General features: G+C 40.3%; 1 protein-coding gene across 1 annotated transcript; it reads right to left on the minus strand.

The window, feature by feature from the left end:
- Window positions 1-26,100: 26,100 nt before the first annotated feature.
- Window positions 26,101-49,060, minus strand: LOC122721804. The gene is made up of 3 exons (XM_043950731.1): window positions 48,818-49,060; window positions 26,705-26,783; window positions 26,101-26,432 (listed from the first exon to the last, which is right to left on the minus strand). Exons 1-3 carry the CDS (start codon window positions 49,058-49,060, stop codon window positions 26,101-26,103), a joined length of 654 nt encoding a protein of 217 aa, XP_043806666.1.
- Window positions 49,061-72,089: the final 23,029 nt, after the last annotated feature.

The raw sequence follows: 72,089 nt of genomic DNA on the forward strand, positions 1-72,089 counted from the left end.
AGCTCCTTGGACCTCCAAGCTCCAAAACTTGCTCTAAGCTTCAAAAATCTTCAAAACCAAGTTAAAACTTGTTAAAACTCGAAGGATTTGAGGAAGAACATCAAAACCAACCATGGGAGGGCATGGACTCACCGTTGGCTGAAAATAGGGGAGAAAACTCGCCCATTTTCGGCCATGGGTCCTTTTATAGGTGGCAAGCCAGGCCACCTTCGGAAGCCGAAGGCGACTCCAAAACGCATGCAAGTTCGGCGGCCGAACATGAGGTTCGGTGGCCGAACATGAGCCACATTCGGAAGCCTAATGTGCCCCCCTAAACTATCCCACATTCGGCGGCCGAACTTGATGTTCGGCGGCCGAACCTGGAAATGCCTCCATGGTATTTTTCATTCAAAACTCAATTTCTTTCTTAATTAAAACCTTAAAATACATTAAAACATCTTATGAAAACATGATTTTACCCTTCTAGAGGTTTTCGACATCCGAGATTTCACCGGACGGTAGGAATTCCGATACCGGAGTCTAGCCGGGTATTACAATAGTGTTATGAAAAGACAAGATCTAAACCAACTGGAGTGCTAGCGAAAGTGAGACTATGAAACCCACCACTATCCACAAACATGAATTTCAATTCATGGATAATGTTTTCAATGTGTATTTATGAAATAAATTTATTAGCAATAGATATATAAGAAATGGATTATACTATATTTATGGAAAAAATATTACAGATGCTTATTAATGCCTTAATATTAACTAAATCTAATCTAAAACATCTTTGGCACTTAAGATTGAGACATAGGATTATTAAATTAGAAAATTTGAGGATTTTATCTTTATTAGGTTGTGAATGTAATCCAATTTGCGAGGCTTGTCTATATGGAAAGATGATCTGATTGCCTATTGTTGGATAAAATTTTAAAACCAAATAAGTTTAGAAATCACACATACTAATGTACGTGGCCAATTTAAAGAAATGGCTAGAGTTTACATCTACTTCATTACCTTCACTAATGCTATGTTAATGTATGATTTTTTTTGTACTTAATGAAGCGCAAACATGAATCCTTGAAAGGTTCAAAGAATTAATGTCTGAAGTAGATAAGTAAACAGAAAAGAGTATCAAAACTCTTTGATTAGATCGAGGAGGTGAGTACTCGAGTATTAAGTTCAATGAATATTTGAAAGAGCAGGGCATTATTTTAAAGTTGAGACCTTCTGGCACTCCATAGTTAAATGGAGTTGCAAAAAACTAGAAGTCACACTTTACTAGATATTGTGAATAATATTACGAGTTACACGGATTTCCCTATCTCCCAATAGGGATATCAATCGAAATAGCTTTATACCCTATGAACCATATTTCATCTAAAGCGATTGATATTGTATTAGATATGGTTTGGTAGGAAAACTAGTATGAACCGTGTTAAAATTTAGGGTTGTTCTAATATGTTAAAAAGGTTGAGAACTGATAAATTGAAGCAAGGTCTATAACAGGTTATTTTATTGAATACCCAAAAGACAGTTTTGGATATCATCTAGATGAGAAAAAGGTTGTCATCAATAAAGATGCAGCTTTCCTAGAGAAACAATTTCTTCATGAAGGAGGCAAATCAAAAGAAATTATATTGGATGAAAGGTCCAAAATCACCAAATGGATATATATCCATAACCTGTTGAGAATGCATCCAATGATAACGATGTCACCACTAATGATTAAGATTGAGACATAGGATTATTAAATTAGAAAATTTGAGGATTTTATCTTTATTAGGTTGTGAATGTAATCCAATTTGCGAGGCTTGTCTACATGGAAAGATGATTTGATTGCCTATTGTTGGATAAAATTTTAAAACCAAATAAGTTTAGAAATCACACATACTAATGGACGTGGCCAATTTAAAGAAATGGCTAGAGTTTACATATACTTCATTACCTTCACTAATGCTATGTTAATGTATGATTTTTTTGTACTTAATGAAGCGCAAACATGAATCCTTGAAAGGTTCAAAGAATTAATGTCTGAAGTAGAGAAGTAAACAGAAAAGAGTATCAAAACTCTTTGATTAGATCGAGGAGGTGAGTACTCGAGTATTAAGTTCAATGAATATTTGAAAGAGCAGGGCATTATTTTAAAGTTGAGACCTTCTGGCACTCCATAGTTAAATGGAGTTGCAAAAACCAGAAGTCACACTTTACTAGATATTATTAATAATATTACGAGTTAAACGGATTTCCCTATCTCCCAATAGGGATATCAATCGAAATAGCTTTATACCCTATGAACCATATTTCATCTAAAGCGATTGATATTGTATTAGATATGGCTTGGTAGGAAAACTAGTATTAACCGTGTTAATATTTAGGGTTGTTCTAATATGTTAAAAAGGTTGAGAACTGATAAATTGAAGCAAGGTCTATAACAGGTTATTTTATTGAATACCCAAAAGACAGTTTTGGATATCATCTAGATGAGAAAAAGGCTGTCATCAATAAAGATGCAGCTTTCCTAGAGAAACAATTTCTTCATGAAGGAGGCAAATCAAAAGAAATTATATTGGATGAAAGGTCCAAAATCACCAAATGGATATATATCCATAACCTGTTGAGAATGCATCCAATGATAACGATGTCACCACTAATGATTAAGATTGAGACATAGGATTATTAAATTAGAAAATTTGAGGATTTTATCTTTATTAGGTTGTGAATGTAATCCAATTTGCGAGGCTTGTCTACATGGAAAGATGATCTGATTGCCTATTGTTGGATAAAATTTTAAAACCAAATAAGTTTAGAAATCACACATACTAATGGATGTGGCGAATTTAAAGAAATGGCTAGAGTTTACATATACTTCATTACCTTCACTAATGCTATGTTAATGTATGATTTTTTTGTACTTAATGAAGCACAAACATGAATCCTTGAAAGGTTCAAAGAATTAATGTCTGAAGTAGAGAAGTAAACAGAAAAGAGTATCAGAACTCTTTGATTAGATCGAGGAGGTGAGTACTCGAGTATTAAGTTCAATGAATATTTGAAAGAGCAGGGCATTATTTTAAAGTTGAGACCTTCTGGCACTCCATAGTTAAATGGAGTTGCAAAAACCAGAAGTCACACTTTACTAGATATTGTGAATAATATTACTAGTTACACGGATTTCCCTATCTCCCAATAGGGATATCAATCGAAATAGCTTTTGTAACGACCCCAAAATGGACCGTCACCGGCGCTAGGATTCAGGTCGGCTTAAGGCCGCCAGAACCCGTAGCAAGCCTGCTATACTCTCTGTGTACCTGTAAAATCTCATGCATGGTCGTACATTTTATGTGAAAATCAAAACTGTTCTCTGGACCAAGACTTAACCTGTGCATGCACTATCTCTGTACTCTGTACCCCTGACTAGAGCTTGCTCTTGATGGGTGAATTCACGCCTGTTAAGCCTGGTTGTTTTCACATACTCTGTAAAACAGTTATAGAAACAGACCATGTATACAAAAGATTTACAACACAAACATAACTAAGTCAAGCACAATTCTAACTTTATACACAACTGTTACATCTCTTTCATATTACATGTCCACCATAGTCTATTACAACACACTTCTCTCTTTCTGTACTCTGCTGGACTTCCCCTGTACACTGTACACTGAACCTGCAAAACTGGGGTTAAGGTAGTGGGATGAGCTCTATAGCCCAGTGAGTAGAACAGTAAAACAAGTCATTAACACATGATCTCATGGAATGCATCATATCACAAACAATCCACATCAAGGGTAAACCTGTCACCACATAGTCCCAGTAACTGTTCCGTGCCAGGCCGTAGACTGGGGTCCTGGTCTTCCTGTACTGTATATGTGTATGTGTATATAACACCTGTACTTACCATTTGCCAGGGCGTAGACTGGGCACCTGGTCTTTACTATACCTGCCATGCCGTAGAATGGGATCCTGGACTTTCCTATACTTGCCAGGCCGTAGAATGGGGTCCTGGACTTCCTGTCTGGAACTATTGGATCATTCAGCATTCACCCACATCAACAAATAATTATGCAATGCAACATATTCGTGGATTCTAATGCAAAGAACCTACTGTATACTCATGATGCATGAATAATGCTAAAAGCATTTCATTTCTTAATTAAAAGAATTAAGTTTAGTTCCACTCACCTCTGGCTATCTGGACTGACTCTGCAGGCTCTGTCAACCTAGAGCAGTACTCACTGCTGCTCTCTCTGGTTTCTCTGGTCTGTGCCTATACAGATGGACTCAAATGAGGGACCAAACTAGCTTATGAACAACTCTATTAAACTCCCCAAGAATCCCCGTAAACTCACTCAAACATCCAGGCAAAGCATACAAAGGAAGGCTGGACAGGACACTTTCGGCGATAGGTTCGGCGGCCGAAAGTCCTCTTCAGAGTCGAAACTCATGCACCTTCGGCGGCCGAATCTCAACTTTCGGGGGCAAGTTTCGGGGGCTGAAAGGCACTCCAGAGACGATAGTCTCTAACCTTTGGGGGCATCTTCGGCGGCCGAAGCTCCCCTCCAGAGCTGAAAGTCCAAAGGCTCGGGGGCAAGCTTAGGCAACCGAAGCCACCTCCTCAGCACATTCAGCGGCCGAACCATTCTTCGGTGGCCGAAGTTGGGTTCATCAGCAAGGCAAAACCTTGCTCTGCCTCACGCCAAAATGTGTCAATCTTCCTCCAACTCAAACACCTCAACTCCTTAACATGCATACACCCAAGTATATGCTCAAAGGGGTCAAAAACTACCTAAAAACCCCAACAAACAGCAAAGCATAACACATAAACAAGCTTTTCTCACACAATCATCAAAACCTCTCTTTTTACCCTATTCATGCAACTCTCTCCCAAAACCACATAAAACCTTTATAAATCATGAAAACAAGCTCAGGATCTTCCCTTACCTCTTGAAACCAAGAAGATGAACGATCCTAACGTGGAGTTTTGGAGCAACTCTCCTTCAAACTCTCCAAACTTCACAACTTTGTATTTTTAGCTCAAAACCTTCAAAATAACATAAAAATCAATTAAACCTTTGCATGATTTGATGAACACATGAAGAAAACTTAAGAAGGACAGGGTCTCACCTCAGAAAGTGAAAGAAAACGGCAATGCTTATCCTTTCAACCAACTGAGGGCCTTTTATAGGTGGCTGGCCAGACCACCTTCGGCGGCCTATCGTGAAACCGAAAGCCATGCATGTTCGGCGGCCGAACGTCACCTTCAGCGGCCGAACCTGGCTTTTCTACCTTGGTTCTTTTCTTGCAAAACCTCTTTTTATTTTAGCTTAAAAACAGTAAAACATACCACATTACTGTAGAAAAACAAAATCTCACCCTTCTAAAGATTCCGACATCCTGGATTCCACCGGACGATAGGAATTCCGATGCCAGACTCTAGCCGGGTATTACATTCTCCCCCCCTTAAGACCATTCGTCCTCGAATGTTCCTACACAAATAAACACATAGAAAATAGGAAACTCACCTCAAAACAGATATGGATACTGCTGGAGCATCGACTCCCGCATCTCCCAGGTGCACTCTTCTAAATTGTGGTGGTTCCACAGAACTTTCACCATCGGAATTTCCTTGTTCCTTAGCTGCCTGATCTGCGTGTCTAGAATCCGTACTGGCTGCTCTACATAGGTGAGATCTCTCAAAATCTCCACATCAGGCTCACTCAGAACCTGATTCGGATCTGACACAAACTGCCGTAGCATAGAAACATGAAATACTGGGTGAATTCTCTCCATAGAAATAGGTAAATCCAGCTTATACTACACATTTCCGATCCTCTGCAAAATCTCAAAGGGTCCAATGTACCGTGGAGCTAGCTTACCCTTCTTTCCAAAACGAACCACTCCTTTCATTGGAGACACTTTCAGCAATACCATACTACCCTCCTGAAACTCTATCTGCTTTCTGCGTACGTCTGCATAGCTTTTCTGTCTACTCTGAGCTGTTCTGATCCTCTCTCTGATCATAGGCACTGTTCTACTGGTAATCTCTACTAACTCTGGCCCTGCAAGAGCCTTCTCTCCTACCTCTTCCCAGCAAACAGGTGATCTGCACTTCCTCCCATACAACGCTTCATAAGGAGCCATCCCTATGCTAGCATGATGGCTGTTGTTGTAGGCAAACTCCACCAGAGGTAGATGCTGCCTCCAAGAACCGCCAAAGTCTAACACACACATTCTGAGCATATCCTCTATGGTCTGGATGGTCCTCTCTGACTGTCCATCAGTCTATGGATGGAAAGCAGTGCTAAAATCTAACCTTGTGCCCATCGCACTCTGCAGACTTCGCCAAAATCTGGAGGTGAACTGAGGTCCTCTATCTGAAACTATAGACACTGGAACTCCATGTAATCTCACTATCTCATCCAGATATACCTGTGCCAACTTATCCACAGAATAGTTACTCCTAACTGGAATGAAATGAGCAGATTTTGTGAGTCTGTCCACAATCACCCATATGGAGTCTATCCTGTTGGACACTGCCGGTAAGCCCACTACAAAATCCATAGCTATATTCTCCCATTTCCATTCTGGAATCGGCAGTAGGTTAAGCATGCCAACCGGCTTCTGATGTTCTAGTTTCACCCTCTGACAAACCTCACAGGCTGTCACGAATTGCGCCACTTCTTTCTTCATGGCTGGCCACCAATATACCCTCTTCAGATCCTGATACATCTTGGTGGCTCCTGGGTGAACACTATACCGCGCATTATGAGCTTCCCTCATAATGTCTTCCTTCAAACTGCTAACATCTGGTACACAAAGTCGACTCCCATAGCGAAGGATCCCTTTGCTGTCAAATCTGAACTCTGCACTGTTGCCTGACTGATGCTATGATTTGAGATGCCTGTTTGTTTGTGGAACATTCCGGGATGAATGTTCTTAAAGGGGGGAAGAATGTAATACCCGGCTAGATTCCGGCATCGGAATCCCTACCTTCCGGTGGAATCTCCATTGGAATCTAGAATTCTGAAGATGCCAGAGGCTTCTAAAGGGGTAAAAATGTGTTTTCTAAAAGGTTTTTACTGATTTCATGGTTTTAAATGAAAAAGAATTGAGTTTTTGAAAAGAAAAGACCAAGGAGGCATTTGCCAAGTTCGGCCGCCGAAAGTGAAGTTCGGCCGCCGAACATGGGAAGGCTTCGGGAGCGCCTTTGGCCTCCGAAAGCTTTGTTTGAGCGAGCCAAGGTTCGGCCACCGAACCTCAAGTTCGGCCACCGAACATGCATGAGTTTAGGGGGTACGTTAGGCTGCCGAAGGTCTTCGACCAGGCCACCTATAAAAAGCCCTCAGATCGGAAATGGGCGAGTTTTCTCCCCATTCTCGAGCTCAGGTGAGTTTTTGTCCTCCTTTGGCCATTTTCATGTTTTTCTTCATCTCCTTCATATTTTTATGAGTTCCATGGTTGTTTTGAAGAGTTTTCAAGCTTAGATCTAAGTTTTGGGAACTTGGAGACTCAAGGAGTTGGTTTCTCCCATCTCCAAGTTAGAGCTCGCACAAACCCTCGATCTCCAAGAGGTAAGTGTAGATCTTTACTTCCTTTATGTTTTAATGAAGTTTTAAGAGGTTTTAATGGTTAAGTATGGGTAGATATGCATGTTTAGGTTTATGTGGGTTTTATGCCCAATGTATGCTTATGCCTATTTATGTGATGTTATGTTGAAGGTTTAAGCTAGTTTATGCATGTGGGAGAGTGTATGCATGATTGGGAAAGAGCAGGTGAGGTTTTGAGTAGTTTTGATGGTTTTGGCTTATGTGGGTCATAAGCTATTTATGTGTGCTCTATGATGTTCTTTGTTGGAGTTTAAGCTTGTTTAAGCTCCTTTGTGCATGGTTAAGGGTTTATGCATTTTTGGTAAGGTTGGGTGCTTGTTTTGGGGTGTTTGGAAGGCTTGGGAGGCTTGAATGCATGAGAAGCTGAGTTCTGCCCTTCTGGGAAGAACTCAGGTTCGGCCGCCGAAAGTAGCTTCGGCCGCCGAACCTGCCTATGGATGCATGGTTTGGCCGCCTAACCTTGCCCCCGAAAGTTGAGTTTTGGCTTGAAAGCAGACTTTCAGCCGCCAAAGGAAGGTTCGGCCGCCGAAAGTGCCTGACTTTCGTCTCTGGAGAGGGACTTTCGGCCACCGAGGTGCCGCCGAAAGTGCCCGAGTTTCGTCTCTAGAGGAAGGGTTCGGCCGCCGAAGGTGCCACCGAAAGTGCCTTGTCCAGCCTTTTCAAGGTTGTTTTCTATGCATGTTTAAGTGATGTTTTAAGGGGTCTTTGGGTAGTTGTTTATGAGTGGTTAGAATGTATTTGGAACCTCATTCGAGTCCACCTGTGTAGGACCGGACCCGAGGGATCGAGGAGGCAATCAGTGTTAGCAGTTGCAGAGTCAGTTCAGCGTCTGCCAAAGGTGAGTAGAACTAAACTTAATCTTTTACTTTAAGAAAGTAAATGCCTAAAGCATGTTCATGCATCATGATTATATATAATAGGTTGATTGCACTAGTTTCACAAATATGACGCATTGCATTATTTACTGTTGATGTGGATGGACCAAGGCGACCCCAATAGCCCATAGATCTGTCATGAATGAAAGTCCTGTGTGAGTCCTTTGAGAGCCGGGCATTTGATGGATAAGTCCTGTGTGAGCCCATTTAGGGTCGGGCACCATATTATGTGTTGAAAGTCCTGTGTGAGCTCTCTGTGGACCGGGCACTATGAAAGTCCTGTGTGAGCTCCTTTGGGGTCGGGCACCGACAGAGGGAGTTTTGAGGTCATGTCCAATCCGTTATGTGAAATGTTTGTGTTGTGACGCATTTCATGAAAGCATGTAATTAATGAACTGTTTTCTTTGTTTCTACTCACTGGGCTTTTTAGCTCACCCCTCTCCCCTAACCCCAGTGTTGCAGGTAGAAGGTCGACCGGAAAGTCTCAAGAGTTAAGGTTGTGCTTATGTAATAGATTAGTGTTAGTGTGGACATGTAATGTAAACTGAGATAATGTATTGTAAGATAATGAATTGTAATGTAAGTAAAGTAGAGATTGGTTTATGTATTAGTACTGTGCTTGGCCCTAAGACTTGGTTAGTCCCTGTTTAATACATGATGTATGTAATGTTTTAATGTTGAGTCGTGTTGAACTGAACTTGTGGCATGTGTTGTTAACCCAGCTAGAGTTTTGATGAGGGCTCTAGTAGGGGGTTCTTTTATGTTTCTAGTTATGTCGCATACAGGTCAAGTTCGGTCTATACATCTTATGTTACAGTTTTTATTGTAAAGTTTTGATCATGTATGGGATTTGACCAGGTGATAGGATGTATGTTTGGCTTGCTATGGGTCCCGGCGGCCTTAAGCCGATCTGGATCCTAGCGCCGGTGGCGGTTCGGACCGTTACAGAGGGGTATCGGTTTCCGGGTCGTTACACGGATGATACTGGATCTTACAATCATAATCACTGAGCAATTCCACCCATCTTCTCTGCCTCAAATTCAGCTCTCTCTGACTCAAAATGTACTGTAAACTCTTGTGATCAGTGGAGATCTCGCATTTCACCCCATAGAGGTAATGCCTCCACATCTTGAGTGCAAAGATAACTGCTGCCATCTCTAGGTCATGGGTGGGGTAATTTAACTCGTGCTTCTTCAACTGTCTAGAAGCATAAGCAATCACCCTATCACTCTACATCAAAACACAACCCAATCCCACTCGAGATGCATCACAGAACACTGTGAAATCTTCGTTACTAACAGGCAGAGCTAACACTGGTGCTGATGTCAATCTCCTCTTGAGCTCCTTAAAGCTCTCTTCGCACTGGTCTGACCAGACAAACTTCTGGTTCTTCTGAGTTAGTTTGGTCATAGGAGCAGCTATCTTCGAGAAGTCCTGAACGAACCTCCTGTAGTAACCTGCCAGTCCCAAAAAGCTTTTAATCTCAGTCACTGTAGTGGGTCTGGGCCAGTTAGCTACAGCCTCTATCTTCTTGGGGTCTACCTCAATCCCTTCTGCTGATACCACGTGTCCCAAGAAGGAAATGCTCCTCAACCAAAACTCACACTTAGAGAACTTGGCATACAAACCATGCTCTCTCAATGTCTGCAGAACTATCTTCAGATGCTGGGCATGCTCCTCTGCATCTCTGGAATACACTAAGATGTCATCGATAAAAACAATAACAAAGTGATCCAGATACTTGCTGAAAACTCTATTCATGAGATCCATGAATGCTGCAGAGGCATTAGTCAACCCGAACGGCATCACTAAGAACTCATAATGCCCATATCTGGTCCTGAAAGCTGTCTTTGGCACATCTGCCTCTCTGACTCTCAACTGATGATACCCGGATCTTAGATCTATTTTCGAGAAACAACCCGCTCCAGCTAGCTGGTCGAATAGATCATCAATCCTCGGTAAAGGATACCTATTCTTGGTAGTGACCTTGTTCAACTGTCTATAGTCGATACAAAGTCTGAGGGATCCATCCTTCTTTCTGACAAAGAGCACTGGAGCACCCCAAGGTGAGGTACTAGGGCGGATGAAACCCTTAGCTACCAAATCCTGCAACTGTTCTTTCAACTCCTTTAACTCTGCTGGCGCCATCCTATAGGGAGGAATAGAGATAGGTCTGGTATCAGGCAGTAATTCTATTTCAAACTCTATCTCCCTATCAGGTGGTAGTCCTGGTAAGTCGTCTGGGAACACATCGGGAAATTCTCGAACTACTGGTACTGCGGCTGGTTCCCTCACCTGACTATCTAGCTTCCTCACATGAGCTAGAAACCCCTGACAACTCCTCCTAAGCAAACGACGAGCCTGAAGGGCTGAAATCAAACCTCTGGGTGTACCTCTCCTGTCTCCTCTGAAGACACACTCTGACCCATCCTGGTCTCTGAGACTAACTATCTTATCTCTACAGTCCAAGGTCGCACCATATGCAGATAACCAATCCATCCCTAAAATGACATCAAAATCTGTCAAGTCTAGAACCACAAGGTCAGCTGGAAGGCATCTACCCTCTATGAACACTGGACTGAAACGACAGACTGACACTGCCACTGATGGGTCACACTTGGGTCCACTGACCCAGAGAGGATACTCTAACTCAGAAATGATCAAACCCAACCTCTCTATGGCTCTCGAAGCAATAAAGGAATGAGAAGCACCGGGGTCCATCAAAGCATACACATCTGAACACCCAATGATGAGATTACCTGACACCACTGTGTTCGACGTGTTAGCCTCCTCCTGTGTCACAGTGAAAATCCGTGCTGGGGCTACCGGATTTCCACCTCGAGAACCTGCTGCTAAAGTAGAGGTTGCCCCTCTCCCTCTACCTCTGCCACTACTCTGAGGCACAGCTGGAGCTGCTGGCTGTACTACACTGCCTGAACTCATCTGCTGGGATGGTGCAAAAGACACCTGAGGACATTCCCGAGCAAAATGCCCTTCCTGTCCACATTTATAACAGGCTGAAGACCCAACTGACAAGCTCCCTTGTGTGGTCTCCCACATCTCCTACATACTGGACTGCTTGCGCCAGAGCTTGTGCCACTAACTATTCCCAGACCAGACTTGACTTTATTCCAGAACTTATTCTTTGTTCCTTTTGCATTTTCCCATCTTTTACTACCTGAAATTGCTGCACTGGGGGCCTTAGAACCCGAAGCCTGTGCCTTTGACTGTCTCTGAATATTGGCACTTGCTTCCATTTTCCTAGCTGCATCTACTATAGAGTGAAAACTCTCCTTTTCTGCTGGAAGAATCAAGGACGAATACCTGGGATGCAATCTCATAGTATATCTCCTTGCCTTCTTTTGATCAGTATCATAGGCTTGACCCACATACTGAAGCAAATCCAGAAACTTATCTGTAAACTCGTCAACACTCATCTCGTATGTCTATCTCAACTGCTCAAATTCTATGACTTTCATCTCCCTCGAGCTGTCAGGAAAAGCCCACCCTGCAAACTCATTGGCGAACTCTCCCCATGACATACTGTCCACCCTGGGCTCCATATAATTCTTGAACCATTCTCGAGCTTTCTTACATTTACGTGTAAACCCTGCCATTTCTATGGCTCTACTATCATCAGCTCCCAATTCACTGGTTATCATCCTAACTGATCTGAGGTATTCAAATGGATCATCTCCCGTGTTGTATTTGGGAGCATCCAATTTCAGGTACTCCGTCATTTGCACCTTACCTCCAGATGAGCTAGGTTGATGCCTTTGGGCAACAACAGGGGCTACTGGTTCTGGTTGTGGTGGCGGAGGGACTGGTTCATTTAGCTCTGGGTGTGCTGTACTTGGATGGGTAGGGGAAGGTAGATACATAGGATATGGTGGGTAATAGTGAGAATAAGGCATATATGGCATGTAAGTAGGATATGGGACAAAACTAGAGTACTCCGACATACCTTCCATCGGATACCCTGGGTCCTGAGGAAAGGCTAGATAACCAAACCCTGAGGTCTGAGTGCCTCCCTGAGACTCTCCCATACCTTCTTCAAATCTGCCTACACTCATGCTTTCATCTAGAGACTGGTAAAGCTCCATAGCCTCCCTCACTTCCTCTGATCTTCCTCCTCTCACTGTACCTCTTCTACTCTCGTCTACAGACCTTCTAGGGTCCATTGACGTACCTTCCTTGCTAGATCTTTGTGACCTTGCCCTTGGCAATGCAGGAGGACGAGCAGCTGTTCTCTCACTATCTGGTGGGACTCTAGTCAATCGAGCTGATCGACGAGTTCCTCGCATTTGAACTCTCTGGAAAACAACACAGAACATAGCATATCAGCATCAATGTAACTCATATATCTTAATACTGCACATGCATATCATGGCATTTCATAGCATCAAATAGACAGGACTCAACATCCTATCCTAATGGACATGACTCCCTATTGTGCTTGACTTCCTCTAACCTCTATGAGCCCCACACTTTTTCTATAGGTTCGATCATATGAACCTAGGGCTCTGATACCAATCTGTAACGACCCCAAAATGGACCGTCATCGGCGCTAGGATTCAGGTCGGCTTAAGGCCGCCAGAACCCGTAGCAAGCCTGCTATACTCTCTGTGTACCTGTAAAATCTCATACATAGTCATACATTTTCTATGAAAATCAAAACTGTTCTCTGGACCAAGACTTAACCTGTGCATGTACTATCTCTGTACTCTGTACCCCTGACTAGAGCTTGCTCTAGATGGGTGAATTCATACCTGTTAAGCCTGGTTGTTTTCACATACTCTGTAAAACAGTTATAGAAACAGACCATGTATACAAAAGATTTACAACACAAACATAACTAAGTCAAGCACAATTCTAACTTTATACACAACTGTTACATCTCTTTCATATTACATGTCCACAATAGTCAATTACAACACACTTCTCTCTTCCTGTACTCTGTTGGACTTCCCCTGTACACTGTACACTGAACCTGCAAAACTTGGGTTAAGGGAGTGGGATGAGCTCTATAGCCCAGTGAGTAGAACAGTAAAACAAGTCATTAACACATGATCTCATGGAATGCATCATATCACAAACAATCCACATCAAGGGTAAACCTGTCACCACATAGTCCCAGTAACTGTTCCGTGCCAGGCCGTAGACTGGGGTCCTGGTCTTCCTGTACTGTATATGTATATGTGTATATAACACCTGTACTTACCATTTGCCAGGGCATAGACTGGGCACCTGGTCTTTACTATACCTGCCAGGCCATAGAATGCGGTCCTGGACTTTCCTATACTTGCCAGGCTGTAGAATGGGGTCCTGGACTTCCTGTCTGGAACTATTGGATCATTCAGCATTCACCCACATCAACAAACAATTATGCAATGCAACATATTCGTGGATTCTAGTGCAAACAACCTACTGTATACTCATGATGCATGAATAATGCTAAAAGCATTTTATTTCTTAATTAAAAGAATTAAGTTTAGTTCCACTCACCTCTGGCTATCTGGACTGACTCTGCAGGCTCTGTCAATGCTAGAGCAGTACTCACTGCTGCTCTCTCTGGTTTCTCTGGTCTGTGCCTACACAGATGGACTCAAATGAGGGACCAAACTAGCTTATGAACAAATCTATTAAACTCCCCAAGAATCCCCGTAAACTCACTCAAACATCCATGCAAAGCATACAAAGGAAGGCTGGACAGGACACTTTCGGCGGCAGGTTCGGCGGCCGAAAGTCCTCTCCAGAGCCGAAACTCATGCACCTTCGGCGGTCGAATCTCAACTTTCGGCAGCCGAACCCTTTCGGGGGCAAGTTTCGGGGGCTGAAAGGCACTCCAGAGACGAAAGTCTCTAACCTTCGGGGGCATCTTCGACGGCCGAAGCTCCCCTCCAGAGCCGAAAGTCCAAAGGCTCGGGGGCAAGCTTAGGCAACCGAAGCCACCTCCTCAGCACATTCGGCGGCCGAACCATTCTTCGGCATTCGAAACTGGGTTCATCAGCAAGGCAGAACCTTGCTCTGCCTCACGCCAAAATGCACCAATCTTCCTCCAACTCAAACACCTCAACTCCTCAACATGCATACACCCAAGTATATGCTCAAAGGGGTCAAAAACTACCTAAAAACCCCAACAAACAGCAAAGCATAACACATAAACAAGCTTTTCTCACACAATCATCAAAACCTCTCTTTTTACCCTATTCATGCAACTCTCTCCCAAAACCACATAAAACCTTTATAAATCATGAAAACAAGCTCAGGATCTTCCCTTACCTCTTGAAACCAAGAAGATGAACGCTCCTAACGTGGAGTTTTGGAGCAACTCTCCTTCAACCTCTCCAAACTTCACAACTTTGTATTTTTAGCTCAAAACCTTCAAAATAACATAAAAATCAATCAAACCTTTGCATGATTTGATGAATACATGAAGAAAACTTAAGAAGGACAGGGTCTCACCTCAGAAAGTGAAAGAAAACGACAATGATTATCCTTTCAACCGACTGAGGGCCTTTTATAGGTGGCTGGCCAGACCACCTTTGGCGGCCTATCGTGAAACCGAAAGCCATGCATGTTCGGCGGCCGAACGTCACCTTCGGCGGCCGAACCTGGCTTTTTTTCCTTGGTTCTTTTCTTGCAAAACCTCTTTTTATTTTAGCTTAAAAACAGTAAAACATACCACATTACTGTAGAAAAATAAAATCTCACCCTTCTAAAGATTCCGACATCCTGGATTCCACCGGACGACAGAAATTCCGATGCCGAACTCTAGCCGGGTATTACAGCTTTATACCTTATGAACCATATTTCATCTAAAGCGATTGATATTGTATTAGATATGGTTTGATAGGAAAACTAGTATTAACCGTGTTAATATTTAGGGTTGTTCTAAAATGTTAAAAAGGTTGAGAATTGATAAATTGAAGCAAGGTCTATAACAGGTTATTTTATTGAATACCCAAAAGATAGTTTTGGATATCATCTAGATGAGAAAAAGGTTGTCATCAATAAAGATGCAGCTTTCCTAGAGAAACAATTTCTTCATGAAGGAGGCAAATCAAAAGAAATTATATTGGATGAAAGGTCCAAAATCACCAAATGGATATATATCCATAACCTATTGAGAATGCATCCAATGATAACGATGTCACCACTAATGATCCAACTCATTGGTCTCATGAGATATCTCATCCACCTGAAAGATATCAATTATTTACGAGGGAGAAATGTTCAACCATGAAAGACTAGATCACTTAAATGATCCTACTACCTATTATGAAGCTATATTTGATATATATTCTTCAAAATAGTTAGAATCCATGAAATCTAAAATGGATTCCATTTACAAAAATGATGTATGGGGTCTTGTGGATCCTTCTACATGTATTATATCGATGGGATATCAATAGGTCTATAAGAAGAAAGATGGGTTTTGATGGAAATATGAAGAGCTTTAAAGCAGGGATAATTGCGAAAGAGTTTTGCCGAAAGTAAGGAGTTGACTATGAGGAGACTTTCTTGTCAGTAATGCTTAAATCTATTAGGGTACTTTTAACCATAGTTGCATGCTATGATTATAAAATTTTGCAATGGATCTCAAACTAGCTTTCTTGAATGGTCACATTCAAAAAGATATTTTTATGGAACAACCTTAGGGTTTTGAATCCAAAGAAGGTTATAAAGTGTGTAAACTTAAGAAATCTATTTATATTCTTAAGAAAGGTTCTAGGAGTTGGAACATTATGTTTGATGAAGTCAATCAATCCTTTGGATTTATAAAGAATGTTGATGAACCTTGTCTACACAAGAAGGCTGGTGGGAGCGCAACTACTTTCTTTATTTTGTATGTGGATGGCATATGATTAATGGGCAATGAAACAAGAATGCTAATTAGTGTAAAGCTTTAGTTGTCTAATACATTTCCATGAAAGGCTTAGGAGAAGCAACCAACACCTTTAGGAATTCATCTCAATAAAGATAGAGAGAAAAGGATAATAGGTCTCTCATAGAGTCTATACTTGGAAAAGGTGTTGAAGAGGTTCAAAATGCTTGATTCCAAGAGAGGGCTTTTACCAGTTAGGCATGATATCCATCTCTAAAAAAAATATCTCCCAAGATAACTAATGTAGATCCTAATTTTGTACCTCGTGTACATGTACATCTGAAGTAATAAGGACTCACTAATGATCACTTCATGCTTCTAATGCATTTATAATTAATTTTAGAGCATTAAAGAGTTGTTTTATTCTATGAAAACATGAAAATAAAAATTAAAAGGTGAAAAATAAAAATAAGAGAATGAAAATGAAAAATCAAAGCAGGGACAAAATAATCTTTTTCTCTAATTTTTTTTTGAGGCTTTCTATTGACCTAAAGATCAATTAGGCCTTAAGAAGAGTGAGATAGCCTTGAAAATCAAGGAATCAACGTTTGAAAGCTTAAATTTCACCAAGTAAAGATTAAATCTATGCCATAAGAGGTAGGATTCTAAATTTTGTTTAGGATAGTTAATCTTTATTTCTTTCTATATTAGTTAATGGGTTAATTTTATTAAACACAATTATTGTGTGATATTTTTATATTGATACTTGAATTAATTAAATAAAAGTAGAGCATTTAGCATGAAATTATAGTAATTAAGAAAAATTTTAAATTTTTGATATTTTGCCCAAATATATTCTTGCTTCCATTGTGAGTATTGGGCAAGGTCACGGGAAGCTTTCAGAAACAAAAATAAAGGAAGGGCAAAGGTTCTTTCGGATAAAAGAATATAAACATTATTGAGGTCAAATATTTTAACTATATAGCATAGGATCGAAATACCTTTGTGGAATTTTGATAACTTCTTCAATGGGCTAAATGGATATTCATTAGGAAATAACTCTAAAGTGGAGGTGAAGGATTTAAGCACCTACAAGCTTGCTATGTATAGCAAGTTGACTCTGCTCCTAAATAGTATCCAATTTATTTCATAAATTCATTGGAATTAAGTTTTTGTGTTGGTTCTCTCTATTAATTTTTTGTGAAATAGGTGTAAACTTGTTTTTAAGTACAAGTTCTAGATTTTATAGACATTTCTTGAATAGTAGTATTGGCTTAGAAGTTATTAGTAACTTCAAAAGTATATTTTTTTTCTATTTTATATCTTTTGATAAGTCTATGAATGATGTAAATACGTGGCATGCTATTTTTGGCCATGCAGGTTAAAACATATGCAATGATTAGTCAATGAGAGCTTATTAGGTAATATTAACAAAATAGATATGTCAACTTGTAAATATTGCCTAATTTGGAAAACATCTAGGAAATTTTTTTTCTTTGCTAGGGAACAAGAGCTGAATTTTTATTTTGGCTAATCCACCTGTGTATGTAGGGGTAGGCATGGGAGTATATATTTCCCATTTGATGACTAACTCTATAAGTTTATGTCTATTTGGTATCTCAGAATATTGAGACTTTAAGTTGCTTCATTAGATTTTTTTTTTCGTTGAGAATCAATTAGGCAAAAAAGTGAAGGTTTTAAGAAACAATAAATGTAGGAAATTTCTATTAGAGTAATTTAGAAATTGTGTAGCAAAAAGAAAAAATAGTACCCTATTAGGTTAAATCAATAATAAGATAAGCTAATTTTATCAATCATCTATTGGGGTGATATATTATTAGTAGTCACTATTGTGCTTAACCTAGTACCCAGACAATCAGTAACTTCTACTCCATAAAAGTTATGGACTAAAACATAAACTTTTTTGTGAATTTTAGAACCATAGGGTGATACGAAAATTGCTCACGAACCTTCAAATAAGTTTGTATTTTTAGGTCCTTTCCTTAAATACTTTGAGTAGTTAAAAGGATACATGTTTCTTAGTGAGAAAGAATTTGAAAGTATAATTGAGTTTGTATTATAGGATATTACATCCTTTTTAGAATTTTTTTTTCGAAGCATGTAGAGAGATACGACAAGTCTTACCTCTAAATAAAACTCATGACCAAGATACTTCCACTATAAAAAATTTGATATAATACTTCTGAGTGAGAGCAATTTGGATACAGATGAATATAATCATTTATTTCATAATTGCACCCTGAAGTATGTCTAGTCATAAATTTTGGTCCAAGTGGGAGTAACATGCCTATTGATGAGTCAAATAAATCAATCTCAGCCACAATGAACAAGTCACAATTTCTAATTCTCGTTTTGAGATTGAAAGGGAAGTATTTATAGTTACTCCTAATGAAAATGAGCCAAGAAATATGTTTTTAAGCTCTTAGATCTTCAACTAAAGAAAAATAAATTAAAGCAATGGAGAAATAGAGTTAATGAAATCTACCAAAGTTAGGGAACTACTAAAGTTGCCCCTAGGACGTAAAGCGATTGGAAATAATTAGTTTTTTCAGAATTAAGTGTAAGGCTGATGCAGTATCAAGAGATACAAAGCTCGTTTGGTAGCTAAGCGGTAGAGTTAGGAACACAAATAAAAGGCATATGGATAAATAGGGGGGACAATACTGAGCTGCATATTAAATACTCAAAACATCTCCAATCTCCAATTGCCTCAACTGCTTAAAATACTATAAACTAAGGACCAAGAGGAAGAAAATACTCCTGTCTAGCAGCTGCTAGCCTAGCAAAAAGAGCTGACTACAAAGATAAGAAAACAAGCATACCCTACATAATACTCATATCCTCTTTTTATACCAAACTGCTGACTCACTAAATGGAATATTGCCTCATGATTGGTACTAAGGAATATCCCAACTACAGTGCCCAATCTCCCTTTCTGTCGTTTACTACAGCTGGGATATTCTAGACTATTCCTGCTTCTCTCTTCAGCTCCATTTCCCCTTTCCTTTTCAATCTCTTTCTATAATAAACTCTTAAGGGTTGTTGGTCAAGGCCCATGTTCAGCCCATTTGTTCTTCTTCTATCACTGCTTCCTTCCTGAAAAACAGCCTTGTCCTCAAGGCTAAAGAATGGAAATTGATTGACAAAATCCACATAATCCATCCAAGATGCTTCCTCTAATGGGTAACCCTTCCATTGAACTAATAGCAGCTGACAAGGTGATCCATCTTTGTGCCCATCTTGCTCTGAAGTATCTTCTCTGGCACTACTAACTTGGCATTTCCATCCAGCTCTTTGGGCAATTCATCGACTACTGGGTGTTGTCTTACTATTTTCTTGAGCTGAGATACATGAAATACCGAATGAATTTTGGATTCTACTGGTTATTGGAGACAGTAATGATGAGCTTATGAATTATCTTGAAGGGACCATAATGACAAGCTGCTAACTTTGTATGAATGACTCCTTTTAATTATGCTTGTCGGTTGATAGAGCATATTTTAGTCCATATTTTCATGATCTTATTGATGTTTATTTGCACCTATTCTACCTTATTTTGTGGTTTTAATCATGTTTTGCAAATATTAGGTGTGAAGAAACAAATTGGAGAAAATGCTCTTAAAAATGCCAAAGGAAGCCAAAATTCAGCAACCTTCGGAAGCACTTTCGGAAGCCAAAAACCAGTCACCTTCGGCGGCACTTTCGGCGGCCGAAAGAGGACTCCAGAGACGAAACTCTACCACCTTCGGCGGCACCTTCGGCCGCCGAACCTTGCGTCCAGAGCCGAAAGTCCAGCCTCCGAAACTCATTTTAGGCAGCCAAAAATCCCTCTCAACACTCTCTTTCCTCATTCAAGAAGCCATATCTCAAGTTGCCATATTTGAGGAGCCAAACAAGGGAAGTATTTTGAGATCCAAATCTTCAAGATTCATATTCAAATATTGAATTTCAAGATCAAGCTATTTAAGGAAGCCAAATCCAAAGATCACATGTTTCCCACTTAGTATCATGCACATTCAAAATTCAAAAGGAGGCTCCACCTTCCTTATTAGTGCATGGGCAGCCTCTTAACTCTTAAGGCAACATCTTGAAGACCTTGGGTAGCAATTAAAAAGACCAAAGAGCCCCCACTTGCCCCCCCATCACATGCATCTCGTTTTTGCCTTCACCCATGCACAAAGAAGGCACATATGGGACCAAGGGCACTTTGGACAGCTTCTAAAAGACTCATGGACTGCCACCAAACCCTAAGGAGCCTCTCAAGATCTATTTAAAGGCTTCAAGAAGACAAGAAAGGCAGATTTTTATCTCCACCTCTCTTCCAAGAATCGGTAAGGCCTCTCCAAGGCTCTTCACCACTTAGTTCTTCATCTTCTTTCTTCTTTACTTCTATTTTTCTGTTTTGGTTCAGCCATGAGTGGCTGAAACCCTTCTCTCTAGTTGAAGTTTGGTTGAAACTAAGGTTGTTTAAAGGGTTGTGAGATCTGAACATAAAGTGTTTGCTTTTGATTTATTCATGCAATTATGCTTAATTCTAAGATTGCTTTGTTGTTTTGATCAAGTTGGCCACTTGATTCTTGATTGCAAAGTTAATTGATTGTTGATTAGAATATTTGTTAGTCTGTAATTGCTGGAAATATTCTGTCCATAGAACACTTGGTGTAAAAACCCAAGAAATTGTATGATCTACCAACATCTCATGCGTTTGAGTAGCTAGGGTTTGGATCTTTCTTGTTCTTCATGCAATTGGCAATTGTTTTGATGCCTTTGGCCCAAGGACGTTCCTTGGCAATTTGTTGATTAGCAATTGGTTAGAGGACGTTCCCTAATCAGTTTGTTCATAAGGAAAGACATGGCGGTGAGAAGCGTCTTCCACCCCCATAACCAACCTATTGAATCAATCAAGATAACCATGTTTCAATGATCAACCCAAACAACCAAAGTGGATCCATATCTTCAACTAGACTTTCCTCATATTGATTTCTTCTTTTATTTTAATTACTTGCTGTTTCAATTACTTTCAAATAGTTGTCAGTCAAATCATCTCAAAACCCCTTTTACTTTCCTTGCACTTTACTTTTGTTATATTTGCGATTACTTGCTTTCTACTGTGTTTTCAATTAGTTTCCTTGGTCTTGAGTAAGATAAATAGATAGGTAATCAATTCTCTGTGGATTCGATCCTTCACCACTATCTGCAGTTGTAATTGTAGGTAACCAAGAAGGTTATTTTTTACCGGCTTCGACAACCGCACTGTCAAAAATTGGCGCCGTTGCCGGGGATTTAATTTCACTTGTTTATTTTCTTTCATGACCAGATCTGAACGTAGGGACACACTGCCCTTTGATCCAGAAATTGAACGCACTCTCAGAAGGCTAGGAAAGCAAGGCATAGAGCATTCTGCCCAACCTTCGGCCGCCGAACCTCATCAACCTTCGACCGCCGAAAGTTCTGCACTCCAGCAACCGGATCTTGCACCAATGGCAGAACATCAAGCACCAGCTGCTGACCATGATGGACATGCTGTCCAGAACCAAGTTGTCCAAGAAAATCCAGCAATCAGGCCCCAAGAACAAAGAGAAAGAACAATGAGAGAATTGGCAACTCCTATAGGTGACTATGCACCACTTTGCATTACCTACCCACGTCTAACAGTTCCCTTTGAACTCAAGATAGGTTTGATACACATTCTCCCTAAGTTTAGAGGTAGAGAAAATGAAAATCCACATAAGCACTTAAAGGAATTCAATATTATCTGTTCATCTATGAGACCTCAAGGTATCTCCGAGGATCAAATCAAGTTGAGAGCCTTCCCCTTTTCATTAGATGACTTTGCCAAAGATTGGTTATTTTATTTGCCACCTGGATCTATAACTTCTTGGGATGATATGGTCCAAACCTTTTTGGACAAATACTTCCCACCATCTAAATCAATTGGCATAGTAAGAGAAATCACTAGCATAAGACAAAAGCAAAATGAGGACTTATATGATTATTGGGAAAGGTTTGAAAGACTATGCACAGGTTGTCCACAACATGATATGTCAGACAGAGCTCTCATACAGTTCTTCTATGGAGGATTGATTCCCTCAGAAAGGAAACTCATAAATGTAGCTTGTGGAGGATCCATCCTAGACAAGTCACCAAGGGGGATGAAAGAGTTAATATCTACCCTTGCAGCCTCATCTAGGCAGTATGGAGAAGAGAAGCAACTACAAAGAGCCAATGAGGTAAGTTTTCCCACTATCTCTAAGCTAACATCTGTTATAAAAAATGTTGTCGTTGATGTGGTACAACAGATTCAAGCACCCCAGCCACCTAGGCCATGTGGGATCTGCTCTTATGTAGGACATCCAACTGATCAGTGTCCTACACTCCAAGAAGATCATCATTAAGCAAATGCCATTGGAGGATACAACAACCAGCCAAGACATGATCCATATTCCAACACATACAATCCAGGCTAGAGAGACCACCCCAATTTCAGCTATGGGAGAGCTAAAAACCATCAGAACTACCAAAGAAGCCAAGCTCAACCAGCACCTCCCACTGACAATAACACTCTTAATGAGGTAGTAAAGACCTTGCAAATGATGCAACAACAGATGGGACAAATGGCCACATCTATAAACAGATTGGAAGCTCAAGAAAAGTTGCCATCCCAAACTGAGGCAAATCCCAAACAAAATGTAAGTGCCATTACTTTGAATTTTGAATGTTCTCCTTTGAATTTTGAATTTTGAATGTTGTCCTTTAAATTTTGAATTTTGAATTCTTGGGAGGCAAGTGCATCTTCTTGAGATTTGGCTTCCTCAATAAGGGAAAGGGAAAGACTTATTGAAGATTTGAAATTTGAATTTCAAATTACTCTGCTGACTGTACTTTCCTTATTTATCTTCACTTCAGCTGCAACTTGACTTGGGCAAACAACTTGTTCTCCTTTATCCTCTTTTAGGCAATTTTAAGAGCATTTTTACCAAATTACCTGTTTACACCGTTTTCTGCAAAATAAGATCAAAACCACAAAATTAGGCAAAAAAAAGTGTAAATTAACATTAATAACAATAAGATAAATGGATCTAAATTTGATCTGATCAAAAAGCTTTGTATTTATGCTTTTGACATACTAGGCATTCAAAGACATATTTCTTTACTTTCTTCATCATCCCTGGCTAGTAGATATTGGAAGCTAAGTGTTTGTAGGTTCTAAAAGCCTCGAAATGTGCCACCCATAGGGATAGAGTGAAATTCTACCAATAATTTTGGAATACATAAAGATGATGCTGGTATGAAAAAGGCTCTAGTTGAAGATTTGGATCCACTTCAGTTGTTGAGATTGATCATTGACACAAAAATTCCTTTATTTGATTCAATAAATTAGTTATGGAGGTGGAAGACGCTTCTCACCACCATATCCCTCCTTAAGCATAAATCAATCAGGGAACATCCTCTAATTAATTACTAATCAACAAGTTGCAAAGGAACGTTCTTGTGTCTTTGGCATCTAACAACTGTCAATTGCATTAAGAAATAGAGAGACCTAATTCTAGCTACCCAATCGTATGGTGATATTGCTAGATCATGCAATTTCCTAGGTTTTTACACCAAGAGTTACTTGTGTTTGAATAAATCAAGCAATTACGGACTTAAAACTATCCAAACTAATAAATTATTACTTTGCAATCAAGAATCAATGGGCCCTATTGATCTAAACAACAAAACAACAATGGAATTAAGCATGAAATTGCATAAATATTGAAAAACAAAAGATACACAATGTATGTTCAGATCTCCCAATCCATAAAACAACTAAAGTTTCACCTAATTTTCAACTAGAAAAAGAGGTTTCAGCCACTCATGGCTCAAACAAAATAAAAAAATAAAAGAAAGAGAAGAAGAAGAGGAAGAGGGCGGCGGCTTGGAGAAGAAGGGCGTGCGGCTTGCAATCCGAATGGGGGGGAGAGGGAGAGGCGTGCGACTCATTTTGTGGCCTTTTATAGTTGAAAGTGTTGCCCTAGATTTCCTTGATGAGGTGGAGCCTTCTTTTGAATGCTGAATTTTGAATTTTGAATGTTGTCCTTTAAATTTTGAATTTTGAATTCTTGGGAGGCAAGTGCATCTTCTTGAGATTTGGCTTCCTCAATAAGGGAAAGGGAAAGACTTCTTGAAGATTTGAAATTTGAATTTCAAATTACTCTACTGACTGTACTTTTCTTATTTATCTTTACTTCAGCTGCAACTTGACTTGGGCAAACAACTTGTTCTCCTTTATCCATTTTTAGGCAGATTTAAGATCATTTTCACTAAATTACCTCTTTACACCGTTTTCTGTAAAATAATATCAAAACCACAGAATTAGGCAGAAAAAGTGTAAATTAACATTAATAACAATATGATAAATGGGTCTAAATTTGGTCTGATCAAAAAGCTTTGTATTTATGCTTTTGACATACTAGGCATTCAAAGACATATTTCTTTACTTTCTTCATCATCCCTGGCTAGTAGATATTGGAAGCTAAGTGTTTATAGGTTCTAAAAGCCTCGAAATGTGCCACCCATAGGGATAGAGTGAAATTCTACCAATAATTTTGGAATACATAAAGATGATGCTGGTATGAAAATTTGACCTTTATAGAATAATTGATCTTGTACAAGAGTATATGGACCAACCCTATTTGGGTGAATATTTACCTTCTGAATAATTTATTGCAAATGTGAATTAGTTGTGATCTCTGTTGCAATAGTATCCCAATCCACCTATTGAGAGCAACATAAGCTTTGCAATTCCCCTTCCTCTTCCTTTCAGGACAGAGCATTAGCTGCAGAATTTGTTTTTCCTGGCTTGTAGACAATCTGAAAATCATACCCCAATAACTTTGCACTCCAATTTTGCTGCACGGGAGTGTTAATTTATTTTTTTACAAGGTATCTTAGACTCTTTTGATCTGTTTGCACCAACAATTTTATGCCTAACAAATATGGTCACCAATGCCTGACTGCCAACACTAAGGCCATCATTTCTCATTCATATGTTGACCAGATCAGATTTTTAGCTAACAAAGTCTTGCTAAAATAAGCAATTAGTTGTCGCTTTTGCATAAGAATTGGACGCAATCCAATTTCAAATGCATTCTACTATGAATATTTTGGTGAAATCTGGTTTAGCTAAAATAGGTGTTGTAACCAATGCTTGCTTAAGCTTGTAGAAGGCGTTTTGGACTATCTCTGTCCATTTCATATGACCCTGACAATCCTTTTTAAGCAATTGAGTCAAAGGTTGAGCTATGCTACCATACCCCTTAATAAACCTGCGATAATAGCCGGTCAGACCGAGAAACCCACGGACTACTTTTATTGACTTAGGAGTTGGCCAATTGAGAACACTTGATATTTTTGTTGGATCCATAATAACACCATGTTGTGAAATGATATGGCCTAAATATTTGACCATCACCCTACCAAAGGTGCTTTTCTTCTTGTTAATCTGGAATTGATGATCAGCTAATAGTTTCAGAACTATTTTCAAGTGGGACACATGATAAGACCATGTGCTACTGTAGACCAGTATATCATCGAATAATACCATAATAAATTTCTGTAGATAATGTCTAAATAGATCATTCATGGTGGCATGGAATGTTGCTGGAGCATTAGACAACCCAAACGGCATGACGAGAAATTCATAATGACCCAAATGTGTGTGAAAAGCCATTTTAGGGACATCTGATTCCTTCACCCTGATTTGATGATAGCCTAATTTTAGATCCAATTTACAAAAATATCAAGGTCCATGCAACTCATCTAGCATTTCGGCAATTACTGGAATGGGGTATTTATGAGGAACTGTGGCTCGATTGAGTGCCCTGTAATCAACGCAAAATCGCCAACTTCCATATTTCTTCCTTACTAATAGAACAGGGCTGGAAAAAGGACTTGAACTAGGATGAATGATTCCGCTAGCTAACATTTCTTCGACCAGCTTCTCAATCTCATCTTTTTGATAGTGACCATAGTGATATGGCTTCACATTCACTGTTGAAGTTCCTGCTACTAAGATGATGGCGTGATCAATGGTACGCTTGGGAGGTAAAGAAGTCACATCATCAAACAATTCTGCATATGGTTGTAGTAGAGAAAACAATTGTTGTTGTTGGCCCACTTAACGTTATCCTCAAGAATAGGAACAATTGGTAATGCAGAGACTTCCCATAAAACTAATGAATAACCAACATTAGTTATTTTAGATAACTTAGATACTTAGATTACCTCTCTAGTGCAAGATGGCAATCCTATGAGAGTGATCAGCTGTCCTTTTAATTGGAATGTCATCCTCATTTTAGCCCAATTAATCTGCATATTACCTAATTTCATCAACCAGGCCATACCCAGAACAATTTTCACCCCTCCTAAGGGAAACACAAAGTAATCAACTATAATATCAACACTACCCAATCTGAGAGGAAGCTGTTGGGAAATCCCGAGATTGTTGCAACCCAGTTACGCAGTGAAAAAATAAAATCTCTGTTGATTTCCTTTCCCAGAATCCGAGTGCTTCGTTTAATTCAAAAGATGGATATGAGACTAAGCTATTAATCTCGTCAAGAAGATATAATGCCGAACTGATGGTGCTGCCTTTTCAAACGAACACCCTCAATGGTATCCACACGAACGTCTTCTATCCTTCTAGAGTGTTAGCTCTCTCAAGGATGGATAGATTATGTGCTCCACAATCTGCAATCTTTTAGACTGAGTTTTCTCAAAACCGTCGTCACCACTCTCTTCGTAGAAAGAGTATTTATATGTTTCAGTCTTTTTGTTTTCCTATAACTCTTTTCCTAAAAGAGTTGTACTACTCTTTTCCAAAAAGAGTTGTGTTCAGACCACTATCACAATCTCGCAGATACTCAAATATCTTTATGTGATAGAGTCTTTTATCTGTAACAGTTACAGATAGACTGCAGATCTTTTTAAATATTATTATCTTATAATAATAAATAATTAAAAATAATAACACTTTATTATTATTAATTATACTAATGGGCTTTTAGCCCATTAATATAGCACATCAACAACGTTCTTGTGTGTGACCCAATAGGCTCACATTAATTGGCAATAGGCCCAGTCCAACAAGACATATAAGTCATAAGTGGCCTCTAGCAAGATATTATGACTACCCAACTAATATGAGGATCAATAGTCCGATAAAGCCTATTAAATAGAACATGAATTAATCCCTTTGTCACACGATATCTAGTTTGAACAAAAGTCATGGTCAATGTCAAACTTACGATGTTCAAACTTATGATTTCTCAATCTCTAAGTAGACTGATAAATTCAAATGATATTGATCACACTATCAATTCATTTGAGCACGGCCATGCATTTCTCAGTCTCACTTATCGAGGGGCCCAGAAGATATCTCTCTCATAGAGAGGGACAAATCCTATCTTGATTGTTCATTATCCTCTACATAATTTTTATTATGCTCAATCATAACCTTTATGATTGTCCGATTAAAGACAACGTTTGGTTATGTCAAAACATAATAGTCTTTATGTTGGAAACTATGACAATCTCAAGTCAAAGGATTAAGACATAACTACTTTGAGATTCACTTATGACAATGACCCATGTAGTGATCTCAATGCGGGTCCATCCAATACTTTGTTCTCTAACAAGTATTTATGATTATTGAATTATATCAACATATACATAATCATCTCATGATTATCAATCAATAATCATACCAGTTATATTTTATTATTATCAACATAATAATAAGTAACCAGGGATGATAATCATTATTATGTAACATGTAAACAAATCATAGTGATAAAAACCTCTTTTATTAATAACCAAAACGACATACAAAAAAGGCCCAAGATATTGGCCTAGGGCATATACACTAACAATCTCCCACTTGCACTAGGCCTAATCATACAAGTATCTAATACCCATAGACCTAGTGTGCTGATCATGCTTGACCTGTGAAAGAGGCTTAGTCAATGGATCTGTAATGTTGTCATTTATGTCTACTTTGCATATTTTGATATCTCCTCTGAATAAGGTGATATCACCTGAGTATATGTTTTAGATCTCTGGTGGGATCTGGGCTCCTTTGCCTGTGCTATGGCACCGTTATTATCATAATAAAGGTCCATAGGTTTTGCAATACTGGGAACCATTTCCAACTCTGAGATGAATTCTTTCAACCAGACTGCCTTTTTAGCTGCATCTGATGCTACTATATACTCAGCTTCTATTGTAGAATCTGTTATAGTGCTCTGCTTGAAACTCTTCCAACTAACAACTCCACCATTTAAAGTGAATACGAATCCTGACTGCGATCTGAAGTCATCTATGTCGGTTTGGAAACTAGTATCTGTGTAACCTATTACAACTAGCTCATCTTCCAATCCTCCATAAACTAGGAATGCATCCTTAGTCCTTCTCAAGTACTTTAGGATATTCTTAACAGCTGTCCAGTGACTTTCACCGGGATCTGCCTGATATCTGCTTGTTGTGCTCAAGGCATATGAGACGTCTAGTCTAGTACATAACATGGCATACATGATAGATCCAATAGCAGAAGCATAAGGGATCTTATTCATTTTTTCTCGCTCATCAGATGTCATAGGACATTGATTCTTGCTGAGATGAATACCATGAGACATGGGCAAGAATTCTCTTTTGGAATCTTGCATGCTGAACCTTTTCAGCACCTTGTCAATATAAGTACTTTGACTCACACCGATTATCCTCTTGGATCTATCCCTATAGATCTTAACCTTTTGCAAGGTAGGGATATCATTTCCAATGAGTAATATGTCATCCACATATAGGACTAGAAACACAACTGCACTCCCACTAACCATCTTGTAAACACTAGGTTCATCTTCATTTTTTATGAATCTAAAGTCCCTGACTGTCTCATCAAAATAAAGATTCCAGCTCCGAGAAGCTTGCTTCAATCCATAAATGGATCTCTGAAGCTTGCAAATCTTTCCAGAATTCTCAGGGATAACAAAACCCTTAGGTTGTGTCAAGTACACATCCTCGAGTAAAAGTTCACGATTGTCAGTCATGAGAAATCCATATCTCTCAGGCTGATGACGTGTCCTATCAAATCTGCGTGGGAATTGTATCACCCTTTCAGTTTCCACAACTGTTTGTGGTTCTGAAAGTGGTTCTACCAGCGGTTCAATGCTCTCTTGTGGTACTTGAGTTTCCTCAAGTCGCAATGTACTCCCACTGAATCTCTGAGAGATAAATTCCTTTTCTAAAAAGGTACCATTTCGAGCAACAAACACTTTGTTCTCTGAGGGAATATAGAAATTGTATCCTTTGGTTTCCTTAGGATACCCCACAAAATTGCACTTGATAGATTTTGGAGCTAGCTTATTTGAGCGTTTCACATAAGCTTCACAACCCCAAATCTTAAGGAAAGACAAACTGGGCATTTTTCCAGTCCATAACTCATATGGTGTCTTTTCAACCGCTCGGTTGAGAATGAATGCAGTTGTTTCTCAAGACGTAACCTCAAAACGATAAAGGGAGATTTGTTTGATTCATCATAGATCGAACCATATCTAATAAAGTTTGATTTTTCCTTTCAGAAACACCATTCCATTGTGGAGTTCCTGAAGGAGTTAATTGTGAAACAATTCCACAGTTTTTAAGATGTTCATCAAACTCTTGGCTCAAATATTCACCACCTCGATCAGATCGAAGCATCTTAATAGTTCTACCAAGTTGATTTTGTACTTCATTTTGAAAAGTTCTAAACATTTCAAAAGATTCATGCTTATGTTTCATTAGGTAGACATAGCCATACCTACTGAAATCATCAGTGAATGTAATGAAGTACTGATAACCTCCCCTAGCACTAATGCTTAGTGGGCCACATACATCTGTATGTATTAAGCCCAAGAAGTCTGAAGCCCTTTGACCTTGTCCAGTAAAAGGGTCCTTTGTCATCTTACCAAGCAAACAAGATTCACAATTTTCAAATGATTCAAAATCAAATGAATCCAATAAACCATCCTTATGGAGCTTAGATATGCGATTCTCATTTATATGGCTAAGACGACAGTGCCATAAATATGTTGGGTTCAACTCATTTGGCTTAGTTTTCTTAGAAGTTATGTTATAGATATTGTTGTCTCTAGAATCATCTAGATCAAGGACATAAAGGCCATCATATGAATTTGCAATACAATAAAGCAAATCATATTTATTAATGGAGCATTTCTTATTCTTAATAAGAAATGAAATACCTTCATCGTCCAAAACAGAAACTGAAATAATATTCCTACTCAAAGTAGGAACATAAAAGCAATTGTTCAGAACTAGCGAAAGCCCATTGGGCAACACAAGTTCATATGTCCCTACAGCTATGGCAGCAACTCTTGCTCCATTGCCTACACGTAGGTCCACATCGCCCTTTTCAGTTTTCTACTCCTTTGAAACCCTTCACATTTGTACAAATGTGAGATCCACATCCGGTATCTAATACCCATGAAGTAGAAATAGATAAATTAATATCTATAACATAAATACCTGAAGTTGTAGTCTCACTACTCTTCTTCTTCTTGCATATATCCAAATAGAGTTTGCAATTTCTCTTCCAATGCCCTGGTCCCTTGCAATGGAAGCAAATTCCTTCCTTAGGAACTATTTCCTTAGGAACTTTTGCCTTGGATTGCCATTTAGGCTTGCCTCGTCCCTTAGGCCCATTACCACCTTTAGACTTGGCCTTCCTCTTATTTTTCATGGGCTTACCCTTATTGACATTCAAAATTTAGGTAGGTAACGACCCGAAAATCCGACCCGTTACCGGCGCTAGGATCCAGATCGGCTTAAGGCCGCCGGGACCCGTAGCAAGCCTACATACCTCCTGTAAACCTGTGGAATCCTATACATAACAACATATACATGATCTGTAAAAATTTTCTTTTCTCTTATCCAAGCAAAACCTGTGCAAGCACACAAAATCATACATAAACCCCACACTGGAGTCCGCATCAAATACTCCAATGGGGTATCATCATCATATATATCAGCTTGGATAATCATGGTCATTAACCTCATTACTCATTAAACACTCTGTACATAATGGGGATTCACACACCTCTAGGTCAAGCACTACTATAATCCTCAATACATCATCAAATCATTCATTACATTACATGGTCATAAATACTCATTACATCATGTTCATGTCCACTACTATCTATTACAACATACATGACTTAGCTTCACTCTAGCCGACTTCCTGATCTATCCTGTACCTGCAACTCTGGGGATAAAGGGAGTGGGGTGAGCTACTAGAGCCCAGTGAGCAGAATAATAAAACATCAATTTAAATCATGCTTTCATGTATGCGCCATAACACAAACATTTCACAACAAGGATGAACTTGTCACCATTTAGCCCCTATCTTTCTTACTTATACATGCCGGGGGCATAGAGCCGTAGCAGGCACACCCGGACTTCCATAATCTGTCATAATGCCAGGGGCATAGAGCCGTAGCAGGCACACCTGGACTCACATAGGCTATCATGACATACAAGGGCTAATGGATCATTCAACATTCATCCACATCAACAACAAAGTATGCAATGCAGCATATTCGTGAATTCTAATGCAAACAACCTAATATATCTCATGGCATTCATGATGCGTGAATCATGCTAAAACATTTCATTAATTTGCTTTAAAACTTAAAGTTTATTCCACTCACCTCTGGCTAGCTCTGAAGAGACTCTGAAGCAGCTGGCTCACTGCTGGGGGTCTCGGTTCCTCGGGTCCGAACCTACACAGGTGGACTCAAATGAGGGACCAAACATACATGAATATGACTCTAAAATACTCCCCAAAAACCCCCTAAAACATCCTGAAACATCACATGAAAACATGCAAGAAATGGCTGAACAGGGCACTTTCGGCGGCAGGTTCGGCGGCCGAAAGTCCCTCTGCAGCCGAAAGTCATGCAGGTTCGGCGGCACCTTCGGCGGCCGAACCTCCCAGACAGAGACGAAACTTGAGTTTCGGGGGCAGGCTTCGGCAGCCGAAACTGCCTCCACAAGGGGGTTCGGCGGCCGAAAGTCACTTCGGCGGCCGAACCTGAGTTTCTGCCGAAGGGCAGAAACTTGGCTCCCTTGTGTCCACAGCCTCAAGACATGCATAAACTTGTTTCTACACATGCATACACATCATACATCACACCTAGGGGTCTCAAACTATAATATACCCCAACTACAACACTTCAAACAACACATTTCCAACATACATTGTTCAAATCACAACATAAACCCATAAACCTAACAACAAGCCTAAACATGCATTCTACCCCATCAACTTGCATAAAACTTTCATAAAACATAAAAGAAGCATAGATCGAAGCTTACCTCTTGAAGATCGAGAGGAAGAACGACCCTAGCTCGGAAAATGGAGGGATTTAGCTCCAAGACTTCCAAGCTCCAAAACTTGTTTCAAAAGCTTAAATTTCAAAACCAAGGGAAAACAAGTGAAAATCTTGAAAGATTTAGAGGAAGAACATCAAAAATGGGTGAGGGGCGGCAGAAAGCTCACCTTGGCCGAAAATGGGGAAAAACTCGCCCGTTTTCGGCTAAGGGACCCTTTTATAGTGGCTGGCCAGACCACGTTCGGGGGCCGAATGTGCCTCCGCATGCATGCCATGTTCGGCGGCCGAACATGAGGTTCGGCGGCCGAACCTGGACTTCCCTCACTCATGCTTTCGGGCGCCTAAAGTCCCTCCGAAAGCATGCATGTTCGGCGGCCGATCTTTGGAGTTCGGCGGCCGAACCTGGGTTTTCCTCCAAGGATTTTTTTATGCAAAAACTCATTTAATTTCTTACTTAAAAACATGAAATACATGAAAACATTTCATAAAATCATCGTTTTACCCTTCTAGAGGTTTCCGACATCCGAGGTCCCACCGGACGGTAGGGATTCCGATACCGGAGTCTAGCCGGGTATTACAGTAGGCCTTTTCTTGACATTCACCTCAGCTGTCTTTAGCATCCCATGCAGCTCAGGAATGGATTTCTCCATATTTTTCATGTTATAGTTCATGACAAACTAAGAGAAACTGCCAGGTAAAGAATGTAGGATCAGATCCGTAAAGAGTTCTAAACTCAGAGGACAGCCAAGCCTAGCAAGGTGATCAATGTAGCCTTTCATCTTTAAAACATGAGCACTAACTGATTCACCTTCAGCTATTTTGCAATCATGCGATGCAATGGCGGTTTCATACCTATCCTGCCTAGCTTATTGTTAGACAGCCCGTTTGAGATGAACACTCATCTCATAGGCCTCAAGTTGCTCCAGATCCTTCTGAAGTTCTGGGCACATAGTTGCCAACATAAGACATCCAATGTCATTAGAATCATCCATATGCTTCTTATGCTTGTTCTTAACAGCATTAGTAGCATCAGCAGGAGGTGGTTTTTGGGATAGCTTCATCAAGCACATAGGACTTTTTCTCTTGCTTGAGAAAATTTCTCAAGTTTCTAAACCAGTCAACGAAATTAGTCCCATTTTCTTTCAGTTTATCCTTCTCAAGAATAGATCGCAGTGATAAGGTGGAATTGTTATTAACAGCCATAATTATCTACAAAATATGCAAATATAATTAATTAATATTAAGGTGATAATAGTCTCCCACTAAAATACAACCCTCAAAATAATAATAATATTTTAGTGGGCTAAGATCCATATTTCACCTAATTCTAAGTCAGCTTTGGCAGGACGCTTAGTGTAATACCCGGCTAGATTCCGGCATCGAAATCCCTACTTTCCGGCGGAATCTCCGTTGAAATCTGGAATTCTAATGATGCCAGAGTCTTCTAGAGGGGTAAAATGTGTTTCTAAAATGTTTTCACATGATTTTACGGTTTAATGGAAAAGAAATGGAGTTTTGAAAAGAATAGGCCAAGGAGGAAGGACCCAGGTTCGGCCACCGAACCTCAAGTTCGGCCGCCGAACGTGGGGCTATTTCGGGAGTGCTTTAGGCCTCCGAAAGCTTTGAGGGCAGAAACCAGGTTCGGCCGCTGAACCTTAAGTTCGGCCGTCGAACCTCAAGTTCGGCCACCGAACATGCGGGTGTTTCGGAAGCAGGTTTGGCTTCCGAAGGTGTTCTGCTCAGCCACCTATAAAAGGCCCCTAGATCGGAAATGGGCGAGTTTTCTCTCCCTATTTCGGTCATAGGTGAGTTCATGCCTCCTTTGGTTGATTTTATGTCTTTCCTTCAATCTCCCAAGATTTTTATAAGTTTTATGGCTATTTTGAAGAGTTTTAAAGATTGGATCAAGGTTTGAGAGCTTGGAGACTTTTGGAGCTTGGGTTCTCCATATCTCTAGCTTTGGGTCGCACCAACCCTCGATCTCCAAGAGGTAAGTGTAGATCCTTGCCACCTTTTATGTTTTAATGAGGTTTTAAGTAAGTTTAAAGAAGTTTTAATGCTTAAGTATGGGTAGATATGCATGTTAAGGTTTATGTGGGTTTTATGCCCAATATATGTTTATGTGCTGATTGTTGGGGGTTTAGACTAGTGTTTATGCCCTATATGCATGTGGGAGTGTGTTTGCATGTTTGGGTGAGAGCAAGTGAAGTTTTGGGTTGTTTTGATGGTTTTGGCTTATGTGGGTCATGAGCTATTTATGTATGCTTTATGATGTTCTTTGTTGGAATTTAAACTTGTTTTAAGCTCCTTTATGCATGATTAAGGGTTATGCACATTTTTAAGAGGTTGAATGCATGTTTTGGATGTTTGGAGACTTGTTTGTGCTTGAGGCTGAGTTCTGGATGAACTTAGGTTCGGCCGCCGAAGGTAGTTTCGGCCGCCGAACCTGCCTGTGGTGGCTTGTTTTGGCTGCCGAACCTTGCCCCCGAAAGTTGGACTTTCGGCTCTGAAAGAGGCTTTCGGCCGCCAAAGGTGCCGCCGAACATGCATGAGTTTCATCTCTAGAAGAGGCTTTCGGCCGCTGAAGGTGCCGCCGAAAGTGGCTGAGTTTCAGCTCTTGAGGGACTTTCGGCCGCCGAACCTGCCGCCGAAAGTGCCCTGTCCAGCCTTTTCTTGGGTGTTTTCTATGCATACTTTGGTGATATTTTACGGGGTTTTTAGGGAGTTGTTTGAGTTGTTTAGAGTGTGTTTGGCACCTCATTCGAGTCTACCTGTGTAGGATCGGACCCGAGGGACCGAGGAGGCCAGCAGTGTTAGCTGTTGCAGCGTCAGTCCAGCGTCAGCCAGAGGTGAGTAGAACTGAACCTTATGTTTTTAAATTAAATCAAATGCCTAAAGCATGTTCATGCATCATGTTTTTATGTAATAGGTGGATTGCACTAGTTTCACGAATATGACACATTGCATTATTTACTGTTGATGTGGATGGACCAAGGCGACTTCAATAGCCCATAGATTTGTCATGATTGAAAGTCCTGTGTGAGCTCCTTCAGGGGGGCCGGGCATTATGTTGGGTAAGTCCTGTGTGAGCCCTTTTAGGGTCGGGCACCATGTTATGTGATTGAAAGTCCTGTGTGAGCTCCTTTGGGGGCCGGGCACCCACAGAGGGAGTTTTGAGGTCATGTCCAATCCGTGATGTGAATTGTCTGTGCTGTGACGCATTTCATGACAGCATGTAATAAATGAACTGTTTTATTATTTCTACTCACTGGGCTTTTTAGCTCATCCCTCTCCCTAATCCCAGTTTTGCAGGTTAGAGGTAGTCCAGGAAGACGTCAAGGGTAAAGGTTTTGGCTATGTAATAGAGTAGTGGACATGATGTAGATTAAAGGAATGTTATGTGATGTAATAGATTGTAAGATATTATATTTATGGATTAGTGTTGTGCTTGGCCCTAAGGCTTGGTTAGTCCCTTTTAGTACATGATGTATGTTATGTTTTATTATTGATTTGTGTGTGAACCAAACTTGTGGCATGTGACGTTTACCACGCTAGAGTATTTGATGAGGACTCTAGTGGAGGTCTTATGTTTATGGTTTTGAGGCATGCACAGGTTAGGTTTTGGTTCATCAGATGTGATCCGAGCTTGATGTATGTAATGTTGACCCAGCTAGAGCTTTGATGAGGACTCTAGTATGGGGTTATTTTATGTTTACAGTTATGTAGCATGCAGGTCAAGCTCGGTATATACATCAAATGTTTAAGTTTTTATGTTAATGTTTTGATCATGTATGGGATTTGACCAGGTGATAGGAGGTATGTCAGGCTTGCTACGGGTCCCGGCGGCCTTAAACCGATCTGGATCCTAGCGCCGGTAGCGGTCCGATTTCCGAGTCGCTACAGATTGGTATCAGAGCCCTAGGTTCATATGGTTGGACCTAGAGTGTGTCGGGCTCATAGATGTTATAGAAGGGCAAGCACAATAGGAAAAATTCATGTCCACTAGGATAAGATGTCGAGTCCTGTCTTGTATGATGATGATGTGAAGTGGCATGATTTTATGCATGTGCATTAATGGTATGCTATGTATGTGATGTGGGTTCATGTGTTTCCACATGAACCGTATGATGCTAATTTTTGTATGATTGTGTGTTGTTCTTCAGAGGAGCTAAGATGCGAGGCGTTCGTCGATCTGTGGAATCGACTGGAGTTCCATCTGAGAGGGAAGGTATGGGCACCTTTCCCCCTACTCTGCCAAGAGCGCAGTCGTGGGGAGTCGGCAGATGGGGAACATCAAGGGACCCTGGAAGGTCTTTTGATGTGAGCAAGGAAGAATGGCTCCAAGAAGGACGTCAGCTAGTATGAGGGAAGTAGAGATGGATGTTCGGAGAAGGGATGTCAATCTGGAGGTTAACCTGTTTGAGAAAGGCAGGGGAGAGTCTCAAGAAGACGCTCCAACTCAGGATTCCAGAATCTCAGGTTCAGGAGGGATTGATCCCTCCACTCTGAGTACAGCTGCCACAAGAAGTAAGAAGTGGGGCAGAACCCTGAGGGGGAAGAAGAGTAAGTTTTGGAAGAATTTGAAGTCTAGTCTGGGTTGTGGTGCTGGTTCAAGCTCTGGCTTAGGCAGTTCAAGATGTATGAGGTGTGGGAGACCACACAAGGGAGTCTGTCGGCATGGGACAACAACTTGTTACAGGTGCGGACAGGAGGGGCACATAGCACGTGAGTGTCCTACTGCGCCTCGGATGGCATGGTCCAAGCGGACATTTTCAGGTAGAGCGGCTCAACCAGCAGCTCCAGCTTTGTTGCAGACCAATAGTCGAGGCAGAGGGAGAGGTGCATCCTCTTCTTCAGCAGGTTTCCATGGAGAAAGTCTGTCAGCTCCGGCTCGGATCTTCACCCAAGCTCAGCAGGAGGCAGACACATCAAACACAGTGGTGCCAGGTATGCTCACTTTTGAATGTTCTGATGTGTATGTTTTGTGAACCCTGGTATTTCTCTTTTTTTAGTTGCTCTAGGAGCCATCGAGAGGTTGAGTTGATAACTTCTGGGCTAGAGTGTCCTCTTTAGGTCAGTGAACCCAAGTGTGATGCATCTGTGGCAGAGCCAGTCTGTCGGTCCAGTTCAGTGTCAGTTGAGGGTAGATGCCGTCCACCAGACCTTGAGGTCCTAGACTTGACTGTCTGGACATCATTCTAGGGATGGACTGGGTTTTTCTACTCGTGGTACTACCGGGTCTGTAGAGACAAGGTAGTCAAGTTCAGAGGATAGGATGGGTCAGAGGTAGTCTGTTGAGGGGACAGTGTAGGGATGCCTAGAGGTTTGATATCAGTCTGTCAGGTTCGTAGGGTGTGTAGGAGGGGTTGTTAAAGGGTTTGAGTTCTTGTTGAGAGTTTAGCAGTCAGGTCAGGAAACCAGCCTCATTGTCTGTTGTTGTGAGAGAGTTCTTAGATGTCTTCCCAGGCGAACGGTCAGGTTTACCATCTGCTAGAGAGATAGAGTTTAGAAATAGAAGTGATGCCTAGCATCAAGTTCATCTCTATTCTTCTCTACAGGACGGTACCTGCAGACTTGTAGAAGTTGTTGGAGTAGTTGTAAGAGCTTGGTAGACAAGGGTTTTATCCGACCTAGTACCTCACCCTGGATTGTCCCAGTGTTGTTGTGGGAAAAGCGGGATGGATCCTTGAGACCCTGTGTCGACTTCAAGCAGTTGAACAAGGGTCGCTACCAAGAACAGGTATTCCTTACCTATTGAGGGTTAGAAATGAAGTCAGTTTAGTAGAGAAGAAGGGAGAAGAGAAAGGATCAGAGTGCGCAGCAGAAGCTTGTGGAGTTCAGGAGAAGGTTGGGGTATTGCTTATGGCGTCTCCACTAAAGAGGTGATTCGTTGTGGGTCGAAGGGTAAAGTAGCTCCAAGATACATCGGGTCCTTTGAAGTCCTGCAAAGGATTGGAGATGTATCGTATAAGCTCGATTTACCTGCTTCGATAGAGAAAGTCCATTCGGGTTTCCATGTTCCTGTGTTATGGCAGTTTGTGTCGGATCCAAGTGAGGTTCTTGAAGAACCAGAGGTGGAGATCTCGGGAGGTCTCACCTATGTTGAGCAGCCAGTGCGGATCATTGACACACAAGTCAAGAAGTTAAGGAACAAGGAATCTCGATAGTGGTAGCCCTTTGGAATCACCACATAACGGAAAAGGTGTGCCTGAGAGACCCAGGAGTTCATACTCCAGCAGTATCTGTATCCCTTTTAGGAGGGAGGTTTTTAGGTTTGCTTGCTTATTTATGTATGCTTGATGCTATGATTTGAGAATGTCTGTTTGTTTGAACATTCGGGGACGAATGTTCTTAAGGGGGGAAGAATGTAATACCCGGCTAGATTCTGGCATTGGAATCCCTACTTTCCGGCGGAATCTCCGTTGGAATCTGGAATTCTGATGATGCCAGAGTCTTCTAGAGGGGTAAAATGTGTTTCTAAAATGTTTTCACATGATTTTACGGTTTAATGGAAAAGAAATGGAGTTTTGAAAATAATAGGCTAAGGAGGAAGGACCCAGGTTCGGCCGCCGAACCTCAAGTTCGGCCGCCGAACCTCAAGTTCGGCCGCCGAACCTCAAGTTCGGCCGCCGAACGTGGGGCTGTTTCGGGAGTGCTTTAGGCCTCCGAAAGCTTTGAGGGCAGAAACCAGGTTCGGCCGTTGAACCTCAAGTTCGGCCGCCGAACATGCGGGTGTTTCGGAAGCAGGTTTGGCTTCCGAAGGTGTTCTGCTCAGCCACCTATAAAAGGCCCCCAGATCGGAAATAGGCGAGTTTTCTCTCCCCATTTCGGTCATAGGTGAGTTCATGCCTCCTTTGGTTGATTTTATGTCTTTCCTTCAATCTCCCAAGGTTTTTATAAGTTTTATGGCTATTTTGAAGAGTTTTAAAGATTGGATCAAGGTTTGAGAGCTTGGAGACATTTGGAGCTTGGGTTCTCCATATCTCTAGTTTTGGGTCGCACCAACCCTCGATCTCCAAGAGGTAAGTGTAGATCCTTGCCACCTTTTATGTTTTAATGAGGTTTTAAGTAAGTTTAAAGAAGTTTTAATGCTTAAGTATGGGTAGATATGCATGTTAAGGTTTATGTGGGTTTTATGCCCAATATATGTTTATGTGCTGATTGTTGGGGGTTTAGACTAGTGTTTATGCCTTATATGCATGTGGGACTGTGTTTGCATGTTTGGGTGAGAGCAAGTGAAGTTTTGGGTTGTTTTGATGGTTTTGGCTTATGTGGGTCATGAGCTATTTATGTATGCTTTATGATGTTCTTTGTTGGAGTTTAAGCTTGTTTTAAGCTCCTTTATGCATGATTAAGGGTTATGCACGTTTTTAAGAGGTTGGATGCATGTTTTGGATGTTTGGAGGCATGTTTGTGCTTGAGGCTGAGTTCTGGATGAACTCAGGTTCGGCCGCCGAACCTGCCTGTGGTGGCTTGTTTTGGCTGCCGAACCTTGCCCCCGAAAGTTGGACTTTCGGCTCTGGAAGAGGCTTTCGGCCGCCGAAGGTGCCACCGAACATGCATGAGTTTCGTCTCTAGAAGAGGCTTTCGGCCGCCGAAAGTGGCTGAGTTTCGGCTCTTGAGGGACTTTCGGCCGCCGAACCTGCCGTCGAAAGTGCCCTGTCCAGCCTTTTCTTGGGTGTTTTCTATGCATGCTTTGGTGATGTTTTAGGGGGTTTTTGGGGAGTTGTTTATGAGTTGTTTAGAGTGTGTTTGGCACCTCATTCGAGTCCACCTGTGTAGGATCGGACCCGAGGGACCAAGGAGGCCAGCAGTGTTAGCTGTTGCAGCGTCAGTCCAGCGTCTGCCAGAGGTGAGTAGAACTGAACCTTATGTTTTTAAATTAAATCAAATGCCTAAAGCATGTTCATGCATCATGTTTTTATGTAATAGGTGGATTGCACTAGTTTCACGAATATGATGCATTGCATTATTTACTGTTGATGTGGATGGACCAAGGCGACTTCAATAGCCCATAGATCTATCATGATTGAAAGTCCTGTGTGAGCTCCTTCAGGGGGGCCGGGCACTATGTTGGGTAAGTCCTGTGTGAGCCCTTTTAGGGTCGGGTACCATGTTATGTGATTAAATGTCCTGTGTGAGCTCCTTTGGGGGCCGGGCATCGACAGAGGGAGTTTTAAGGTCATGTCCAATCCGTGATGTGAATTGTTTGTGCTGTGACGCATTTCATGACAGCATGTAATAAATGAACTGTTTTATTATTTCTACTCACTGGGCTTTTTAGCTCATCCCTCTCCCCTAATCCCAGTTTTGCAGGTCAGAGGTAGTCCAGGAAGACGTCAAGGGTAAAGGTTATGGCTATGTAATAGAGTAGTGGACATGATGTAGATTAAAGGAATGTTATGTGATGTAATAGATTGTAAGATAATATGTTTATGGATTAGTGTTGTGCTTGGCCCTAAGGCTTGGTTAGTCCCTTTTAGTACATGATGTATGTTATGTTTTGTTATTGAGTTGTGTGTGAACCAGACTTGTGGCATGTGACGTTTACCACGCTAGAGTATTTGATGAAGACTCTAGTGGAGGTCTTATGTTTATGGTTTTGAGGCATGCACAGGTTAGGTTTTGGTTCATCGGATGTGATCCGAACTTGATGTATGTAATGTTGACCCAGCTAGAGCTTTGATGAGGACTCTAATATGGGGTTCTTTTATGTTTACAGTTATGTAGCATGCAGGTCAAGCTCGGTATATACATCAAATGTTTAAGTTTTTATGTTAATGTTTTGATCATGTATGGGATTTGACCAGGTGATAGGAGGTATGTCAGGCTTGCTATGGGTCCCGGCGGCCTTAAGCCGATCTGAATCCTAGCGCCGGTAGCGGTCCGGTTTCCGGGTCGTTACACTTAGAATTAAGTTATTTAGGCAGGTAACCCCTTACCAATTACATCTAATGTAACTCTTAGATTATGAGGTATTGACATCATATGTCAAATGTATGTTATACCCCATCTAATGCCTTAGGCCCAAAATCGTTTTGATAGCCTAATTAAGCTCAACTAAAATTAAATAAATGAGTAACCATTACTCATCCTATCTTACTAGGATAACCTAATGCACTTTGCTTTGGCAAAACCTGCATTTTGGTGATCTTAGTCTTGATAGGTGTTTAATATATGGTTGGCATTAAAACTTAAAATTTTAGAGTGAATGTTCAATTTTAATTTTAATTATTTTGTCTTGCATATATATATATTATAGCATCCAATATGCATACATATATATATAGACTATCATACATAATATCTCATACTAATGTATAACAAAATAATAAAAATTAAAATAAAATTATTTTACATAGTCATTTAAATCTGATTTAAAGACTAAAATAAATATTTTATTTTTTTATTTTTTTAATTATTTTGTCTAACATATATATATATATTATAGCATCCTATATGCATACATATATATATATATAAACAATAATGCATAGTATCTCATACTAACATATGACAAAATAATAAAATATAGTCATTTAAATCAGATTTAAATCTGATTTAAAGACTAAAAGAAAATAATTTATTTTCTTATTTTTTTTTAATTTCAGGGGGCAGAATTGTAATTAGGGCGTCTTCTTCCTCATGAGGAAGCCCAAGCCGCCGCCCCCACCGTCGTGCGACTCGCCGGTGCGCGGCCCACTGGCACGCGACACGCCGGTGCGCGGAGCGCGACCCACCGGGCGCGCGATCCACTGGTCGCGCGACCCACCTGCGCGCGAGGAGGACGCGAGGCAACCGCACAACACTTGCGCTTCCCCGTTTATGGCGATATGTTCCCGATCGCGATCTCTTCCACGCGCCGTTCATCTCCCAAACAGCGATGACTAGTTCCGCTACCGGAACTGGCAGACCGCGCAACGATTGCGCCACCTCCGACATCGAGGTAGCCCGAACCGCTTCTCGTCGACGACAGCTCGTGAGGGGAGACCAAACCGAGACTCATCTCGATCCTTCTGTGCAACCGAGCGGCAGCCGCCCCCATCATTGCCCGACGACAGCACAACGCTTGCGCTCACGCCGGCAGTCTGAATCAGCACCGAGGGCTCCATCACCGACGGGATTGTGAAGGGAGTCGCGATTTCACCGTTTCACCGGATCGCACAACAACTCCCTACCCCGACAACGTTGAGCCTGCTTGTCCCAGCCGCGCCAACCACTGGGCGTCGCCGAGCAAGCACGCGCGGGTTGAAAGACTTATCGCGCGCCTGCCACCAGCTGACGTAGGTGGTGGCCGCGGGTGGTCTCCGGTGACTATGGGTGCAGTGTTATTCATGAACACTGTTTCAAGAAGACTTCCCTTTTTTTTTTTTAAATTGTTGTTGTTTTAATTTTAACAATTAAAACTTAAAACAACGAATCAAAACAATTTTGATTCTAAATTCAAAAAGAAAAATTTTAATTTAATTTTTCTAACAATCTAAATGATCCAATCATTCATCCGTAAATTTAACCATAATTATCATGTCATTCTAATAAACATATATCGCATATATAATATCAATCATGGTATAATTAATTTAAACGAAAAGCACAGGTAGGCTCTGATATTACTGTTGGGAAATCTCGAGATTGTTGCAACCCAGTTGCGCAGTAAAAAAATAAAATCTCTATTTATTTCCTTTTCCAGAATCCGAGTGCTTCGTTTAATTCAAAAGATGGATATGAGACTAACCTGTTAATCTCGTCAAGAAGATATAATGCCGGACTGATGGTGCTGCCTTTTCAAACGAACACCCTCAATGGTATCTACACGAACGTCTTCTATCCTTCTAGAGTGCTAGCTCTCTCAAGGATGGATAGATTATGTGCTCTATAATCTGCAATCTTTTAGACTGAGTTTTCTCAAAACCGTCGTCACCACTCTCTTCGTAGAAAGAGTATTTATATGTTTCAGTCTTTTTGTTTTCCCACAACTATTTTCCTAAAAGAGTTGTACTACTCTTTTCCCAAAAGAGTTGTACTACTCTTTTCCCAAAAGAGTTGTGTTCAGAACCTACTATCACAATCTCGCAGATACTCAAATATCTTTATGTGATAGAGTCCTTTATCTGTAACAGTTACGGATAGACTGCAGATTTTTTTAAATATTATTATCTTATAATAATAAGTAATTAATAATAATAACACTTTATTATTATTAATTATACTAATGGGCTTTTAGCCCATTAATATAGCACATCAACAACGTTCTTGTGTGTGACCCAATAGGCTCACATTAATTGGCAATAGGCCCAGTCCAACAAGGCCTATAAGTCATAAGTGGCCTCTAGCAAGACATTATGACTACCCGACTAATATAAGGATCAATAGTCCGATAAAGCCTATTAAATAGAACATGAATTAATCCCTTTGTCACACGATATCTAGTTTGAACAAAAGTCATGGTCAATGTCAAACTTACGATGTTCAAACTTATGATTTCTCGATCTCTAAGTAGACTGATAAATTCAAATGATACTGATCACACTATCAATTCATTTGAGCACGGCCATGCATTTCTCAGTCTCACTTATCGAGGGGCCCAGAAGATATCTCTCTCATAGAGAGGGACAAATCCTATCTTGATTGTTCATTATCCTCTACATAATTTCTATTATGCTCAATCATAACCTTTATGATTGTCCGATTAAAGACAACGTTTGGTTATGTCAAAACATAATAGTCCTTATGTTGGAAACTATGACAATCTCAAGTCAAAGGATTAAGACATAACTACTTTGAGATTCACTTATGATAATGACCCATGTAGTGATCTCAATGCAGGTCCATCCAATACTTTGTTCTCTAACAAGTATTTATGATTATTGAATTATATCAACATATACATAATCATCTCATGATTATCAATCAATAATCATACCAGTTATATTTTATTATTATCAACATAATAATAAGTAACCAGGGATGATAATCATTATTATGTAACATGCAAACAAATAATAATGATAAAAACCTCTTTTATTAATAACCAAAACGACATACAAAAAAGGGCCAAGATAATGGCCTAGGGCATATACACTAACAGAAGCTGCCAACAAATGCCAGAAGTAGAAACCCAATGACCATCACCCAATTCTACCATAAAAATAGGTGTGTAGGTGGATCAAAGGTATCCCACAGCCGAAAGAGGTTAGAAAGGGCAGGGCCTTATAAGGGCATGCACTGAAAACCCAAGTGGACGCGTTTTGGGAAGAAAGGGTAACCAATCCCTTGACCCGAAAACAAAACCGTGAGGAAAGAAAGGGTGCCAATCCCTGGACCGAAAGCAACTGAAAATAAAGTAACTGAAAGCAAAGTAAAGTAACTTAAAGTAAAAAGGGGGGTTTTGAGATTGATTGAATTGATCTAATACTGAAAGCAATAAAAGAAGGCGAATAATAAAAATAAACAGATTCAATAATGAGAAAAGCTCTAGTTGAAGAATTGGATCCACTTCAGTTGTTGGGATTTATCATTGAAACTTAGGTTCCTTTATTTGATTTAATAAATTAGTTGTGGAGATGGAAAGCGCTTCTCACCACCACATCTCTCCTTAAGCATAAACCAATTAGGGAACGTCCTCTAATTAATTACTAATCAACAAGTTGCCAAGGAACGTCCTTGGGCCTTAGGCATCAAAACAACTGTCAATTGCATTAAGAAATAGAGAGACCTAATTCTAGCTACCCAAGCGCATGGTGATATTGCTAGATTATACAACTTCTTTAGTTTTTACACCAAGAGTTCTTATGTTTGAACAATCTAAGCAATTACGGACTCAAAATTATTTAAACTAACAATATATTACCTTGCAATGAAGAATCAAGTGGCCACATTGATCAAAATAACAAAGCAATAATGGAATCAAGCATGAAATTGCACAAATATTGAATAAACCAAAGATAATAATGTATGTTCAGATCTCACAATCCATAAAACAAACAAAGTTTCACCTAATCTTCAACTAGAATAAAAGGTTTCAGCCACTGATGGCTGAACCAAAACCAAAAAGAAAAGAAAAGGGGAAGAAGAGATAAAGAACCAAAGCTTGGAGAGTCTTGGAGGGCGCCGGTCGAATGGAGAGGATGTGTGGAGGGGTGGCCGGCTAGTTTAGAGATCCTTATAAAGGATTTATGTGCTGCCCTAGGTCTTCCTTGCTGCCCAAGTTGATGTCCTTGCTGCCCAAGATGCTGCCCATGCCGCCCAACCTTGCATTGATGAGATGGAGCCTCTCTTTGAATTTTGAATTTTGAATGTGCAAGACTTGAGGTGGCATGTGTGTCTTCTTTGGCTTCTTTAACAAGCTGAATTTGAATTTCAAATTTGAATGTGCATCTTCTAAAGATTTGGCTTCTTTAATAAGGAAAAGGATCCTTGAAGATCTTGAATTTCAAACTGCTCTGCTGAATACACTTTCCTTATTTGCCACTTTCCTTATTTAGCACTTTCCTTAATGAGCTGAATCTTGATTTTGAATTTTGAATGCTCTTAGAGATTTGAAATTTGAATTTCAAATTACTTTCCTTATCTGGCTCCTTTCAAGTTGCACTTGGCATGCTTGCTCTCCTTTGCTCCATTTTAGGCAGTTTTAGGGACATTTTCACCAAATTGTCTCTTTACACCATTTTCTGCATAATAAGATCAAAATCACAAAATTAGACAGAAAAAGTATAAATTAACATCAATATCATCATAATAAAATGGTCTAAATTATGCTCTATTAAATACCCCCACACCTAGCCTTTTGCTTGTCCTCAAGCAAATAAACATAGTCAAACAAGCTCTCTTTGCTACTTGATCCTTTATTTCCACTTAAGCTCTTACTCTAGATACTTACTTTGAATCATTGCAGTGAAGAATGTATGCATCAAGGTTACTCACCTTCTTTCCTTGTCTCCCTTTACCTACCATGGCTAGTATTTATTTTCCTTAAGAGAGAGATTACACATGCACATATTATTTGTTTAATTAAGACTCTTTCTAGCTTTCAGAGTGATTTGCCCTTACCTTGAAGTACTCTATTATGCCCTTTTCACTTAAATCTTGCTTGAAAAGGTCACCAACCTTTTGATGTGAAAGTATATATTTTCAGTTGGTAACCTGTCCAAGTGACTACTAGCTCTGTTCATAGTCTTTCAATCATTGGAACAGTTTAAAATTTGTGCTTTGAAGTCTAAGCCTTTGCCGAATTTTCTATCTCAATGGATTTGGTAAATCAACACCAATTGCTAAAACAAGTCATGTTAAGTTCTTTCACACATATTTTCAATCCATTCTCTCTAATGAGTAACATGTATTTTTCACCATGGCAAGCTCAAAGATCCAATTCAAAAGGAAATTTCCAATAATGAATACAACTCACTATAATTGATTCAACTTAGGTTTAAAGAGTCATCACATCCATGGGGTCATGGAAAGAAAGCTCATCCAACATAGTCTATGAGTTTGAGTAAAGCAAATCAAAAAGAAAAACGGTGGCTACATGTGTGTGAAATGAAAGCAAAAATACCAAAAATGAAAAAAAATTCAAACTGTGGCTATTCAAACTAAAACTGAAAGCAAAAATAAAAGTTCAAAGATATGCACCCCCACACCTAATTCATACATTGTCCTCAATGTATAGGAAATATAAAAGATCAAAGGATGCTGAGTACTCCCCTGGTGTGGTGTGCATGGTGCGATCAACTAGACAGGCTGAGAGGGATGGTGTAGTGGAATTTCTTCCTCTACTTGCGTTGTGAACCCTTCGTATTATGGTTTCAGATATGGTTCCTCCCAAACATCATGTTTTGCATTCTTCTTGATTTTGTCTTTTGTGTGCTTGGGTCTATCAAAGGGGAAGTTGTTTTCTACGTATTCAGGAGGTTGCCACATGGAGAGCTTCTGTTTGGGCATACGAGATTCTGCCTTATCTAGTGGCATGGGCAGAAAGTGTTTCTTATGCTCCTTTGCTTTGGGCGATTGGAATTCCATTTGTTCCTTGTGCACATGGGCTGTTTGCATTGGTTGTCTGGCTGAACTAGATTCAGCTTCTTCCTTCTGGGTAAGACCTGTATGAAAGGGGTGTATCGCAGGACTGTCCTGCGGTTCAAGCTGAGGTGGTTCGGTTGGAATGCCTTTTGCCTGTGCAAGGTCCTTCTGCGAACTGATCTGAAGAGATGTGATTGATTCCTTTCCTTTCTATGCTTGGACACAGTCCATCTGTTGAATGCTGCAGACTGTTTCTTTCAGTTCTGGCTCTTTTTGGCTCTCTTCCCTACAAAGGTCATTGTTTAGTATATCATCTTGATTCATATCAAAAACTTCCTGGCTCAAACAATCAATAATATCTAAACCATAAACAGGGGACATGTCATGGGGATACTTCATAGCATCATAAACATTAAATTTAATCACTTTCCCTTCAAACTCCATGGTGAGAGTGTCATCATGCACATCTATCTTAGTCCTGGCTGTGCTTAAGAAAGGACGTCCAAGTAGGATGTCTGAAGTAGTGTTGCTATTGTCTTCCTTTGTATCAATCACATAAAAGTCTGCTGGAAAGACAAGTTCATCTACTTGTACTAGAATATCTTCTAGAACTCCTTTTGGATACACCACAGATCTGTTAGCCAATTGAATCACTACTCTGGTGTCTTTCAGTGCACCTGCATATAAAGAATTATAAATAGCAAGAGGCATAACATTAATGGATGCACCTAGATCACACATAGCTTTCTTTATCCCAACATTGCCAATTTTGCAAGAAATAGCAAACATTCCTTTATCTTTGCATTTAGTTGAAAGTTCTCTTTTTATCACAGTAGTAACAACCTCACCTACACTTACTTTTTATCTCTCAGCAAGCTTCCTTCTGTTGATACACAGTTCTTTCAAAAATTTTGCGTACCTAGAAATCTGTTTTACAGCATCTAGCAGAGGTATGTTGATTTCTACTTTCCTGAAGGTCTCAAAGATCTCCTTTTCTTCTTTTTCTTTTTGTGTCCTTTTAAATCTTTTTGGAAAAGGAGGTGGAATTTTGAAACTTACCTGCTGATCAGCCTTATGCGTTGGAGAGGTTTCAGCTTGCCCATTCGGTTTGGTCAGAGAGTGCGTTGGAGGCTCTTCTGAAACCACTTGCTCTTGCGCTTTTGGTTTTCCTTCCTCAGATTTGGCATCCTGGAGCTCTTTCCCACTTCTCAATATGATAACATTTACACTCTGTCTAAGATTATCTTCAGTTTGAGAAAGTAACTTACCTCGGGATTCAAGCTTGCTTATGGAAGTGGCCATTTATCCCATCTGCTGTTGGAGACTTTGCAAATTCTTCACTACCTCATCAAGACTAGTATTGGAACTTGGAGGTGCTGGTTGGGCTTGATTTCTTTGATAGTTCTGGTAATTGTTAGCCCTTGCATAACTGAAATTTGGGTGGTCCCTCCAACCTAGATTGTAGGTGTTAGAGTAGGGGTCATGTCTTACCTGGCTATTGTATCCTCCAATTGCATTCACTTGCTGGTCATCCTCCTGAAGTGTAGGACACTGATCAGTTTGGTGTCCTACATGTGCACATATTCCACATGGTCTAGCTGAAGGAAGCTTTTGGGCTTGTTGAGCTTGACCTATGATAAGACTTTTCACTGCAGAGGTTAGTTCAGAAATTTGAGAAGCTAGAACAGATGTACTTACCTCATTGGCTCCTCTCCGCAGTTGCTTTTCTTCTCCATATTGCCTAGATGAGGCTGCAAGTGTTGAGATCAACTCTCTAATCTCCCTAGGTGTTTTATCTGTAATGGAATCTCCATATGCTACATCAATGAATCTCCTTTCGGATGGTAGCAAACCTCCATAGAAGAATTCTATGAGTGACTTGTCTGAAATATCATGTTGAGGATAACCTGTACACAATCTTTTAAACCTTTCCCAATAGTCATATAAATCCTCAGATTGTTTTTGCCTAATGCTACTGATCTCTCTTCTTATGCCAATGGCTTTAGAAGTTGGGAAGTATTTGTTCAGAAAGGCTATTACCATATCATCCCATAAAGTGATAGATCCAGGTGGTAAGTAAAACAACCAATCCTTAGCATAATCATCAAGTGAAAAAGGAAAAGCTCTCAATTTAACATGTTCTTTAGTTATGCCTTGCAGCCTCATGGATAAACAGACAATGTTAAATTCTTTTAAGTGCTTGTGTGGATTTTCATTCTCTAAACCTCTAAACTTAGGGAGTAGATGAATCAAACTTGTTTTGAGTTGAAAAGGAATTGTTAGAGGTGGATAAGTGATGCAAAGAGGTGCTTGATCACCTATAGGGGCTGCCAACTCTCTCATTGTTCTTTCTCTTGGTATTGGTGGCCTTATTGCTGGATTTCCTTGTATTAGTTCATCATGGACAGCATGTTGAGCAGGGGCAATAGGTTGTGCCACGTTTTCAGCCATCTCTGTGGCTTGGTGATGCGATTCAGAGGCTTCGGAAGTGGGCTCTGCGATGGGTGGCTCTTCAGAGGGCGATTCGGCTTCAGTTGTCTCCCAAAGCCGAGTAGCTTGCTACCCTAATCTCCTAATTATGCACTCAATTTCTAGATCGTAAGGCAGCGTCTCCTTGTGTCTAGATCTGGTCATGAAAGAAAAATAAATTAGTTAAATCAATTCCCCGGCAACGGCGCCAATTTTTGACTGTGCGGTTGTCGAGGCCAGTCAAAAATAACCTTTCTGGTTATCAACAATCTTACAACTGTAGATAGTGGTGAAAGGATCGAATCCACAGGGAATTGATACTTACTTATCTTTCTTATCAAGACCAAGAGAACACACTGATAGTGAACTGAAAGTAATGTAACTGAAAGCAAAGTAAACTGACAATAAAAGTAAAAAGGGGGGTTTTGAGATTGATTGAATTGATCTAATACTGAAAGCAATAAAAGAAGGCGAATAATAAAAATAAAGAGATTCAATAATGAGAAAATCTCTAGTTGAAGAATTGGATCCACTTCAGTTGTTGGGATTGATCATTGAAACTTAGGTTCCTTTGTTTGATTCAATAAATTAGTTGTGGAGATGGAAAGCGCTTCTCACCACCACATCTCTCCTTAAGCATAAACCAATTAGGGAACGTCCTCTAATTAATTACTAATCAACAAGTTTCCAAGGAACATCCTTGGACCTTAGGCATCAAAACAACTGTCAATTGCATTAAGAAATAGAGAGACATAATTCTAGCTACCCAAGCGCATGTTGATATTGTTAGATTATGCAACTTCCTTAGTTTTTACACTAAGAGTTCTTGTGTTTGAACAATTCAAGCAATAATGGACTCAAAATTATTCAAACTAACAATATATTACCTTGCAATCAAGAATCAAGTGGCCACATTGATCAAAATAACAAAGCAATAATGGAATCAAGCATGAAATTGCACAAATATTGAATAAACCAAAGATAACAATGTATGTTCAAATCTCACAATCCATAAAACAACCAAAGTTTCATCTAATCTTCAACTAGAATAAAAGGTTTCAGCCACTCATGGCTGAACCAAAACCAAAAAGAAAAGAAAATGGGAAGAAGAGATGAAGAACCAAAGCTTAGAGAGTCTTGGAGGGCGCCGGCCGAATGAAGAGGATGTGTGGAGGGGTGGCCAGCTGGTTTAGGGATCCTTATAAAGGATTTATGTGCTGCCCTAGGTCTTCCTTGCTGCCCAAGTTGATGTCCTTGCTGCCCATGCCGCCCAACCTTGCATTGATGAGGTGGAGCCTCTCTTTGAATTTTGAATTTTGAATGTGCAAGACTTGAGGTGGCATGTGTGTCTTCTTTGGCCCATTTGACAAGTTAAATTTGAATTTCAAATTTGAATGTGCATCTTCTAGAGATTTGGCTTCTTTAATAAGGAAAAGGAATCTTGAAGATCTTGAATTTCAAACTGCTCTGCTGAATGCACTTTCCTTATTTGCCACTTTCCTTATTTAGCACTTTCCTTAATGAGCTGAATCTTGATTTTGAATTTTGAATGCTCTTGGAGATTTGAAATTTGAATTTCAAATTTCTTTCCTTATTTGGCTCCTTTCAAGTGGCACTTGGCATGCTTGCTCTCCTTTGCTCCATTTTAGGCAGTTTTAGGGACATTTTCACCAAATTATCTCTTTACACCATTTTCTGCATAATAAGATCAAAATCACAAAATTAGGCAGAAAAAGTGTAAATTAACATCAAAATCATCATGATAAAATGGTCTAAATTATGCTCTATCACCTGGAAACCCCAGTGGACGCGTTTTGGGAAGAAAGGGTAAACAATCCCTTGACCCGGAAACAAAACCATGAGGGAAGAAAGGGTGTCAATCCCTTGACCCAAAGTGGATAATATTCACTGGTGTGGGCTCAGAAGATGTTACAATTGGTATTAGAGCCCTAGGTTCATATGGTTGGACCATGAGTGTTGGGCTCATAGATGTTATAGAAGGGCAAACAAATTAGGAAAAATCATGTCCACTAGGATAGGATGTAGAGTCATGTCTTAATGAATGTATGATGATGTGTAATACCATGATTGTATGCATGTGCATTAATGATATGTTATGTATATGATGATAAATGCTCCCTCTTGTGGTTTTATTGTTTTTCCTTCAAATCTCTTAGGAAATTTACGAGTTTCCTTTTGTTTTTGAAGATTTGAGCTTGAATCCAAGTTTTTAAATCTTGAAGACCTCCAGAGACCGTTTTACCTCATCTCCACGTTGGGGTTGCTTTCACCTTTAGATCTCCAACAGGTAAGTTTAGATCTTTGCCTTTTCTATGTTTTAATCAAGTTTTAAGAAGGGGTTAAGGGTTAATAATGCATGAAATGGTTAGATCTAAAGTTTAGGGTTTGTGTTAGTTTTGTTAATGAATGTTTGCTTTTGTGTTGTTTTTGTTGTTACTTGTTGGGGATTAGGCTAGTTTTTATGCCCCTTATGCATGATGAGTGAATATGTATGTTTTTGAGTTGTTGGGTGTGAGAATTGGAGAGTTGGATGGCTGTGTGCATAGGGCAGAATCAGATTCTGCCTTGCTGGAGAACCCAGGTTCAGCCGCCGAAGTAAGGTTCGGCCGCCGAACCTGCTTATGGAGGTAGCCTTTTTGCCGCCTAACCTGCCTCCGAAAGTCCCGGACTTTCGGATCTGTGTGGAGTTTAGGCCGCTAAACCTGCCCCCGAAAGTCCCAGACTTTCGAACCTGTGAGGGACCTTCGGCCGTTGAACCTGCCCCCGAAAGTCCCTGACTTTCGGATCTGTGAGGGACCTTCGGCCGTTGAACCTGCCGCCGAAAGTCCCGTGCCCAGCCTTCCTCTGCTTGTTTTATGTGCATGTTTTGTTATGTTTTAGGGAGTTTTTGGGGAGTTGTTTAGAGTCATGTAATAGTTATGTTTGGTCCCTCATTTTGAGTCCATCTGTGTAGGATTGGACCTGGGAGACCGTAGAGGCCTTCAGTGAGTTATCTGCGTCAGTGTTAGGCGAGCGTTAGCCAGAGGTGAGTAGAACTGAACCATTTTTTTCGAACCCTATATAGGTGGATCAAAAGATATCTCACATCGGAAAGAGGTTAGAAAGGGCAGGGCCTTATAAAGGTAGGCCCTGGAAACTCCAGTGGACGCGTTTTGGGAAGAAAGGGTGCCAATCCCTTGACCCAAAAGAAAGGGTGCCAATCCCTTGACCCAAAGCGGACAATATTCACTGATGTGGGACCAGAGGATGTTACAATTGGTATCAGAGCCTGGGCCTCATGAGTACGGTGTGCTGAGCGAGGACGCTCAAGCCTGTATGGGGGGAAGGAACCCTATGTAGGTGGATCAAAAGGTATCCTACATCGGAAAGAGGTTAGAAAGGGCAGGGCCTTATAAGGGCAGGCCCTGGAAAACCCAGTGGACGCGTTTTGAGAAGAAAGGATAACCAATCCCTTGACCCGGAAATAAAACCGTGAGGGAAGAAAGGGTGCCAATCCCTTGACCCAAAGCTGACAATATTCACTGGTGTGGGTCCAGAGGATGTTACAAAGTTGATTTAGTGAGAGTTTGGCTTGGATTTGGTAGAAGAAAGAAAATCAAAGTTTTTATCTTTAAAATGGAATGACCTTCAGCCATATGAAAAAAAGAAAGAAGACATCCCTTTTTCTTTTATTTTCTTTGTCATTTCTTTCATGCTTAGTTAGGTGACACATGGAGGGTTTAGGTGAAGAGGTGGAAAACATGAAGGAGTAAAGTGAATTTTATCTTTAAATTTTCCATATTCACACTTTAACATACTAAACTTTTTTCCATATTTCAATTTAGTTTTTAAACTTTCAATATTCATAGATTGTCCTATTAAACTTATACTTTTAGCCTTTAGAAATTAATTTCACTTAGGTAGGCACGTCGAGTTTTGACAAGCACGCCGAGTTTTGACAAGCACCTCAAGTGAGTACGTCGGGAAATCCTAAACACCTCTCGAAAGTGACTCGTTCTCGACTCGCTAATCACACTGTCTACTTTAGTTTTGAATATTTTCGTTTCTTTATTTGAGTTTTTTATGATTCAATTATTAGCAGCTTAAAGTTATGTTAGCAGCTCCCCTAAGTAGCTCGAGGTAAACTAGTACTTCCCCTAATGCCACTTGCTCTAATTGTAAAATAGCCTAACGCATATCTAGTGATGTCACTATTCTAATTATGGGTTTGAGGATGTTGTACCTGACCTTTCTTTTAGTGGGGGATAGACATCCTTGGCCTTTTTTTCAAGGCATCCGGGTCAAGGAAGTTTGTTATCGTGGCAGTAGATCACTTCAACAAATTGGCGGAAGCTGAGATAGTATAATCTATCACTACCCAACAAGCAATCTCTTTCATCAGAAAAAATATATTCACCCGATTTGAAATATCAAAAATAGTGATCGCCGATAATGAAACTCAGTTTGCAAGCACCAGGATTAAAGACTTTTGCAAAAGATAAGAGATCGACTTGAGGTTCAACTTAGCCTATTACCCCCAGTCTAATAGTATGACAAAGGTCACAAATAGGACCATCTTATGAGGGCTGAAGAAAAGACTAGACCAAGCCAAAGGCAACTGACCTAAGGAGTTACCTCACATACTATGGGCATATAGGACCACTCCCAAAATAGCTACAGAGAAAACACCCTTTTCCTATGGGGCCAAGGCTGTTATCCCCGTGGAAATACAAGTACGCAGCTTCAGGACACAACACCCTGAAATTTTAGGACATCCCCAAGAGATGCAATTCAATAAGGACTAAGCCAAAATCCTATAAGAAAATACGCAATCAGAATGGCAGTTTATAGAAATAAAATGTACAAAATGTTCAACAGCAAGGTCAGGCCGCGAGCCTTTAATGTGGGAGACTTAGTCCTTGATAGAGCATAATTTAGACCATTTTATCATGATGTTATTAATGTTCATTTACACTTTTTCTGCCTAATTTTGTGATTTTAATCTTATTTTGCAGAAAATGGTATAAAGAGACAATTTGGTGAAAATGCCCCTAAAACAGCCTAAAATGGAGCAAAGGAGAGCAAGCATGCCAAGTGCAACTTGAAAGGAGCCAAATAAGGAAAGTAATTTGAAATTCAAATTTCAAATCCTCAAGAGCATTCAAAATTCAAAATCAAGATTAAGCTCATTAAGGAAAGTGCTAAATAAGGAAAGTGCATTCAGCAGAGCAGTTTGAAATTCAAATTTTCAATAATCCTTTTCCTTATTGAAGAAGCCAAATCTTATGAAGATGCACATTCAAATTTGAAATTCAAATTCAGCTTGTCAAAGAAGCCAAAGAAGACACACATGCCACCTCAAGTCTTGCACATTCAAAATTCAAAATTCAAAAGAGAGGCTCCACCTCATCAATGCAAGGATGGGCGGCAAGGCAAGACTTGGTCAGCAATCAAAGCACTCTTAGGCAGCAAGGAAGACCTAGGGCAGCATCTAATCTCTATATAAATATCTCCTAAGGCTGCCGCACACCCCCTCTTCCCTCACTTCTCCATTCGGCCGGCGCAAAGGCTCTGACTCTCTCCATTCGGTTCCATCTTCTCTTCTTCTTTTCTTCTTTTTTTGATTTTTGCTTCAGCCATGAGTGGCTGAAACCTTTTATTCTAGTTGAAGATTAGGTGAAACTTTGGTTGTTTTATGGATTGTGAGATCTGAATATACATTGTTATCTTTGGTTTATTCAATATTTATGCAATTTCATGCTTGATTCCACTATTGCTTTGTTATTATGATCAATGTGGTCACTTGATTCTTGATTGTAAGGTAACATATTGTTAGTTTGAATAATTTTGGGTCCGTAATTGCTTGGATTGTTCAAACACAAGAACACTTGGTGTAAAAACTGAGATTGCATAATCTAGCAATATCACCATGCGTTTGGGTAGCTAGAATTAGGTCTCTCTATTTCTTAATGCAATTGACAATTGTTTTGATGCCTAAGACTCAAGGACATTCCTTGGCAACTTGTTGATTAGTAATTAATTAGAGGATATTCCCTAATTGGTTTATGCTTAAGGAGAGATGTGGTGGTGAGAAGCGCTTTCCATCTCCACAACTAATTTATTGAATCAAACAAAGGAACCTAAGTTTCAATGATCAATTCCAATAAATGAAGTGGATCCCATTCTTTAACTAGAGCTTTCTTATTATTGATTTCTCTTTGTCTTTATTATTCGTTTACTTTATTGCTTTCTTTATTAGTTTAACTGAATCAATCTAAAACCTCCCTTTTTACTTTATTGTCAGTTTACTCCGCTTTTAGTTTATTTTGCTTTTAGTTTAGTCTCTTGGTGTTTATTTTCTTGGTCTTGATAAGGAAGATAGGTAAGTTTTCAATTCCCTGTGGATTCGATCCTTTCACCACTATCTGCAGTTGTAATATTGTTGATAACCAGAAAGGTTATTTTTTACCGGCTTTAACAACCGCAAGTCAAAAATTAGCGTCGTTGCCGAGGAATTGATTTAACTTATTTATTTTTCTTTCATGACCAGATCAGAACTCAAGAAACTGATTCATGGCTGAGGTAAGTACATCAATTCTCACTACTCAGATTTCTGAACTAACCTCTGTTATGAAAAGTTTTGTCATAGGTCGAGCTCAACAAGCCCAACAACTTCAGTGAATCAAACCATGTGGGATTTGCGCATATGTAGTGTAATACCCTACTAGACTCCGGTGTCGGAATTCCAACCTTCCGACGGAATCTCCATTGGAATCTAGGATCTCGGATGCCGGAACCTCTAAGAAGGGTAAAATAAGCTTTTATGAAATATTTTTATGGTTTTAATGCTAAGTTTTTGAATTAAAGTTTTTAAATGAAGAAAAATGTTTTTGAGGGATAAGCCCAGGTTCGGCCGCCGAACATGGTGCTGCTGCGGGAGCTCTTTCGGCCCCCGAAGGTGGTTTGGCCAGCCACCTATAAGAGGCCCCCAGTCAGAAAACAGACGAGTTTTTCTCTCCATTTTCCAACAAAGGTGAGTTCTTCCCCTCCCTTTGTTGATTTTATGATTTTTCTTTCAAATCCTTCAATGTTTTCATGAGTTTTCTCTTGTCTTTGAAGATCTAAGCTTAAACCTGAGTTTTGAAGCCTTAGAGACCATTTGACTCATTTCCACGTTGGGGTTGCTGTCACTCCTAGATCTCCAAGAGGTAAGCCTAGATCCTTGCCTCTCTTATATTTTTAATTAAGTTTATGAAGGATTAAGGGGAAAAGATGCATGTTGAGGTTAGATCTAGAGCAATAGGTTTTGAGTTGGGTCTTTAATGAATGTATGCTCCCTCTTATGTTTTGTTGTTGTTTGTTGGGGTTTAGGCCAGTTTTTATACCCCTTATGCATGTTAGAGTGAGTATGCATGTTTTGAGGAAAGGATGTGAGAGTTTGAGAAGTTTTGGAGGCTGAAATGCATAGGGCAGAATCGAGTTCTGCCATTTTGGAGAACCCAGGTTCGGCCGCCGAACCTGCCTGTGGAGGTAATCTTTGGCCGCCTAACCTGCCCCCGAAAGAATGGACTTTCAGATCTGGAAGGGAGTTTCGGCCGCCGAACCTGCCCTCAAAAGTGCCTAACTTTCGGATCTGTAGGGACCTTCGGCCGCCGAACCTGCTGCCGAAAGTCCCCTGTCCAGCCTTCCTTTGCTTGTTTCTTATGCATGTTTTATGATGTTTTAAGGGGTTTTTGGGGAGATGTTTAGAGTCTTGTTAGAGTATGTTTGGTCCCTCATTTGAGTCCACCTGTGTAGGATTGGACCTGAGAGACCATAGAGGCCAGCAGTGAGGTAACTGCTCCAGAGTTAGTAAAGCGTCAGCCAGAGGTGAGTAGAACTAAAACTAATCTATCGATTTAAATAAATTAAACTTTTGAGCATGTTCATGCATCACGAATGCCATGTTATATAATAGGTTGCTTGCATTAGAATTCACGAATATGGTGCATTGTATAATTTACTATTGTTGTGGATGGATATTGGATGACCCACTAGCCCTCGATATGATACGATACGATATGATATGATATGACATGACATGATATGGAAGTCCAGGGCTTGCCCATTCTACGCCCCTGGCACGATGTAAGGGAAAGACCAGGACTTGCCCATTCTATGCCCCTGGCACAGTTGGATATGTTATGTTATGTTTCAGCGAAAGTCCTGAGGAGCTCTGTCGAGGGCCGGGCACATTGGATATGTAGAGGGTTACTGGTGACAAGTCCATCCTTGATGTGTATTGTTTGTGTTGTGATGCATTTCATGAGAGCATATATTTAGTAAACTGTTTTTATGTTCTGCTCATTAGGCTCTTGTAGCTTATCCCTTTCCCCTAACCCTAGGTTTGCAGGGTCAAGAATAGCTCGAAAAGTCGGCTAGAGGCTGGTATAGTTCATGTAATAGAATAGTAGTGGACATGTAATGTGAAATGAATAGATTTGTGCTTTGCCCTAGTTTATATTTTTGTAAATCCCTTTGAACATGATTATTATGTAAAAGTTAAATGATGAGTTATATTAATCCAAACTTGATGTATATGATGTTGACTATACTAGAGCATTTGATGAGGGCTCTAGTGTGGGTTTTATGTTTACAGTTCATGAGGAATGTACAAGTCAAGCTTGGTATATAAAAAGTTTAATTTTTTTTTTTATGAAAATGTATGTTCATGTTTGGGATTTTATCAGGTACACAGGATGCATAGTAGGCTTGCTATGGGTTCCGGCGACCTTAAGTCGATTTGAATCCTAGCGCCGGTAGCGGTCCGGTTTCCGGGTCGTTACATGTAGAACATCCAACTGATCAATGTCCTACACTTTATGAGGATGACCAACAAGTACATGCATTTGGAGAATTCTATGGACAGCCAAGACACGATCCCTACCTTAACACATACAATTCAGGTTGGGGAGACCATCCGAACTACGACTATGCTAGGGACAATAACTACCAAAATTATCAAGGAAATCAAGCCCAACCAACACCTCCAAGTTCCAATACTAGTCTTGATGAGGTAGTGAAGACTTTGCAAAGTCTCCAACAGCAGATGGATTGAATGGCCACCTCATTAAGTTCACTCATGTTAAAAAGTGAGGAAGAGCTTCAAGATGTCAAGGCTGATGATGAAAGTTCGCAAGTACAAGAACATGCTGCTGAAGAAAAATAGCCAGAAAACTGTTTGTCTAAATAAACTGGTCAAACATAACCTGTTGATAGTTTATATATCATTGATTGTTTGAACCAAGAATTTTGTTATATAAATCAAAATGATACGCTAAATAATGATTTTTGTAGGGAGGCTAGCAAAAAAGATGAAGAAAGCCAAAAAGAGCCAAAACTGAAAGATAAAGTCTACAGCATCCAGCAGATGAATTGCGTCCAAACGCAGGAAAACCAGGTACCAAGCGCATCCTTTCAGCTTGGATCGCAGGACCAATCGCAGAAGGACCATGGACAATGCGCACCTCTTCAGCTCAAATCGCAGGGCAATCTCCCCATTCATCCAACGCAAACAGCCCATGCGCACAAGGAACAAGTAGAAGTCCAATCGCCCAATCCAAAGGAGTATGCGGATCAATGCCTGTCCAAACCACCGGATAAGGTAGAATTTGTTTTGCCCAAATTCAGTATCAAATTGCAACCACCTATGGAGAAATATGAATTAAAGTTCGAAGTGCTAAAAAATGTAACCATAAGGGCTAGAGGCACACATCATCTGAAAGAGGAGAAACTAATCATATTACTTCATGAGTACATGAAAGAAATAGGATGGATTATGACCAAATTAAAAGGAGTGCTACACTTTTTACTTAATGCAGTTGGGACCCTTTTCGTACCCAGTTTCCTTTAAACTTTATTTTTTCAAATACATTGAGGACAATGCATGAATTAGGTGTGGGGGTGCATATCTCTGAACTCTTATTCCATTTTTGCTTTAATTTTTTTAGTTTGAATAGTCATAGTTTGACTTTTTTTTCATTTTCATTATTTTTGCTTTCAATGCACACACATTTAGCCACAGTTTTTTTTCTTTTTTGTGTTTTGATTTGCTTTATTCAAACTCATAGACTATGTTGGATAAGTTTTCTTTCCATGACTCCATTAATGTGATGACTTTTTAAAATTAAGTTGAATCAATTGTAGTGAGTTGTATTCATGTTTGGGAATTTCCTTTTGAATTGAATCTTTGAGCTTGCCATGGTAAAAAATATATATTGCTCATTAAAGAGAGTGAATTGAAAGATGTGTGAATGAACTTAACATGACTTGTTTTAGCAATTGGTGTTGATTTGCCCAATCCATTGATTAAAGAAATTCAGCAAAGGCTTAGACTTCAAAGCACAAATTGAAAACTGTTCCAATGGTTGAAAGACTATGAACAGAGCTAGTAGCCACTTGGACAGGTGACCAACTGAAAATATATAATTTCACATCAAAAGGTTGGTGACTTTTTCAAGCAAGATTTAAGTGCACAAGGCTGAATATAGTACTTCAAAGTAAGGGCAAATCACTCTGAAAGCTAGAAAGAGTCTTAATTGAACAAATAATATGTGCATGTGTAATCTCTCTCTTGAGGAAAATAAATACTAGTCATGGTAGGTAAAGGGAGACAAGGAAAGAAGGTGAGTAACCTTGATGCATACATTCTTCACTGCAATAATTCAAAGTAAGTATCTAGAGTAAGAGCTTAAGTGGAAATAAAGGATCAAGTAGCAAAGAGAGCTTGTTTGACTATGTTTATTTGCTTGAGGACAAGCAAAAGGCTAGGTGTGGGGGTATTTGATAGAGCATAATTTAGACCATTTTATTATGATGATATTGATGTTAATTTATACTTTTTCTGCCTAATTTTGTGATTTTGATCTTATTTTGCAGAAAATGGTATAAAGAGACAATTTGGTAAAAATGCCCCTAAAACTGCCTAAAATGGAGCAAAGGAGAGCAAGCATGCCAAGTGCAACTTGAAAGGAGCCAAATAAGGAAAGTAATTTGAAATTCAAATTTTAAATCCTTAAGGGCATTCCAAATTCAAAATCAAGATTCAGCTCATTAAGGAAAGTGCTAAATAAGGAAAGTGGCAAATAAGGAAAGTGCATTCAGTAGAGCAGTTTGAAATTCAAATCTTCAAGAATCCTTTTCCTTATTGAAGAAGCCAAATCTTATGAAGAGTCACATTCAAATTTGAAATTCAAATTCAGCTTCTCAAAGAAGCCAAAGAAGACACACATGCCACCTCAAGTCTTGCACATTCAAAATTCAAAATTCAAAAGAGAGGCTCCACCTCATCAATGCAAGGATGGGCGGCAAGGCAAGACTTGGGCAGCAATCAAAGCACTCTTGGGCAGCAAGGAAGACTAGGGCAGTATCTAATCTCTATATAAACATCTCCTAAGGCTGCCGCACACGCCCTCTTCCCTCACTTCTCCATTCGGCCGTCACAAAGGCTCTCACTCTCTCCATTCGATTCCATCTTCTCTTCTTCTTTTCTTCTTTTTTTGGTTTTTGCTTCAGCCATGAGTGGCTGAAACCTTTTATTCTAGTTGAAGATTAGGTGAAACTTTGGTTGTTTTATGGATTGTGAGATCTGAACATACATTGTTATCTTTGGTTTATTCAATATTTATGCAATTTCAAGCTTGATTCCATTATTGCTTTGTTATTATGATCAATGTGGCCATTTGATTCTTGATTGCAAGGTAATATATTGTTAGTTTGAATAATTTTGAGTCTGTAATTGCTTTAATTGTTCAAACACAAGAACACTTGGTGTAAAAACTAAGGAGATTGCATAATCTAGCAATATCACCATGCGTTTGGGTAGCCAGAATTAGGTCTCTCTATTTCTTAATGCAATTGACAGTTGTTTTGATACCTAAGACCCAAGGACGTTCCTTGACAACTTGTTGATTAGTAATTAATTACAGGACGTTCCCTAATTGATTTATGCTTAAGGAGAGATGTAGTGGTGAGATGCGTTTTCCATCTCCACAACTAACTTATTGAATCAAACAAAGGAACCTAAGTTTCAAAGATCAATCCCAACAACTGAAGTGGATCCCATTCTTCAACTAGAGCTTTCTTATTATTGATTTCTCTTTGTCTCTATTATTCGCTTACTTTATTGCCTTTTTTATTAGTTTAACTGAATCAATCTCAAACCCCCCTTTTACTTTATTGTCAGTTTACTTCGCTTTCAGTTTAGTCTCTTGGTGTTTATTTTCTTGGTCTTGATAAGGAAGATAGGTAAGTTTTCAATTCCCTGTGGATTTGATCCTTTCACCACTATCTGCAGTTGTAATATTATTGATAACCAGAAAGGTTATTTTTGACCGGCTTCGACAACCGCAAGTCAGTCCTCAAAAGAACATATATGACAAGCGGTAATGCCGAGCCTGGTAAGCTGGGCGAGAACCGGAAAGGATAGTTTAAGGTCTCGAAGATTATTCGTCTAGGGTCATATAAGCTAACCAAATTAGATTGTCAAGTTATTTCCTATGCTTGGAATATTTGTAATATAAGAAAATTTTATCAATAATGAGTTAATGATGTATTTCTTTCATATATTGTATGTTCTAGTAACAAGGAAAGATAGATTGCCTTCCCCGAAAGAAAGAAAGACTAAAGAAACAAGAAGAGGCCATAAGGTAGTTTTCATTAGGCCAGGTCACAAGGCGGTTCCTGCCAGATCATTCGGGCATTGATCCCACTAAACAAGGCCACAAGGCAGTTTTCGCCAGGCCAAGTCACAAGGCAGTTTCCGTCAGACCATTTGGGTGTTGGTCCCACTAAATAAGGCCACAAGGTAGTTTTTGCTAAGCTAGGTCACAAGGCAGTTCCTGCTAGACCATTCGAGCATTGGTCTCACTAAATAAGGCCATAAAGGTCATTTTCGTCAGGCCAGGTCATAAAGCGATTCCTGCCAGACCATTCGGGCGTTGGTCCCACTAAACAAGGCCACAAGACAGTTTTCATCAGGCCAGGTCACAAGGTGGCTTCCACCAAAATATTTGAACATTGGTCCCACTAATTAAGGCTGTAAGGCATACTTCGCTAGGCCACGAGCCAGACGTTGGTCCCAGTAAATAGGTCATCTACTTCAGACAACTACGAGGGGGGTATACTAATCCCCAAGAGACAAAGGGGGGTGCCACTCAAAGGATAAATTCGATAATGCGAACCTTATAATCAAGAATCAAGATGAATAATTGGGTGAAAGACCCTTATCACAAAAACGCCCCAGGCGTCTTATGGTGCAAAGGTGAGCTATAAGGTATATTCATTAAATCGAGCGTTAAAACCCACAAATGAATATGTATTTGTTGTTGAATAAAATAGGCAAAATAAGTATTTTCATTACAAAAGATTTGGGCAAAATCTTTGTTACATCATAATCTATTAGCAGAAACTCAATCTCATCCTATAGGAAGATGCCGTTTGAAAGGTCATACGAAGGACTGTCTCTCCAACTACCTTCTTGACCTTACCCTCAGAATCAACCTTGGACAATCCAACCCCTCTCCTTAGGTTGCAATACTGAAAAGGTGTTATAGTCTGGCTAGTTGCAGCTGTAACGACTCGGAAACCGGACCGCTACCGGTACTAGAATTTAGATCGACTTAAGGTCACCGGAACCCGTTGTAAGCCTACTATACATCCTGTGTACCTGATAAAATCTCATATATAAACATACATTTTCATAAAAATTTAAACTTTTCATATACCAAGTTCAACCTGTACATTCATCATATACTGTAAAACTTTTACATAAAAACATGTTCACTGGGATTTATAAAACATAAACTAGGGCAAGGCACAAATCTAATCCATTACATAGTACATGTCCACTACTATTCTATTACATCAACATAAACATCACCCTTACCGACTTCCTGTGCTATCTCTGACCTGCAAACCTGGGGGTTAGGGGAAAGGGGTAAGCTACCAGAGTCTAGTGAGCAGAACAGTAAAAACAGTTTAATAAACATGTACTCTCATGAAATGCATCACAATACAAACAAAACACATCAATGATGGACTTGTCACCAGTAACCCTCTATATATCCAAATAATGCCCGGCCCTCGACGGAGCTCCTCAGGACTTCCTCTTAAACATAACATAACATGTCCAACTGTGCCAGGGGCGTAGAATGGGCAACCCTGGTCTTTCCCTTACATCGTGCCAGGGGCATAGAATGGGCAAGCCCTAGACTTCCATATCATATCATATTGTATCATGTCATATCGAGGGCTAGTGGGTCATCCAATATCCATCCACATCAACAGTAAAATATGCAATGCATCATATTCGTGAATTCTAATGCAACAACCTAATATATAATCATGGCATTCGTGATGCATGAATGACTCGCGATTGTCGAAGCCGGTTAAAAATAACCTTTTCGGTTATCAACAATATTACTACTGCAGATAGTGGTAAAGGATTGAATCCACAGAGAATTGTAAACTTACCAACCTTCCTTATCAGGACCAAGAGAACGCACTGAGAACGAATAAACTGAAAACAACTAAAATAAAAGTGCATGTAAAGTAAAATGGGGGGTTTTAAGATTGATTTGATTGGAAACTACTGAAAGCAACTAAATAAGCAGAATATGAAAAATAAAAGGGAAATTCAATATGAGAAAGGTCTAGTTGAAGAGATGGATCCACTTTGGTTGTTTGGACTGATCATTGAAACTTATGTTCTTTTGATTGATTCAATAGATTGGTTATGGAGATGAAAAATGTTTCTCACCACCATGTCTCTCCTTATGATTAAACCAATTAGGGAATGTCCTCTAATTAATTACTAATTAACAAATTGCCAATGAACGTCCTTAGGCCTTAGGCATCAAACAATTGTTAATTGCATGAAGAAAGAGAGAGATCCAATCCTAACTACTCAAACGCATGAGATGTTGCTAGATCATACAATTCCTTAATTGTTACACCAAGTGTTCTTATGTTTGAACAATTTAAGCAATTACGGACTTAAAATTATCCAAACAATTAATTACCTTGCAATCAAGAATCAAGTGGCCAATTTGATCAAAACAACAAAGTAATAATAGAATTCAAGCATGAACTGTATGAATATTGAACAAACCAAAGGCAAACACTTTATGTTCAGATCTCACAATCCTTTAAACAACCTTAGTTTCAACCGTTCTTCAACTAGAATAAAAGATTTCAGCCACTCATGGCTGAAACAAAAATCAAAAAATAAAGAAAGGAAGAAGAAGATGAATAGAAGATGGAGCCGGATGAGAGTTTTACGCAGAAAGAGTTGCAAAAACATGGAGAGAGGAAGAAGAGTTGTGCGGCTGGCCTTTTGCTCTCTTTAAATAGGATTAGATGCTGCCCTAGGTCTCCCTTGCTTCCTAATTAGTGAAAAGGCTGCCCAAGATGCTGCCCATGTACAACTTGCTGCCCAAGTTGTTGCAAAAAAGGAAAGTATCGCGTTGCAAGCTCACCAGAGGGAAGGAGACTCGCGACTTGTCTTCAGAAGAGGAAAGAATCGTGCATTAATGCTTTCAGAAGAGGAAGGATGCATGGCTTGAGCTTCAGAAGGAAAGAGGCACGTTCCAAGGCTTTCAGAAGAGGAAGGGTGCGCATGGGCTGCAGAAGAGGAAGGATATATGTCCGGTCTTTCCTTTTTAGGTGGAGCCTTCGTTTGAATTTTGAATGCTGAACGCAGAAGAGGCAAGTGCGTCTTCATGAAATCTTGCTGCCTAAATAGGGAGATATGACTGCTGCAGTGTGTGCACATCTTTGAACAAGGAAAGAAAGATCTGCGATTTGAATTTTAAATAATCTTTTGACTGAGCTTTCCTTATTTGCTTTTGCTTCTGCACTTTCCTTATTTGAAAACTTTCCTTTTCTGAAAATTTTTCTTATTTGAAAACTTTCCTTTTTTTGGCACTTTCCATATTTGGCACTTTTTGGCAATTTAAGAGCATTTTCTTCATAATGTCTCTTTACACCTATTATCTGCAAAACATGATAAAAACCACAAAATTAGGCAGAAAAGATGTAAATAAACATCAAGAATATAATGATAAAGTAGACTAAAATATGCTCTATTGAATGAACATGCTTAAAAGTTTAGTTACTTTAAAATATACTTAAGTTCTACTCACTTATGGCTGACGCTTGACTGACTCTGAAGCAGTTGACTCACTGCTGGTCTCTACGGTCTCTTGGGTCCAAACCTACACAGGTGGACTCAAATGAGGGACCCAACATATCTCTATCAAGACTCTAAACATCTACCCAAAAACCCCCTAAAACATCACAAAAATATGCATACAAAACAAGCAAAGGAAGGCTGGGCGAGGACTTTTAGCGGCAGGTTCGGCGGCCGAAGGTCCTCTACAGATCCGAAAGTCAGGGTCCTTCAGGGGTGGGTTCGGCGGTCGAAAGTCCTCCACAGATCCGAAAGTTAGGGACTTTCGGGGGCGGGTTCGGCAGTCGAAACTCCCTTCCAGATTCGAAAGTGCATGCTTTCGGGGGCATGTTAGGTGACCAAAAAGGTTGCCTCCCATGCAGGTTCGGTGGCCGAACCCTGCTTCGGCGGCCGAACCTGGGTTCGCCAGAATGGCAGAACCTGATTCTACCACATGCATTTCAACTCCAAACTTTCAAATCCTCACTCCCAACTTCCCACAACATGCATACTCACTCCAACATGCATTATGGGCATAAAAACTTACTTAAGCCCCAACAAAAACAACAAAAGCATCACATAAGCATACATTCATCAAAACTCTAACTCAAAGCCTATAACTCTAGATCTAACCAAAACATGCATCTTTACCCCTTAACCCTTCATAAAACTTAATTAAAAGCATAAGAGAGGCAAAGATCTAGGCTTACCTCTTCGAGATATAGGAGTGACAGCAACCCCCAACTTAGAGATGAGTCAAACGGTCTCCAAGGCTTCAAAACTCGGGTTTAAGCTTAGATCTTCAAAAACAAGATAAAAACTCATAAAAACATTAAAGGATTTGAAAGAAAATCATAAAATCAACAAAGGGAGGGCAAGAACTCACCTTTGCCCAAAAATGGAGAGAAAAACTCGCCCGTTTTCGGACTGGAGGCCTCTTATAGATGGCTGGCCAAACCACCTTCGGGGGCCAAAGAGCCCCCGCGGCAAGACCACTTTCGGCGGCCGAACCTGGGCTTGTCCCTCAAAAATATTTTTCTTTCAATTTAAAACCTCAACTCAAAACCAAACAATAAAATCAAGAAAAATATTTTGTAAAAATATATTTTACCCGTCTAAGAGGTTCCGGGATCCGAGATTCCAGATTCCAACGGGATTCCGTCGAAAAGTTGGAATTCCGACTCCGGAGTCTAGCCGGGTATTACATTCTTCCCTCCTTAAGAACATTCATCCCCGAATGTTCAACAACACACATGCAAACGGCAACAACTCCAAAAACCTATCAGTATACTCATCCACACTCATCTCCTTTGTCTGCCTCAACTGCTTAAATTCAATCATTTTCAACTCCCTTGAACTGTCAGGGAAAGCCCATCCTGCAAACTCATTGGCAAACTCTTCCCATAATAGGCTATCCAACCTCGGGTTCACATAGTTTTTAAACCACTCTCGGGCCTTCTTATATTTCAGTGTGAACCCAGCCATCTGAATGGCTCTACTATCATCAGCTTCTATCTCATCTGTAATCATCTTGACCCTCCCAAGATACTCAAACGGGTCATCACTTGTTTCATACTAGGGAGCACCCAGCTTCATGTAATCGGTCATCTTGACCTTGCTCCCTCCAGATGAGCTAGGCTTAGGTACTTGGGTTTCTAGTTCTGCTGGTGGTGGAGGAGGTGCAACATCCCCTGGGTTAGGGTTTGCTGTACCTAGATAGAAAGATGGGGGTGGGTACATAGGGTACTGCGGGTATGGTGGGTAGAAAGGTGGGTATGGCATGTGAGAATGGTAAGGGTTAAAGCTGGGGTAATCTGATGTACCTCCCATCGAATACCCGGAATTCTGCGAAAAGGGTGGGTACTGGGGTGGCTGAACAAACCCCGAGGCCTGAGTGCCTCCTTGAGACTCTCCCATGCCCTCTTCAGACATGCTCACACCAAGACCGCCATCCCTCCTCTGATCCACATCCATATCATCCCCCACATCTTCTGACACTCCACCTTGAACTGTTCCCCTTCTGCTCACATCAAAAGACCTTCTAGGGTCCCTTGATGTTCTCTTCCTGCTAGACCTGCAGGACATTGCCCTAGGCAATGCTGGAGGACGGGCATCCATGCCCTCACTTTCCGGCGGGACTCCAGTCAATCGTTCAGATCGACGAGTCCCTCTCATCTTGCTTACTGAAAAACAGCACACATCACATAAAACATTAGCATCAAATGGTTCATGTGGAGACACATGAACCCGCATCACATACATCACATACATAGCATATCATCAATGCACATGCATAAAGTCATGGCATTTCACATCATCATTCAAGACAGGACTCTACATCCTATCCTAGTGGACATGATTTTCCTATTGTGCTTGACCTTCTAGAACATCTATGAGCCCGACACTCTCTATAGGTCTGACCATATGAACCTAGGGCTCTGATACCAATCTGTAACGACCCGAAAATCGGACTGCTACCGGCGCTAGGATCCAGATCGGCTTAAGGCTGCCAGGACCCATAGCAAGCCTAACATACATCCTGTATACCTGTTTAATCCCATATATGATCAACATATACATAAAAATTTTGAACTTTCTCATTCATTCACCAAGCTTAACCTGTGCATGCACAACTCATAACCATAAACATCAAACCCCATACTGGAGCCCTCAACAAATGCTCCAATGGGGTAACATATTATACATAAAGCCTGGTTTACATAAACATTGATAAAATATTTTATAGATCATGTACAAAGGGATTAACCAACATACTAGGGTCAAGTACAACTCTAAACCTCATTAAACATCATTACATTACATTACTGTACTATACTTTACATTACATCATTTTCTTGTCCACATCTAGCTATTACATAAAACATGACTTCTTATTCTTGCTGACCTCCTGATTCTATCCCGGACCTGTAACCTGGAGGATTAAGGGAATGGGGTGAGCTACTAGAGCCCAGTGAGCAGAATAGTAAAACATTTAAAACATATGCTATCATGTAATGCATCACATCACATACAAATCACATTAAGGATGAACTTGTCACCAATAGCCCACTACACATTCCAATAGTGTCAAGGGCATAGAATGGGCCTCACTGGTCTTTCTCTTACATTAACATAACATAACATTCCAATATGCCAGGGGCGTAGAATGGGCGTCACTGGTCTTTCTCTTACATAGTGCCAGGGGCGTAGAATGGGCCTCACTGGTCTTCCATACCATATCATCACTATCTCATATCATATCATATCATAGTGTGGGCTAAAGGATCATCCAACATTCATCCACATCAACAACATAATATGCAATGCAACATATTCGTGAATTCTAATGCAAGCACCCTAATATATCTCATGGCGTTCATGATGCGTGAATCATGCTAAAACTTTCATTATTTACTTTGAAACATAAAGAGTCATTCTACTCACCTCTGGTTAGCTCTGACAAGACACTGAAGCAGCTGACTCACTGCTGGGGTCCTCGGTTCCTCGGGTCCGAACCTACACAGGTGGACTCAAATGAGGGACCAAACATACATGAACATGACTCTAAAATACTCCCCAAAAATCCCCTAAAATACCTTAAAACAATCATAGAAATCATACACAGGAAGGCTGAACAGGGCACTTTCGGCCGCAGGTTCGACGGCCGAAAGTCCCTCGAGAGCCGAAATTCAGCCACTTTCGGCGGCACCTTCGACGGCCGAAAGTCCCTTCCAGAGACGAAACTCATGCATGTTCGGCGGCACCTTCGGCGGCCGAATCTCCCCTCCAGAGCCGAAAGTCCACTTTCGGGGGCAGGGTTTGGCAGCCAAAGGCTGGCCTCCACAGGCAGGTTCGGCGGCCGAAAGTCCTTCGGCTGCCAAACCTGAGTTCTTCCAAAGGGCAGAACTCAGCCTCCACATGCACATTTTGTCTCCCAAACCATTCAAACATGCATTTACCTATTCTTCAACATGCATACACAAGCAAATCAGCATTTAGGGGTCTCAAACTATCCTAAACCCCATCACAAACATAAAAGGCAACTCAAACAACATACATTACTCATAAACTCAACATTAACCCTAACATGCAATCAACTAACTTACACATGCATTTTTACCCCATAAACTTCATAAAACTTGTTTAAAACATACAAGAAAGGTAGGATCTAGGCTTACCTCTTGAAGATCGAGAGAAAAGACGATCCTAACTTGGAGATGGGAGAAATCTAGCTCCTTGGACCTCTAAGCCCCAAAACTTGCTCTAAGCTTCAAAAATCTTCAAAACCAAGTTAAAACTTGTTAAAACTCGAAGGATTTGAGGAAGAACATCAAAACCAACCATGGGAGGGCATGGACTCACTATTGGCCGAAAATAGGGGAGAAAGCTCACCCATTTTCGGCCATGGGTCCTTTTATAGGTGGCAAGCCAGGCCACCTTCGGAAGCCGAAGGCGACTCCAAAACGCATGCATGTTCGGCGGCCGAACATGAGCCACATTCGGAAGCCTAACGTGCCCCCCTAAACTATCCCACGTTCGGCGACCGAACCTGGAAATGCCTCCATGGTCTTTTTCATTCAAAACTCAATTTCTTTCTTACTTAAAACCTTAAAATACATTAAAACATCTTATGAAAACATGGTTTTACCCTTCTAGAGGTTTCCGACATCCAAGATTCCACCGGACGGTAGGAATTCTGATACCGGAGTCTAGCCGGGTATTACATTCTCCCCCCCTTAAGAACATTCGTCCCCGAATGTTCCTCAACTAGCACATGCATAGCATAAAACATATACATTCGCATAAAACACAGAACACTAACCTTAGAACAAATGAGGATATTGCTGAAGCATAGACTCCCGTGTCTCCCAGGTACACTCTTCGATATTGTGGTGATTCCAAAGGACTTTCACCATCGAGATTTCCTTGTTTCTTAGCTTTCTGATCTGGGTGTCTAAGATCCGCACCGGTTGCTCAACATAGGTGAGATCTCCAAGGATCTCCACATCAGGCTCACTAAGAACCTTGCGCGGATTCGACATGAACTTCCGTAACATGAAAACATGGAAAACCGGATGGATTCTTTCCATAGAAGCAGGCAAGTCCAACTTGTATGATACGTTCCCAATCTTTTGCAAGATTTTGAAGGGTCCGATGTACCGTGGAGCTAGCTTACCTTTCTTCCCGAACCGAATCACCCCTTTCATCGGAGACACTTTGAGCAATACCAAATCCCCCTCCTGAAACTCTACTTGCCTTCTGCGAATATCTGCATAACTCTTTTGCCTGCTCACAGCAGTCTTGATCCTTTCTCTGATTATGGGCACTACTCTACTGGTGATCTCTACTAGCTCAGGCCCTGCCAAGGCCCTTTCTCCAACTTACTCCAAACAGATAGGTGACCTGCACTTCCTTCCATACAAAGCTTCATAGGGAGCCATCCCAATGCTAGCATGATAGCTGTTATTGTAGGAAAACTCCACCAAAGGTAGATGCTGCCTCTAAGAACCGCCAAAATCTAGCACACACATTCTGAGCATATGCTCTATTGTCTGGATGGTCCTCTCTGATTGTCTATCCGTCTGAGGATGGAAAGCAGTGCTAAAATCCAACCTGGTACCCATGGCATTCTGCAGACTCTGCCAAAACCTGGAG

This window comes from Manihot esculenta, chromosome 14, assembly GCF_001659605.2.
Source record: "Manihot esculenta cultivar AM560-2 chromosome 14, M.esculenta_v8, whole genome shotgun sequence".
Taxonomy (NCBI): domain Eukaryota; kingdom Viridiplantae; phylum Streptophyta; class Magnoliopsida; order Malpighiales; family Euphorbiaceae; genus Manihot; species Manihot esculenta.

Coding starts and splice junctions, on each gene's coding strand:
- LOC122721804 (XM_043950731.1), bottom strand. CDS start 49,060: ATGGCCACTTCCATAAGCAAGCTTGAATCCCGAGGTAAGTTACTTTCT. Junction 26,784..48,817: donor CGCATAAGGCTGATCAGCAG/GTAAGTTTCAAA, acceptor ATTTCCCAACAG/CTTCCTCTCAGATTGGGTAG. Junction 26,433..26,704: donor AGGGGTGAAAATTGTTCTGG/GTATGGCCTGGT, acceptor AACCATATGCAG/AATTGTTTGATGATGTGACT.